At 37.6% G+C, this 72,089-nt stretch overlaps 1 protein-coding gene across 1 annotated transcript; it reads right to left on the bottom strand.

The window, feature by feature from the left end:
- Positions 1–15,158: 15,158 nt before the first annotated feature.
- Positions 15,159–63,615, bottom strand: EMB (embigin). Its single transcript, XM_045903581.2, has 10 exons — positions 63,408–63,615; positions 51,282–51,371; positions 49,984–50,073; positions 37,845–38,028; positions 37,524–37,612; positions 29,031–29,158; positions 26,357–26,636; positions 25,549–25,582; positions 21,695–21,749; positions 15,159–21,088 (listed from the first exon to the last, which is right to left on the bottom strand). The coding sequence occupies exons 1-10, from the start codon at positions 63,523–63,525 to the stop codon at positions 21,071–21,073; spliced, it is 1,086 nt and encodes a 361-aa protein (XP_045759537.1). The 5' UTR covers positions 63,526–63,615; the 3' UTR covers positions 15,159–21,070.
- Between the last annotated feature and the right edge of the window lie 8,474 nt (positions 63,616–72,089).

Below are 72,089 nucleotides of genomic sequence, written 5' to 3'. Positions count from 1 at the left end.
GATGAACACAGTATGCCTCTTCATGTATTTGGATCTTTTTTATTTCTTTCATCAGCATTTTATAATTTTAACCTTACATATATTGTTCATTTGTAATGTATATCTAAGAATTTTATTTTCTTTGGAGCAACTGTGATATTGTTTCTTAGTAAAATTTCATTCTTAGTATGTGAATTAATTTTTGTCTGTTAACCTCATATCCTGCAACCTGAGATTACTTGTTAGTACTAGGAATTTCTTTTTGTAGATTCTTGCAATATTTTACATAAATAATAATATAAGAGAAAAAGTTAAGATGGCAGAGAAGTAGGGGGACCCTGGGCTTGCCTCATCCCTCAAACACAGCTAGATTAACATCAAATCATTTTGAACACCTAGGAAATCAATCTGAGTATTAAAAGAACAATCTGCACAATTAGAGGGAGAGAACATGGCAGCATGGGTGAACTTCAGTGAGTAGCACAGCACCCCCAGTGGAGGCTGGAGTCCCTTACACCAAACCCCACCCCCCTGTGCCTTGCAAGTCCAAGGGAAGGTCTGACTCTGAGCCAGCACAGAGGGCCTTTCTTGCAGAAGACCAGCACCAGCCTCCGCACATACACCAAGTCTACTAATCATAGAGGGCTCCAAAATGTCAGCTTCAATTTTGGTGGAAATAGGACCAAGCTTTCTTTCTTTCTCCACCCCCCCACCCCGCCCCTTTGGCATCAGACTTACAGTTTTTTGTTTGTTTTGTTTCCTTTTTCCTTTTTTTGGATCAGGTTTCTTTTTTATTTTTCTTTCTTTTTCTTTGGAATCAGGCTTATAGTTTTTTGTTTTTCTGGGTTTTTTGTTGTTGTTCCTTTTCCTTTTCTCTCTTTTTGGATCACGCTTTTTTTCCCCTTTCTTTTTATCCCCCTACCTTATTTTAACAAAAAAAAATCAAAGCACACTTAAAGGTTCAAATACTGCCCCCTACAAGCAAGGAGGAACTCTGCAGAGGACTGACCTGTGGGAAAGAACAACCAAAACCCAGCAGCAGAGTGCACACAGCATACACCAGAAACATTTCCTGAAGCACCAGGCCCTGGACAGCATATGACCCCCTCTTAATATAGCATTACTCTCAGGAGCAGGAAACATAACAAACTCATAACACAAAAACACAGAAACCTAGACATAATAATAAGATGGAGGAATTCTCCCCAAAAGAAAGATCAAGAAGATATCACAGCCAGGGATTTACTCAAAACAGATATAAGCAATATATCTGAACAAGAATTTAGAACAGCAGTCATAAAAATATTAGCTGAGCTTGAAAGAAACAGAGAACAGACCAGAGAAACCCTTCCTGCAGAGATAAAAGACCTAAAACCTAGTCAGGCTGAAATAAAAAATGCTATAACTGAGTTGCAAAACTGACTGGACATAATCACAATGCATATGGAAGCAGAGGAATGAATAGGTGATATAGAAGCTTAAATTATGGAAAATAATGAACCTAAAAAGAAGAGGAAAAGAAAGCTACCAGATCACAAATGTAGACTTAGCGAACTCAGTGACTCCATAAAGCACAATAATACCCATCATAGGAGTCCCAGAAGAAGAAGAGTAGGGAAAAAGGGATGGAAGGTTTGTCTGAATAAATTACAGCTGAGAACTTCCCTAATCTGGGGAAAGAAACAGGTATTCAAGTCCAAGAGGCACAGAGAACTCCCCTCAAAATCAGCAAAAACAGGTCAACACCAAGACATATCATAGTGAAACTTGCAAAAATACAAAGATAAAGAGAATTCTAAAAGCAGATAGGGATAAAAAGTCCTTAACCTACAAGGGTAGACACCCACGGTTAGCAACAGACCTGTCCACAGAAATTTGGCAGGCCAAAGGTAAGTGGCATGATATATTCAACATGCTAAATGGGGAAAATATGCAGCCAAGAATATTATATCCAGCAAGGCTATCATTCAGAATAGAAGGAGAGATAAGGAGCTTCCAAGACAAACAAAAGCTAAAGGAGGTTGTGACACTAAACTAGCTCTGTAAGAACTATTAAACAGAAAACTTTGAGCGGAAAAGAGAGTCCAAAAGCAACAAAGACTAGAAAGGAACAGAGACAACCTACAGAATAGTGATTTTACAGGTAATACAATGGTACTAAATTCATATCTATCAATAATTACTCTGAATGAAAATGGACTAAATGCTCCAAGCAAAAGACACAGGATATCAGAATAGGCAAAAAAAAAAAAAAAAAAAAAAAAAAGACCTACTGATATGCTGCTTGCAGAGACTCATTTTAGACCCAAAGACACCTCCAGATTGAATGTGAGGGGATAGAGAACCAACTATCATGCTAACGAACATCAAAAGAAAGCTTGATTGGCCATACTTATATCAGACAAACTAGATTTTAAACCAAAGACTGTATTAAGAGATGAATAAGGTCAGTATATCATTAGGGGTCTATCCAACAAGAAGATCTAACAATTATAAATATTTATGCCCCCAACTTGGGAGCTCTCAAATATATAAATCAATTAATAACAAACTTAAAGAAACTTATTGATAATAATACAATAGTAGTAGGGGAGTTTAACACCTCACTTACAACAAAGGACAGATGATCTAAGCAGAAGATGAACAAGGAAACAATGGCTTTGTATGACATACTGGACCAGATGGACTTCACAGATATATTCAGAACATTTCATCTAAAGCAGCAGAATACATATTCTTTTGCACATGGAACATTCTCCAGAATAGACCACATACTGGGTCACAAATCAGGCCTCAACAAATACAAAAAGACTGAGATCATACCATGCATATTTTCAGACCACCAGTATGAAACTTGAAGTCAACCACAAGAAAAAATTTGGAAAGACCACAAATACGTGGAGTTTAAAGAACATCCTGCTAATGAATGAATGGACTAACCAGAAAATTAGAGAATAATAAAAAAAATACATGGAAAAAAAAGAAAATGAAAACACTACATCAAAACCTTTAGGATGCAGCAGAGACGGTCATAAGAGGGCAGTATATAGCAACACGGGCCTTCCTCCAGAAGCAAGAAAAGTCTCAAATAAGTAACCTAAGCTTACACCTAAAGAAATTATAATATAATCTGTAGATAGAAATGTTTTTATTTTTTTCCTTTCTACCTGTAAGCATTTATATTATTTTTCTGACCTTTTGCACTGGCTATAATGTTTTTTACCATTATTTTTATTTTTTTTAAGTTTTATAGTTCCCTTTTTACCATATATAAATCATGTCTTTTTTATTCTATATTTTTGATGCTTTCACATTTGGGGGTCCTGTTGACTCTGGAGAGATTGCCCCTCCCAAGTCTAGCTAATTCCTGGAGATAGCAAACAACTCACTGAGACTATGTTTTTTGTATGCAAACCAACAAATCCAGAGCCTATGCTCCCAACTACCTCCTTTATCAGGCTCTCACACTGTTGGCCACTATTTGCCTTATATGCTTCCTTCCACACAGGGAAGCACCAGTATTTTTTTTTTTTCATGGAGCAGTTTATATTCTTCAGAAGTCAGAATATATGATATTTGCATTTGTTTTTGTTTTGCTTTTTAATCTAAATCATGTGCCTGAAGTGTCTTCACTGGATTCTTCTCGTATAAGTAGATAGCTTCCATCATTCCAGCTAATGCACTTGACAATACAATCTGATTGCTGGAATTAGTAATAGAATAGCATATAGCAGAAAGTGAAGCCTGTTTATCAACCAAACTGAAAAAATAACTGTAAAAGTAGAAACTGCAATGACTCCACCAGGTATTTCTAAGAAAGCAGTGTAAGCCAACCAGTGTGCTTCCCACTGTGGTCCCCATTGTAAGGCATGACCCTTCTTGGGATCTGTGAGCATAACAGATTATCTTTTCAATGGCAGTTGTCTTCTGATCTATAAGCCTTACATACCTAAATAATAATAAAACCTGTATTTTGAATAAAGAGGTATTTAACAGAAAGTTTTTATTCCTGGTAAAAAGACCCTTTGGTTTATACCTGATAACTAATTTCTAGTTTTATTGCATTGTTATAAAAAGTTATCAGTGTCTTCTCTTTTATCAAGGTGTAAAAGATCAATATCTAACTGTAAGGTCTTCCTAGTTGATTTTGTTATTCAGATTTTCTATATACTCACTTATTTGTCCTTTTAATCTTAAAGAAGTGTATTTTTAAAAGTTTTTTTCTCAGTGTCTTCTTTCATTACCTGTGGTGTCTGTTACATAAAGTTAGTTGTTTGGTACGTAGATATTCATAAGTATTATATTTTCATTTTGAATTGTGGCTTTGAGATAAAAATATGTCCTTTTGGGGAACCCTCCTACACTGTTGGGGGGAATGCAAGCTGGTGCAGCCACTCTGGAAAACAGTATGGAGGTTCCTCAAAAAGTTGAAAATAGAGCTACCCTACAACCCAGCAATTGCACTACTGGGTATTTACCCCAAAGATACAAATGTAGTGATCCGAAGGGGTACATGCACCCAATGTTTATAGCAGCAATGTCCACAATAGTCAAACTGTGGAAAGAGCCAAGATGTCCATCAACAGATGAATGGATAAAGAAGATGTGGTGTATATATATACAATGGAATATTATGCAGCCATCAAAAGGAATGAGATCTTGTCATTTGCAACAACGTGGATGGAACTGGAGGGTGTTATGCTGAGTGAAATAAGTCAATCAGAGAAAGACATGTATCATATAACCTCACTGATATGATGAATTCTTAATCTCAGGAAACAAACTGAGGGTTGCTGGAGTGGGGGGTGGGGTGGGAGGGCTGGGGTGGCTGGGTGATAGACACTGGGGAGGCTATGTGCTATGGTGAGTGCTGTGAATTGTGCAAGACTGTTGAATCACAGATCTATACCTCTGAAACAAATAATACATTATATGTTAAAAAAAAAAAAAGATAGCAGGAGGGGAAGAATGAAGGGGGGGAAATCAGAGGGGAAGTCGAACCATGAGAGATGATGGACTCTGAAAAACAAACTGAGGGTTCTAAAGGGGAGGGGGGGTGGGAGGATGGGTTAGCCTGGTGATGAGTATTAAAGAGGGCACGTTCTGCATGGAGCACTGGGTGTTATGCACAAACAATGAATCATGGAACACTACATCCAAAACTAATGATGTAATGTATGGTGATTAACATAACAATAAAAAATTTAAAAAAATATGCCCTTTTTTGTCATGTTTAATGTATGTGACTTAAACTCCACTTGTTTGATATCACACTTGCAACCTATGTTTTCTTATTGTTTCCCTTCCTTTCTTATTGTTTCCCTTTTCCCTTTGTCCATCTCTTTGTTTTTAACCTTTCTGGATCCGTTTGTTTGCTTGTGCTCTTATATACAACATACAGCTCAGTTTTGCTTTGTGAATTAAACTGAGGATCTTAAGCCCATGCACATTTATTGAAAAGACTGATAATGTTTAGTCTCCACTCTGTCCAAGCACTTATATTACAGTTACTATGTCTGTTTTATTTCCTTTCTCTATGTAATGTGCTTTCTTTATTTTAAAAAACAAGTAATTTTCTATTTTTTTGTCCTAATGGTTATCTTTATACGTTTCAAGTGCCCCTTTGTTCTGGTTTTCTTGTTTTTTTGTGTTTTTTTTACTATCTAGTTAGTTAATTTGTAGTAGAATCCTTTGACTATGCCTATTGTTTACACAACAATGAATGAGGTTATTCTCCTTTCCTCTTTCCCACTCCCTTCTTCCATTTGTAAGTATATTATTTCTACCATTAAAAGATATATTTGCAATCTTTTCTGTAACCCTCCTCCCCATGTTTTAGTCTTAGATCATCAATTAAACATATGAAGTGGTCACCATCAGTGCTTTTGCCAAACTTTTCTTAGTTACTTCTTGGTTGAACAAAACTTGTCCTCTCATAGATTGCTCAAAAAATGATCCCTAATATTGTGTTTTCAAATTTTCATCTATAGCCTTAATACTTGAAGGACAGTGTGCCTAGGTAAAAATGTCTTTCTTCATCTATTCCTTCCTTGAATAGCCTGAAAAGTTTGGTCCTCGTTTTCTTGCTTTATAATTGCCTTTGAGAAGGCTGACGACAGTCTAATTTTCATGAAACTTGTTTATTTGTTTAGGCCTGCAGGTCCTGATAAATTTTTTCTTTATATTTAAAGTTGAATAGTTTTGCTAAAATTTGTCTATGTCTTGATTATTCTGGATCACTTTTCAAAGATAACTAGGAAGCCCTATAGATCTATATTTTATTTCTGGAAAGTGTTCTGTCTAATAAATAAAATAATATAAATATTATTCCAGTGTTGTTTCTTCTTCAGTAACTTCAGTTATATTTATGTGAATTTTCTTTGCTTGACTTTTTCAATTGGTGCCTCTCTGACCAGTTTTATTCCATTATCTCAATTTCATTCTCTTTGATGTTTTCCTACTTTTGTTTATCAGGCATCTTGTAATTTCGTCTTCACTTATATGATTTTCTCTTTTTTCTTCTATTTCTTTCCTAAGATACATCCACTACCATCTTTTTTTTTTTATGATTTTGGTAGTTTTTTTCATCTTTTAAATTCCTAATTTAAGGTTACTGAGATGTTTTTATATCACCAAATGTTTGAGAATTTATTTCAGAATATTAGATTCCTTCTGCTGTGTGCATGTGCGTGTGTGCATGCATGAGTGTGTGTGTGTGTGTGTGTGTGTGTTGGGAGCTAGCATTAGCTAAAATAGTTTTACTCTCATTTATGGTTTTCTTCTTAAAATGGCTTTCTTCTTAAAATGGCTTTCTGTAGATCAAAACATCTTTTGCCTTGCATTTCATGAACAAGGCTACTGGTGTACGATGGTTTAGAATATTCTTAACTGAAAAGTGACTCCTTTCCCCTTCATCAGTATAGGAAAATGCAGTTTTTATATCGGGGGCAATTGGAGGATAGTTTTTGTGTTTTCAGTTCTAGAATTTTTTTTCTTTTTTTATTTCAAAATTTCTCCCTACTAGCTCCTTGTTCTCATCACTGCACAATTTCTAGAGAACACTTCTCTCTTCCTTCTTACCCTACTCTCTCCAGAAGTAATAACTTTCTAAAGTACATATGTTTAAGTCCTTTACCTATAGCCAGTGCTCTGATATATAAGGTCTCTTTTCAGTATTTTAGCACTTAGAATAGACTTTCTTCTTTCTGATGGTGATTTAGTGCAATCTTAGGCCCTCCATTATCTCCCCCTATCTTCCAGACAGTTTTTCAAGATGTCTACCCTCTACTTTCTGCAAAGGTTTGGTTCAAATTCAAGAAATAGCTCCACAAAAACATGATGTTTGTCTATTTAACAAATAATTTGAAGTTGTAGTGTTCTCTGTTTTTTACTTATAATGAAGACTTGAGGTTTGTGTGGTTTTCTTTGTTGTTCTTGTTGATTTGTGTAGTTTTGAGGGACCTGTTGGGAGATTTAAATTTAGGTGGCCACCATTACTTTGGCTATCCAGAATCAATCAATGTATGTCATGTAGAGAACGATTGTTGTGTTTCATCTAGAAACCCTTAATTATGTATAGAAGAAAATATAAACTTTTCAAGATTTAATTCAAAATTTTAACAATATAGATCCAATTTACTTTTGCAGATTCATCAACCCACTTAACTCCTAGCTTCCCACATCTATCCTCCATTTTAATAATTGGTGACACAATTTTTAGACTTTAGCAAATTCATTGATTTTGCCTTGTTATTCCCCATCTTTATGCCTTTGCATGTGCTCTCCTTAACCTGAAAAATTCTCTCCATTAATTATTCTCTAGTTGAAAATATTATTTGTCCATTGGGTTTCTACCTTTCTCTTCAGCTGTAATTAAATACTTACCTTATGATTATAAGGAAATAAATCAAATCAGGAGTCCTTTCCCACTTTTGAGACTGGAACCACTTAGTGGGATGACTAGAAGCAAACATAGAAGCAAGAGAATATTTTTCTTTTTCAAAAGATAATTATTATGGAAGGAATAAATTCAACTAAATCAATCATCTATGATTCATTAAAATTGAACTCCCACTTAGCATTTTAATAACATATGGTGAACTTTCCCTTGATAAACATTATGATTATCAACTTTCCGTTTCTGCAATATTGCGTATTCCTCCAAAGAGACATTTTAAAGATATAAGAAGTTTTAAATTAGTAAAGGCCTGATATTCTTTTTTTCACAGCTTGAATATTTTCTATTCTTGATTAACTATTACATGAGACATGAATCAGGACTTTGGATGCCCATTTTGAATTTTTTTAAAAAGCCAAGCATTTTAAAAAGAAGACACTCTGATATTTTCTAATTCATAACTGTGGAGATTGACCTCCACCTTCACTTGGACTCATGAACTAAGGTGATCTCTGAGTTATATCCAAATATTTACAGCAGAATAAGAAGTCAATAAAATTCTGGGGAAATCTAATTCACTAACAATCTATGATGACTCTCTCAAAAACTTCTGAAACAACTACTGCATTTTAGTTCATAACCATTCTTAGATTGTGGGGATTGTTCTAGTCCAGTTAAACTAAATTTACATGGCCCTTATAAATCCAACTTGGTAGTGTAAGTTTGTTGCTGATTTGGCACATACGTTTATTGAGGAACTTCTTAAAATAATTCTATTAAACTTCAAAGCATACGAAAATGAAGCATAAAATTATTGAAACAATATTCTCCCTATTTCTGTATATTAGCAGACACTGCGCTGTCCACCATACTGCCCCTTAGAAAATTGACTTTTGGTGTCCCCCTCTTTATGTGGCCCTGCTTTTCGAGGTAGTGCTTTCCCAAATGAATGATTTCACTGAAAGAGTGGAGGAAATATTTGTGGAATTTTCCTACTACTACTCAGATCAGACCACAGCACAGAGAGCTGGCCTTGACAGCAAGATACCAAACACATCAAGTTATTTAGGAAATCAAATTTAATGCTCTTTAGCTGATGAAAAAATAATGACTTGTTTCCTGGCTTCTTTTCCTTTTTATATTTTTCTCCCTTTACCTTGCTTTCAAGCATACACAACACAAACTGCATTTCCATAGCCAAGTTGGAAGGTATGTTTGTTTGGAAACAAAGCATGATTTTTCTCTCCTTGGTGGAAATAATCATGCATTATTAAAACTATTCGGTAGGAATGATTAATATGAAAAATTACAGGAAAACAGTAAACACTATAAGTAACTTCACCAGATTATCTTTCTTGCTGTCTTTCAGGTAGGACCCTCCATAAGGATGGCTGTTACTTTTTTTTCTTTCTCTCCTCGTTCTTTCACTCTTTTGATTATAGTTTGGCTTCTCATTGAAAGGAGATTTATACCAAGTAGAAATTATATTTCAAAATCTGGTCCATCTGGACTGTTAAGAAAATGATGACAAAATGCTTTGTTCTGAGATTATGCTCTGCAGTGAACAACATTGATTTCAATTATTTCTCTAAACATAGGTTTCACCAAACATACATTAATTTGTTTTGTCATAATTTTTGCACAAGTTTTTATATTTAATATGAAGATAGCATTTCCTGTCTGAGATTTGATGTGCACCTCATTGTAATAGGGTTACAGAAAAAGGTATTGTCAACTGACTTTTATATTTTTTGAGGCAAATATTAAGTGAATAATCAAGGAAAGATAAACTTAGGGAAGTAACACCAACAACTGGTACTTGGCTTGTACCAAAGTAAACCCTACCACTACAAATCTAATAAGCCATTACTAAGGTGACCTTAATAAAGTTTAGATTACTACTGTAGACTTTTAGCTGGTCTCCTTGTTTCAATTTTTACATCCTCCATTCTCCACACAACAAAGTAATTTTTTAATAATGTAAATCAGATTGTGTCATGCTTCCACTCAACACCATCAAATAGCTTCTTATGTCAGAACCAACTCATTTTCCACCAATATCTATTTACAATTCTTCTTTGAGAATTTAACCCCCAATATATTTACAAATGTCTAGAATGAAAACTACATTTTCTACTTGCTTGCAGAGTGAGGTATGGCCATAAGATACACTCTCCAGGATATAATCTTATAATAAATAGAAGCATTTGCTTTGCTCCTATGTACTTTCTGGTGATTGAAATGTAGAACCGATGGCTGGAACTCATTCAGCCATCTCAGTCCTTGAGGCTAAAGCCACATTCTGAGAATGACTGAACAGTAAGGGTGGAAGGAGCTTTGTCCCTGACAATGTTTTGAAGCTGAATAGAATGCCTATATCTTAATGTCTTCATGTGAAAGAGAAGTAATCATCTTTCTTAAGCTATTCTAAATATAAATTTTTCATCACTTGCAGCTGTACCTAATTCTAACTTTTCACATGACTGAGAATAAAATTAAAATCCTTTCCATGGCCTACGTGTTCCTTGGCTAATTTTATCCCTCATTTCCTACCCTTCTTCCTCATTCAGCTATACTGGACTTCTTGCTGCTCCTTTGACACATCAAGCACATTATTATCTCATGGTCTGTGTACTTTGTCTCTCAGCCTGTCATGCTTTCCCCAGGTATATATGTCACTTTAGTCTGGTCTCTGCTTAGACCTCCTCCAGAAAAGCCTTTTAACTACTGTACTTAAAGAAAAGCACAAGTTAATCTTTGTTTGCTTTATTTTTTCTTTATAGCATTTATTAATCCCAGTTAACATATATTTTATTTGCCTCTTTGTTTCTATCTTCTCCACCAGAAGGTAAGTTCCATGAGGTAAGCACCTCACTTTGTTCGTCACTCCATTTCCCAGACCAAGATCCATTATAGGCACACTTGCACAATATATACTTCTTGAATGTATAAATGCATGAATAACTGATTATACATCTACATGTATCTGTTATTCTTACACTATCATGAAGTATATATCCTATCTATTATACCCAGATAGTTAGGCTCGTAAGCTGATATGACACTGGTCATTTTTTTTTTGATGGTGAGTTTGTTAAAGGTCTCCTGAAGAACCTGCGAAGTTGCACATAAATTATTATGTTGTTGGTTTCATTTGACACACAGGAAATAGGAAGAAGTTTGGTGAGATTAGACCCTAAGATTAGTTTTTTTTTTTTTTAATTTGATGGAAAGAAACCAAAAAGGAAATGGTTTCAGCTCAGGTCATGATCTCAGGGTCATGAGATCGAGACCCGCATTGGGCTCCATGCTCAGCGGGGACTCCGCTTGAGATTCTCTCTCCCTCTCCCTCTCTGCTTGAGATTCTCTCTCCCTCTCCCCCCCTACCCCTGCTCTCTCTCTCAAATAAATAAATAAATCTTTTAAAAAATAAAGGGTCCTTTCCTCCCAGCCTGTTACCTAATTCTGAGAAAATAAACTAGCTTCAAATTGTGATCTCCCTAAATACCTCAGCTTCCTTCCCCAAATGTAACTTCTTGGATTTCTGAGGCTAAAGAGGAAAATGCTGGCTGATACCCAATTTTGTCCCTCACTAGATCCTGGTTAACAACAGTTTTGCCAGATAAAACAGTAAACGCCACCACATTCTGTGTGGTGTAAAGAGAAAATTGACAAAAATGAACATATAAGTTCTCATTTTTGATCTCAATGGTTCGAAGCTCATGAAAGTAAAACATTTTGCCACAGTTCCCAGGATTTTGCAAAAAATCAACTGTCCTACTTCATTCCTTTGGCAACATTCTTTCTCAAGTCAGCCCAATGCAAGGCCAGAATTTCAGCTCTTGTCTTTTAATAGCTCTCTTTTGGGATGAGAAGCTTCCAGTCTAACCTCAATCCTATGGACACTGATTGCTTTTCTGAAACATATTATTACAGTAATTGGAGTCCATTTAGTCTGTGTGCACAATGGTAGAGGCAAAGATACAAAGGAATTAGTACTTTGGCAAATTCCTGTGATTAGAACAGAAAAGTAAGAATGACAGATACATTTCACATGGTTTAAAGTCAGACCAAGAGCCCAAAATGAGATGATGTCAATTGCCATTTCATAAGGGAACATCACCATTTCTCTCTACAACTGACTTTATTGGACAAGTTTTTGGATCATTAACTCAAAGTGTACTTTCACCATGAATTGTTAAGCTCTAAATAATACCATAGAAAATGGCAAGACACTACTTAATAGGTGTGAGATGAGAAGATTAATTTTCATGGCCAAAGATTCATTTTTTAAAAATTTTATTATGTTATGTTAATCACCATACATTACATCATTAGTTTTTGATGTAGTGTTCCATGATTCATTGCTTGCATATAACACCCAGTGCTCCATTCAATACGTGTCCTCTTTAATACCCATCACCAGGCTAACCCATCCTCCCACCCCCCTCCCCTCTAGAACCCTCAGTTTGTTTCTCAGAGTCCATAGTCTCTCATGGTTCGTCTCTTAATTGTGTTTTCCCCCATATAAATAGATTTGTATCATTTCTATCATCTCTTCATGTACTTTCATAATGTTTAAAAAATGCAAAACTTTGGTTTCTGTTGAGATGAAATGTACTTGTTTGTTACAATACTTTACACTAATTTAGTTTGTATTTATCTAAAGGTTTTGTTTGCTCCAACTCAGGAAACTTCAGGGCTTCATTAGGAGCAAAATTAAAATGTAATTTGATTATGAGTTTCAGGATTTCAGGAGAAGTTTTGAAAACATAGAGTGTTTCTGAAAGCATAGAATTTTAATGCTTGCTGAGCTACTTAACATAAAAGAGCAAACAGGCTGGCTCCTGGTGTCATGAGACGCAGATGTCTGCCTCACTAATAAACATGTGCTGCCAAATGTTATCTCTAGACACAACTGTCTCCTGCCATTACAAATCATTGTGATCCCTGATTGATCACCCTTATCTCCTACTCCACATGGTAGCAACAATAATGGTTCCACAACCCTATTTGAAGAAACAAATATGAGTAAATATAGTTATGATAGGGAGATGACATGAAAATGAATATTTACTCTGGCTTTTTGTATGTGCAGAAATATTTTGTAAATGTGAAAGGTGTTGATTCAACCTTGATTATGGATTTATTTCCAAAATAAAGCAACCTGTTTGTTGTTGTTGTTAGCATAAAGCTCAGTTGCTCATATAGCTATGGTTAGGTACAATGAGAGATTTAATGTAATTTCCATCTCTTACATAGATACAGTGGTTCGGAATAAAGATCCTTATGCTCAGATGATCTTTCCCAAGTTTGTACATAAATGTTGTCAAACAGTCAATGATGGGAAGAAACTTATAAACATGTATTGTCATTTAAATAAGAATAAGAAACAGATTTCTTTTTTCCTGGCCAGGACTATCTGATAAGACATTATAATCTGAGCTCATAGGCTTATTGTAACCATTCCTATTCTTTACTTTTTCACTGGTTTTTAGCTGATCTTTTAGGTTGATTTTCTAATGTAATTATAGGTTAACCTATAATTAAAAAGTTAAAACTTCTACAATATTCCTTTCTGATTCTAATCATTCAATGCCTAGACTACTCAGTCAATTCAAACATCTTCCAACATTTTGAAAAAATTATGGATTCATAGGAAATTGTGAAGATGGTACCGAGAAATCCCATTTACCCTTAATCCTGTTTCCCCCAGTGGTTACATCTTAGGTAATTGTAGTATACTACCAAAAAAAGAAAATTGGCATTGGCATGATGTGTATGTATAGTTCAATGTCTTTTTCACATATGTAGATTCATGGAACCACCAAGATTATAAAATTAATCTATAAAACTAATGTATCATCACAGAGATCTCCTGAATGCTCTCTTTATAATTGCATTCACACCCTCTTCCAGCATTGCTAACCCTTAAGGAACACTAATTTGTTCTCCATCTCTATAATCTTTGTTATTTTGAGAATGTCATATAAATTGAATACTTTGGGATGGGCTTTTTTCACTTACCATAATGTCCTTGCAATTTGTCCTAAGTGGCTGCATGTATCAAGAGTTTGTTCCTTTTTATTGCCAAGTAATATTCCATGTTTTGAATGTAGTATAATTTGTTTAAATAGTCACCTATTGTAAGATATTTTAGTTGCTTGCTGTTTGAGGCTATTATGATTAAACCTGCTATGTACAGTCATGTACAGTTTTTTGTGTAGACCTAAGTTTTCATTTCTCAAAGATAAATGGAATGTGATTGCTGGGTCAGATGGGAAGTATATATTATTTTAAACTGCTACACTACTTTTCAGAACATCTGTATGTCTCCACAAGCAATGTATGTGAGATCTCATTTCTGTGCATCCTTGCCAGCATTTGGTATTGTCAATATTCTTTATTTTAGCTATTCTTATATATGTGTAGTAATAGCTCATTGGGATCTTAATTTGCATTTCCTTAATGACTAGTGATGTTGAACATCTTTGTATGTGCATATTTGCCCTCTAAGTATCCCCTTTGCTGAAATATCTTTGTGTCTTTTGCTTATTCTCTAATTGGATTATTTTTGTCTCTACTATTGAATTTTGAGAGTTCTTCATATATTCTAAATATGAAACCTTTGTCAGATATGTGGTGTGCAAATATTTTTTCCCAGTGTGTAGCTTGTCTTTTTATCCTCTTAAGAGGGTCTTTTGCAAAGTAAAACTTAAATTTTGATGGAGTATAAATTTTTCTTTTATGGATTTTTTTTTATGTCATGACTATGCATTCTTTTACCAAGCCCTAGGTCCCAAAGATTTTATTTTACTTTTCTGCTAAAGTATTTATAGGTTGTTTTTTATCCTATCACTTTAAAAAAAAAATTGTAATAAAAATTACCATAAATAAGTAAAGAATATTTACTATCTTAATCATTTTTAAGTGTACATTTCAGTAGCATTAAGTATATTTACATTGATGTAAAACAGATCCCCAACTTTTCATCTTGCAGGATTGAAATTCTATACCCACTAAAGACCTCCCCTCCACCCTTCCACTCCCACCCCTCACCTCCAGCCAGAGATAACTCCAGGCACACATTTTCACTGGGCTCTCTTGAGAAGGATGAATTGTTTTATAAAACTTGAATTTTTCTGTGAGTATAATCCAAGGAAAACATTTTTTCTATTATCTAGTGCCTTTAAATTTACTTTAAACCATTATTAAAAGTTTAAAATTCAAAATGTATTTTCTAATACTCACTTAAATCTTTAATTTGAGGACATTTTATTAAATTTAATTGCATGTTAGATACAGTCTTTGAGTTATAGGCAAAAAAAAAAGTTTTTTTGAAACATTCCAATACAGGTATTTTCTGTGCTATTTACATAATACAGAAAGGCATTAAGGAGAATTTAGACATATATGCTAAAAAAAGAAAATATTAAAATTATTAGGAAATATATCATAAAAAATCTATGGTCCTTGATTTTTTTTAAAGTAAAATTTATGGTCAAGTTTTTATCTTAAGACATACAAAAGCAGTTAATATAATCATATTTTGTGATATTTTTGTAGTATTAAATAACAGTTACTTATATATGTGATAAGTCTAATATTTTCATTTATCAAATAAAACAGAAAAAATAAGAATTTGTGCTATTCTTGAAGTAAATTACAAATTAAATAGCAAAATCAATTTTATGAACAAAAGTTCTTAAACAAATAGATAACACACCAAAATAATATATAGATTTTAACCAATACCCTAAACAAGTTGCCCTAGCATTTTCTCATTTGGAAAATGAGAGAGTAAGAAATATAGATGTTACAAGTTAATCATGTGACTATAAGTAATTTTGACAATGTTATTCATGATTGATCCTCACTGATTTTATAAGTAAATTTTATTGTAAAAGCATAATCAGGCATTCCTGATTCATTGAGAATCACATGGGTATTATTATGACACATTAATCATGAAGATAAGCAAATCCAAAGAATTGTCCAGTTCATTTCACAGGTTATCAAAAACACGACTTTCTTTTCCAACTTCTCTTATGACTGTGAATCATACTTTTGAATGATAATAAATTTTAATTGTATTACTTTTGGAAAGTAATAAATCTCTAAGCTTACTAATTGTCTCATTCTAGACATTTCTCTATAGTGAGACTCACCGGGCATTTTCTAAAGATGGTTCTTTCCCTGAAAGTGAATTTCTGTTTATCAGTCAAACTTGCTACAGATGTTATTGCTGTATCTAGGCTAGAACATCCGTAGAGTACTTAGGTCCCTGCAGACTAAAAATGTGACCATACGGTCCGTTTTCTGTCTGTTGTCCTGGTGAAATGATATATAGCACCTTCTTTTGTTCTCAGTGTTTGGATGATAAAGTCAATAGTCACACTAGCTATTGAGAAAAGAAATGGTGGCATGGGGGGGGGCGGGCGGGAGGAACCGAAGGAAAGACTTTCCAAATAGTATCATGCTTGCCCAGCACCACCTCAGGGACACAAATACGCCATAGCATAGGTCGTACAAACCTTAAGGATAAGATTATGGATCTTATTTAACTGACCATCTAAAAGAGTAAAAATTTTTTAAAAAGATGCTTGATATAGATAATAGCCTCATTTTCTAAGACACAGGTAAGTAGAGGCTAAAGCTGTTCAACATGGTTGCTAAACCTAGACTCCTGAGAAGGACTCTTTGGATTTCAATCCCAGTTCCAAATACTTCCATCTCCCTAAGCTTTGGTTTTCTCTTCTCTAATACAGCAGATGATAATAGTTCCTGTAGCATAAGATGTGGGGATTCAGTGAGGTCACACATGTCAAAACATTTAGTACAGTGCCTGTCACATGCTAAGCACTTGACTAATATCAGTTATTATTATTTAATAATATTATATATTCTCAATGAAGAACTCAATTTGGCATGTAACTGACCTTCTAGATTCAGTGCAAATACATTCCTAAATATCACAGAATTGAACATAGCAAGTTCCAGTTTTCTTTTTCTCTAGATAGGATATATTCACAATTAATGAGAATCAAAGTAGGTATCATGTAAATAATGTATAATTTAAGATTCCAAAATAATTGAGTCACTCATCTATTTTTCATTCATCTAATAAATATTCAGAGCATGCTGTAAGTAGGTCACTGTGCCTTTCAATTAATACTGGAACACATACTTGAACTTACTCCCCCCTGAAGATGAATGATGGTAATAGGGAGTAAGTCCCTAACTCATTGCAAAGCCTTTTTCAATGAGATAAATTCATTTTCTATAAGGTAGTATAGTAGCTATTCAGTAAACCATTTTGTATAAATCTATTTAAATGCCTCAGAGATGAAGACCTAGGGAATAAGTGAGCAGAAGGGACATTTTTTTCTTTTGATGAATTTGATTAAAGACAAACTTTCAGTGAGCAAAACTAAACAATGAAACCTTTCTTTAAAAAATTTTGTTTCTTTTAAGATAAAGTTTTGAATTGGATTCTGAGATGCTCTAAGGTACTGTAAGGTATTGCCGCAGGAAAGAGGAATAAGAAATTAGTGGAGGGAGCACAAATATTAATGCGCTTTATAGTACCATGCAAAGGGCTAGTTGCTAAATATCTTTATATTTAAAGTCAATACCTTATCTTATTAAAATAAAGGATAAAAATGAGGTTAACATTTGAACTATCTATGAAAAATAGAGAACAATAGAAATTTAAATAAATTGAAAGGGGCATACCCTGTATAACGGTTTAGGAATCAGAATTCTATTTGCTCACGAGATATTAACACATTATTAAAATCTGATGGGATGTTTTATCGTATTACTATGTAGTTTTCAAAGTAACAGAAGCAAACATTGACTCATAAAACCTTGTTTATCTCTGTTAAAATATTGTATTTTAATTCTTTAAAAAATTTTTTTAGAGATTTCTTGTTTGAGAGAGAGAGAGAGAGAGCACAGGACAGGAGGGTCAGAGGGAGAGGGGACAAAGAGATTCCCAGGTAGACTCCACACTGAGAGCAGAGCCCAATGCAGGGCTTGATCTCACAACTGTGAGATCATGACCTGAGTCAAAACCAACAGTTGGTTGCTCAACCGACTGAGCCACTCAGGCAGCCCTGTATTTTCATCCTGATGTCACAATTTAGATTGTTCTAAAAATAACTACAAATTAATGAAATTTGATTTTTACTTATATCTATTCAACACACATTTATGACATCTCTAATTTATCCTCTTTGTGGTAAGTACATGACACAGGAAGGAGACAAATGTATGTTTATAATACAGGGTAATAAACACAAAGAAATGTGGAGTTATTTGAGCAAATAACATGGTATACACTCCCACTGAGTATGAAAGTTCCACCAGGAAATAACGTCAGATTAAAGTTTTGAACGCTAAACTCAAGTTAGTCAATGGAAGGAGCACAGGGGGATAGCATTCTGCACCAAATCTGTATATGTCAAGACTAAGTCAAGACACTGGAGAGAGATTAGCCATTTGGAAAACTGCGGTATTAAGAAATGGCAAAGGTAAGCCTGCAGAGGTTTGGCATGGAAGCTTCCATATTAAGTTAACATAGCAAGATTTGTATTTAAAAAGATGATCGGGCAGCTATACAAAAAATGGATTAATAGGAAAATGAGATGGAGGTAGGAAAATCAAGACTGTTGCTGTTGCAGTTGTGAGAATGGGGTGGTGAAGGCAATGGGTGGAATAATGAACAGTGAGAAGGTCAAAGAAACAAAGATTCATAACTAATGAGTCTTAGTTAATAGAGGAGAAGAAAACATCACAATGAGTTCTGGGTTTTGACCCAAGTAACCAGATGCTGAAGAAAAAGAGAAAGATACCATGGGAGAAGATTTACATTAAAGCATAAACTGACTATGAAAGTATCTGAGAATTTTAAAACATCATTAAATCTCCTTATTCTGCAAAGCCCTGTAAGCTGGAAAGATTAATAGAATTTCCCAGGGTGTCTAATATATAAATGTGGAGCAGTTTTCCTACTTCAGCTTTTCTGCTTACTTAGTATTTTCAGCCAATTTACAATTGGTTATTATGAGTTAATCCATTTATCTTCCACATGAGGTTAATTAATGGAAGCATTCCACTTCTAATCTAAGAGTCTGAGGTAATTTTCCAGAAGTTCTTCCAGAGAGAATCTAAAAAGCCAAAACTCAATTTTAATTTTCTGAGTACTTTTTCTGCTTAAGGTTACTGAAATGAACTGCCTTTGCTAGGAAAAACAGCAAGCATTGACACTTAAAAATTCAATTTACTATACAAATAAATATTTCAGATTATTTTACCATGGGGCAGTAATTTCTCTTGCTTGAAAAACATCTAGCCTAAACAGTGTGGCAAAATGGACAGATACATACTGCTTATGAACTACAAATTGTTTTTGGTTTTAAATATACCCAATCATAACTATACCACTTTGAATTGGACTTAGTCAAATAACAGGTTTGACTAATTTTTCACTGAATTCAAATTGTTTGTATTAATGAAGTGAACTGACTGGTTGTCTGCCATCATAGAGCTACCATCCAAGAGAACGTTACCAAATAATGAATTAAACCAAAACACTGCATGGCTTATGGCTCTGAGACTAAGAATAAAATGAAATCTGCCATTACTTAAGGGATATACTCTAGTTCAATAAAATGTGCAAGTACAGTTAACACGCTTTACACAAAATAGTGCTGCAACAAAGTAATGGGCAGCTTCGAAGTCACCACCTTAGGCATATTATTCCAATTAGTAATATTTTAACATTAGTTAAGATGCCATATAAATTATAATTTTCACTACCACAATTTTATCATTTTCTCAGCCAGTACATAATGTACAATTCTATAAGGTATTTTCTCCCCAAATCATTGAACTCCTCTTCTCCAAATATTAATCTTCTAGTCACCAAAAATTGCGGGTTCCTTGCCACCATCCCAGACTTCCCCTTTGGCTTCTGATTGTTCTGACCTCTGCTAGATGGGACCCACCAGCACTAAGGACACCCAGCAGGCTTCACATCATTGTCTTCAACCCAATTGAGTATACCGTAGTATGATTTTATAGTCCACTCAAAGCCACTGACAATGTTTCATGTCTATTCATATTTCATTTGGTTTGGTTACAGTGATTTTATAAAATATTTCAGTTATATATGCAATAGAAACTAAGCTAATTTTGAAGAAAAGTCTAAGGCATTTGCAACCGCATAGAAGAAGCCCTTTAGTACTTCTGGATTGATTTCAAACAACGGAATCATGACTATAAAGCATTAATAATGCATTTTTAGATATTTAGCCATCCATGGGTATCAAGACACCAGGTATCAAGTCAAAGATCCCAGGAAACCATGAACCACAGAAGCATCCCTGTAGCAGGGCTATATTATGACTATATGGACCTGGACCCAGAGCATCAACACCAGGTGCAACTTAAAAAATCCAAAACCCATGGCATTGAAAAAATGCTCTACATAAAGACTAAAAGTCACTTTTGCCTGGTGTGTATAAGCAATGGAAATGAGTAGAACAAAGGTTGGGAAACATGTTTTTGTGGTGATGGGAGATTTGGAGCAAGTATGTGGTTATATTTCCTTGCCTTAAACCAGTATTTGTGGAGGCAAAGTATGTTTTTCCTGTGGAGATTGAAATCATTAGCAAAGGCAGAAAGTATTCATTTCCTAGTGAAGATGTTTTTATCCAATATGACAGAGGGTGAACATTACATGAAAATTATTACAAATATGTCTAGACATAGTAAGCATGACCGGAAAAAAAAAAACTTTTTAAGGCAAATAGCAAAAGTTTTCTCTTTAATGAATTCTTTGGTTATAAACAGGTCTTGAGTGACATTAGTTCTGTGTAGTATTAACCGGTTTTGCTGGTATCTCTTCTGTGCATCCCTAGATGACCAAGATGAAATTAATTATCCTGGGTGATAGCTCATAGGATATATTGAATATAATTTACCTTGCTTTAATGTAAAATAATTACAGAAGGGAAATATATCTTTAGATCTGATATAGCATATATTATTACAAAGCTACTGCTGAGCATATTGCATAAACTTTTCATCCTTTTAAAAATAAAAACTCAGATATTCTTAACAGGAAACAAACAAAGCTGAAGTACAAACTGTACATCTTCCCATGACTCTTGACATGATGTTTCGCATTCACTGGCTCACAGATTCCTGAGTTAAATAAAGCATAATGAAACATAATTAGTATGTCCTGATTATTCTATAACTTATTATCACTTTAGCAAAGCAGAAAGTGCTAGAAAGGAGTGATCCAAACCACTGCCAAAACTAACAGTATCTATTTTCTACATACTCAGGAAAAAAATGTTGATCAACTATGAAAATTTTGATTCTAATCAGTAAAGAAAATAAGCTACTATGTATTTGTTCATAATGCCAAATATATGAGTATATGAGAATAAAAAAAGGAGAATCCAGAAAACCTAAGAGAGAAAAAAAAATAAGACCACATGAAAAGTAGTAAAAGGAACTAGCCCATGATGACAAATATATATACATATATATATGTGTGTATATATATATATGTAGGGCAAAGGATGTATTTTTAGATTGGTTGCTACATGTTCTCTGATAGAAAAAAGATGTCATTTATTTTTGTATAACTATACATTTTCTCCTATAATATTCTAAACAACTATATTCAAACACATAGTGAATGATAAGGTCTCCTATGAAACTAAAAAGTGTAGCCAGAATAATAGTCTATGTACAGTGAATTTTACCTTTCATTTGGAATATCATTTGGAAGTAACTTACACTTTTTCTGTGCCTGGGGGCATTATTTTCTACGCCGTTGCTATCATCTGATTTCCTGTACGGAAAACAAAAAGAAAATCACTAGGTATTTACATGGCATTAAATCAAGTCAGTACATCATCTATATAGTGGCCATCAGGTTAAAATGTAAAAGGTCAATAGAGACAATTCATTTTTCCTAAAAATGTTTTACTCATAATGCTGATTTTGTTTTTCTACCATTGCTTAGAGAAGAACTGTTGTCACAGATGACAGTGACCAGTCCTGTTTATTTTATGCAGAGGGAGAACTGCTTCTCCCCCAGCATGAGTGAGGACGTGGGTATATGGTCATAACTTGTAAGCAGTCTTGAGGCCCTGCAAGATAACAGCCAATCAGAAGGTCAGCCAACATGTGAGATACAGGTGCTATAATTCAACATATTTATCACAATGAATTAGAGGCTAAACATGGTTGTCTACTCAATGTGCATCGGGGCAAGACGACGAATGTGGCCTTCAGATTCTTAAGACAAGAACGACCAAACTAGGTAACAAGAGTGCATAATGAATACCCTTCTAGTGTTACAGGCAGGCCTGAGCTCATTAAGCTATCACCACCAGATAATAAATTCAACCACGTAATCCAAATTTGGGGGAGGGGCTGTCAGGCGAGATTATATGGCTTAAGTATATGAGTGGATCAGATAAATGAATGAGCTCCTCATTGAAATATTTGAAGTGACTAGCTTGTTTTGATGTTACACATTTAGTACGGTTTTAAGATTTATTTTCATCAAGGAACTCTATGACTCTTCCTGGCATCTAAACATATAAGCATTATATATAAATATATATATGTATGTGTGTGTGTATAGAGAGAGAGATAAAGTTTTCTTGACAGAATATATATATGTGTGTGTGTGTGTGTGCGTGCGTGCATGTGTGTGTGTGTGTATATATATATATATATATATATATTCTGTCAAGTAAAATTTATCTCCTAACTAAAAATTCTAGAGCCCCATGTTGGGCGTTGGGATTACTTAAAAAAAAAAGTGCATTGCTAGCTAAAAATTCTAAAAGAACATTAGTAAAAGGTTGCTACAAATGATTCAAGTGCCCTTGATACTTGCATTAAATCTAAAGATACTGAAATAAGAAATAAACTAAAAAAATAAATACTGCCAGAGCTCTCTGTGGAACAGTACAGGTAGAGAATATTATGTACACTATCCCAATTACCAATAAAAGAAAAGAAAGTAAATCATTTATACTATAGATTGAATCAGTTTGACATTATTCCTAAGATATTCTAGAAAAACGTATTTTAAAAAGATTTTAAAATTAGGGTAAGCTACATAAATGAAAATTAAATTAAGAATTGGTAAGTCTACTCCATACTGTTCTGGTGCCACCCCTTCTACGTGTGTCTTAAATGAACCAGAATCCACTGAGACAGGAGCAGCCCCCAAATGTGACTGCAAGAGACTGAATGACCAGAAACCCTGGGGAAGCTGAGCTGGGACAACAGCATTTGGGCAAGGCTGTTAACTGTTTCGAATATCTGAATGACTGTCTTGTTTTCTGTATGACCCCAAGTATAAGAATGGGACACAGTACTTGGGAACCAGAAAGATAGAACATTCAACGCACTCTAAACAAGATGTCCAAGTTCACCAGAAAGAGGTGCAGTTTCTTTCCAACTATAAGAGTTGATGCCAACCAAGTTGGTGCCAACAACACTGTTTTTTTTTGTTTTTCCTATCTGAGGTTATGGAATTCCTGATATGATTATTTCGTGCCCTTACTTTAGAAGCTCATATCGTGTTGATTTATTTTACCTGCCATTTGTGAACTGAGTAAAAATAACTATTTGAATAATGTCTACAAATATCTAAATGACAGCTCTCCCACTCTTTAACCATGGCTAGAGACCTCACCTCTGAACTTGTGCTGGCCAATGAAGATAAACCTCAAGTGCCATTCTGTGTGGTTATATGTGCTCAGGCCTTCCATTTCCAACATTTCTTTCAGCTGCTTTAATCTCATCTCATTTTCCCGGTCCAGCCCTTGGCTGTGTTACTCAGACTTTAATCCCAGTCTCAGGCACCTCCATCACTGGACTCCATGCTCAGTCCTCCAGCTGAGAGGAACTAGTCACTCCTGTCTTGACCAAACTAAATTATATCCCTGATACTTCTCTTCTCAGCCCTCCTCCTGTTCCACTCTGAACAAAGGGGCTGTAAGAGAACCTGGGGCACAATATCTGTTCTTTCAAAAATAGTGACTAATAAAATTCTAGCCCAGTGATTTTCCATATAAGAGAGACTTAGAATCAGTGATAGACAGGGCACGTGGGTGGCTCAGCTGGTTAAGCGACTGCCTTCGGCTCAGGTCATGATCCTGGAGTCCCTGGATCGAGTCCCGCGTCGGGCTCCCTGCTCGGCGGGGAGCCTGCCTCTCCCTCTGACCCTCCCCCCTCTTGTGCGCTCTCTCTTTCATTCTCTCTCTCAAATAAATAAATAAAATCTTAAAAAAAAAAAAAAAAAAGCATCAGTGATAGACATTTTAAAGAAATACAGATGCCCAGGTACCACTCCCAGAGGTTCTGATCCAGGAGATCCAGTAAAGTCTGAGCAACCATATTTTTAAGGAACATCCTAAGTGGCCAAAAATATAGCCACGGTTAAGAAATTCTGACTTAGGGCGCCTGGGTGGCTCAGTTGGTTAAGCGACTGCCTTCAGCTGGGGTCATGATCCTGGAGTCCCGGGATCGAGTCCCGCAGTGGGCTCCCTGCTCAGCAAGGAGCCTGCTTCTCCCTCTGACCCTCCCCCCTCTCATGTGCTCTCTCTCATTCTCTCTCTCTCAAATAAATAAATAAAATCTTTAAAAAAAAAAAAAAGAAAGAAATGCTGACTTACACAAATAATACTTCCTTATGGTTATTGAACACCCCTGGGCATCAAAGCCTATGCTAAGCATTTTTACATACAGAATATCATTTAATCCAAAAGCCTTATAAGCAAATCCTGTAATTAAAGCCATTTTGTTGAGGACAAAATTGAAGCACAGAGAGGCAAAAAGTGAATGGTAGAGGGGGGTCCTAATTTACGCAGGCAAACTCCACACGCCTCTCCACAACATGGATGTGTACAGAAAACAACACACATATAATATACTCTTGTGTTTTTGTCCAAACAGCAAACTTTTTTTTGATTTAAATTCAATTAGCCAACATATAGTACATCACTAGTTTCAGATGTAGACTTCAGTAACTCATCAGTTGCATATAACAACAACTGCTCCTCACATCACGTGCCCTCCTTAATGCCCATCACCCAGTTACCCCATCCCTCCACCCACCTCCCCTCCAGCAACCCTCAGTTTGTTTCCTATAGTTAAGAGTCTCTCATGGTTTGTCTCCCCCTCTGATTTCTTCCCGTTCAGTTTTCTCTCCCTTCCCTTATGATCCTCTGCACTATTCCTTATATTCCACATACGAGTGAAACCATATGATAATTGTCTTTCTCTGATTGACTTATTTCGCTCAGCATAATATCCTCCAGTTCCATCCATGGTGGTGTAAATAGTGAGATGTTATCCTTTCTGATGGCTGAGTAATATTCCATTGAATATATATATATATATATACACCACATCTTCTTTATCCATTACTCTGTCAATGGACATCTGGGCTCTTTCCATAGTTTGGCTGTTGTGGACATTGCTGCTATAAACATTGGGGTGCAGGTGCCCCTTCGGAGCACTACCTCTGTATCTTTGGGGTAAATACCTACTCCAACTGCAAACTTTTATTCAATTTTATATTTATCTCTATTTTACTCAAGTGAAAATTAATCTGTAATACTTACAACTGCTCAACTTGTTCAAATTCTTTCCCATCATCTGTATAACAAAAGAGGAATTTAATAAGATTGGTTTATTATTCTTACGGAGCATGTATGTTGAATTCAACTTTCCCCATGTTAAGAATGCCCTGTATGGTTTTCCCTCTTTGGAACGAGAGACATATGACGTGAAACGCCTGCACATCCATCACGTTCTCCTCTTTCCCTGCTCTCCAGACCTTACCTACAATTTTCATCAAGCATAGTCTAGTGCCTGGGATTTTCAAAATCAGACTGACTGATTTGTAATTCTTTAAATTACTAAAAATTTAGTATAAAATCAGAAAAGAATACAGAATGTAAGATAAATTTTCTTGGGGAACCATTGGTTTCTCAACCTGCAATCTATCAAGCACATGCCACAAAAATGGAGAACTGACCAGACAATGTCTCTTTTATGAGAACTCCAGAATGTTTGATAAAATATTTTCTAAGTGAGTTATCTAAGGGAAAGACTGTTTGTCTTTGAGGTCTTTTACGTTAAGCTATCACAGAATCTTCTATTATTCTAGTGCCAAAGCATGTATCACCTCTTTGGTGTTGAGGTACCAGTAACACCAAAGCAAAAGGAGAAAAAGTATATTTTCATCCTAAAATTTTTTAGGAAGTTGAAACAGAAAAACCATCAATAAAAGCTCACATCACTGTCACCATCAATGTTAAATAAACACCCCTCCAAATAACAAAAGTTAGATATTTCCCCAAAACTCTAAAGCCATTATAATGTATTAAGTCATAACATAAGAACATTATCTAAAAAAAGAAGCCTTACCTGTGTGCATCTTTTTCTTTTGGGTGTACATTTCACAAAACAGAATAATAGCCACTAAAATAATAACTTCAACAACTATTCCAAGAAATGGTTTGAGGGGTACCAAATAACTCAGCACAACGAGTTCAACGTGTATTTGGCTCTCGCCTAATTGGAACACTGCATGGCACCAGTAAGATCCCTTATCATCTTCTGAAAGTTGCATTATCTTGAGCCTGGTTTCATTAGCGTTTGTTCCATTGATCGCATACTTATCATTCACGTGAACATCAACAGGAACCTAATATAAGGAGACATCAAAACCCATTCCTATCATATTGCATAAAAGACACATGTCCTAAATGATCGCGTTTTGAGCAAAAGCTATAAGGCATATTAAAGTTTATGAGAAGTTTACATAACAGAGTCCGAGAGCTTCATCTCCCAACGGTAGCAAAGGGAAGGGATATTTTAAGTGCTAAACACTCCGTGTTTGAAACTATAGTGTAGGTCATCATGGGTAAATATTAGAATTAAAGATACAGAAAAATTCCAGCCATCTGGGTTTCTCGATCTAACCCCCAACTAGCTATTCAAAGTACTTCCCCCTTCACAAGAGCAGGCACACATCAACTCAACTCATGAATTAATGAAGCTATTAGATGTGATCATTCCTACAAAGGAAGATCACTGGCTCCTGACACTGGGAGTTCCTCAGACTGGAAATGAGGATGAAATCTCCAGGCCTTTGAGGCTGATGTAGCGGGAGTGGTAGAAATCCCGGGAGCCCAGGATATGTGATTGTCTGCGCACCTGTCTTCTCATAGCTGAATGTCTTTCTTTCTCAGGCAAGCTGGCTTCTGAGAGTCCCTGGATTTTCCCCCAGCCTCTCAAGAGCCATACTAAGCTATTTTGGAGCTGATTTATTTAACCCATTTAAATTAAAACTTATTCTCAGGCCATCCGATGCCTTCGCTGTGCTATCACTCAACCGCACTGCTCAGTAAATGCTCATCTGCATGCAAATATTCTTGGAGGTTATCTGATCAAGAACTGTGAGTTTATTATTTGCTCCCCCCACCCCATTAAAGCGACCTGGCTCCCTGTGCATAGCACTGCCTGTACTGCTTGTTCAAATGTACCCTCCCTAACTCGGAGCTGATACATGTAAGTAATGCATGGTTAATGGGCACCCCAGGTGATGCAGAGGCAGGTGGTCGGTCTGCATTTTGAAAAAACACTTGACTTAAAGTTGTGACCTGTACCCACTTCCCTACACTTCCCTCACATCCTAATAGGACCCGTGCTTAGGGCCAAATGGAGAGGAAATTACTACAGCCAATGGAGAGAAGCACAGACTATATTCTAAGAGTTTAATGTAATTAGATTTCGGTTATTTTTTGCCTAGTATTACATATAAATAAATAAATTAGGCTATGTATGTCAAGTACTACAACAGATATTTATCTTTATCAATTTACATACATTTTTTTAAATAGTTACCTACTCAAAATGATTGCCTTTCCTAATCATCAACAAGAAAAGAAGCAGAAATATTAATGATTTAAGTCTACCCCTAAGTGATGTGGAGCTTTCTCTAAAAAGTCAAACCAATGTTATCACAGAATCAGTCACTCTCCCTTTTAAGTCCTTTCCTCTGGTTCCCTTCAACAGTCTATGGCAGTACCAATTTTGTCTAAGAAGGAACCTAGTATTTCATTGTAAGATCTACGCTGTCCCATACTGTCCGTCTGTCCTAGAATTACAGCTTGCCTTTGCAGGACTTTAATTTCAATGCTCATTAGTAGCAGAGCAATAGACAGGTGTCTCCTGAAGGACAATGTCCTAAATTTCCCTGCTATTAGAGGCTATTTGGGAGGAAGAAAGAGAGTGAGAAATGATTTTCTGAATATGCATGTTTTTCTTATTATCAGCTCTTTGAATAGCCATTAATTCTTTAATAGGAACGTAAAGTATTTCGCTTCTCTTTGGATTCTGGAAGGCCAAAAGAGGCCAATGACCCTGAAAGAACCCAAGAGCTAAGTTTAAGTTACCAATTTTCATTATTTTCTCAAATGGCACCACTGTATTGCATTCTTTCACAAATGTTTCCAGAGACTGAGCTGGAAAAGAAAACTACCTTTTTTTCTAGATACTTTCATGGAATGATAAGAAAAGAGAATCTTTTTGTTAGGGTTATTTCTAAACTCATCAACTAAAAATGAATGATAACTTCCTTTCAAAGAACTGAAATAAGTTGCTAAATCTGAAAAACAAAGTACCAGTTAAAACAGTAAGAGTCTCTTCAGATGTATAATGCAATATGCTAAAAACATGAAATGACAACTCCACGGTTCTTTCTTTATGAAGACATATTAAATAATAAGATAAAGGGGGCGCCTGGGTGGCTCAGTTGGTTAAGCGACTGCCTTCGGCTCAGGTCATGATCCTGGAGTCCCGGGATCAAGTCCCGCATCGGGCTCCCTGCTCGGCAGGGAGTCGCTTCTCCCTCTGACCTTCCCCCCTCTCATGCTCTCTATCTCATTGTCTCTCAAATGAATAAATAAAATCTTAAAATAATAATAATAATAATAAGATAAAGGAGTACAAATAGTCCTAGGAATTCTGAGTCTGTTAATATTATTTATGGAATAAGAGTTTTCATTTTGTTTTCTTCGAATCAATATGATCTTACCTGTATACTCCCGTTACTACTGTACCAGGTCCAGTTTAAAGGAGAACAGTGTTGACATTTACATATCAAGACAGCTGAATCCCCCACATAAGTGACCAATGGTTTGTTTTTTCCTTGAACTTCAGGGACTAAGAAAAATTTAGAGAAAGACATATTACTGAGGGAGTTTGAATAGGGAAATGTATGCAAGTTGAAGACAAATTCTCCTTTCATTTTCTCATCAGTATGATTTTCTTTACATAATTTTAGTTTCATATGACATGAAACCATTTTTTTAATTGGAGTATAGTTGATACACGGTATTATGTTAGTTTCAGGTGTACAACATAGTGATCAGACAAATCTACATGTTATGCTATGCTCACCACATGTGTACCTACCATCTATCACCATGAAACACTATTATAATAGCATAGACTATATCCCCTATGCTATACCTTTCATCCCCCTGACTTATCCACTCCATACCTGGAATCCTATACCTCCCACTCCCCTTTACCCATTTTGTCATTTCCCCCACCACACCACACCCCTCTGGCAACTACCAGTTTGTCGTCTTTACGACTCTTTTTCTGCTGTTTTTGTTTATTTGTTTTGGGTGATAAATTTCCTAAGAAAGTTTCAGGCAGGTGCCATTAGTAACAATAAAAATGACCACTGAATTTAGAAAAATTAAGTTTTAAGGATATGAATAACTTGATAAAGAAAATCAAAACATAAAAACATAAGCAAAGCAATAAAAAGAGAGCCAATAGCTCCATAGTGCAATCAGTTTCTTCTCATTGACCTCAAAGGATATATTAATGAATGTGCACTTAGACTGGAGGTGTAGACTGACCAACAAAGGTTACTTTTACTTTTTTTCTTTTACTCATTTTAGCGGATTTTTGGTTTTATGTTTTTTTCCCTTTTTTATTTGGCAACAGAGAGAAAGCATAAAATTATATCTAAATTTTTAATGCTATATTGACAAATTTTATAAATATTGCTTGATATTCACTTGTTATCCTATTTTTATATTTTGTTTTGGGGAGGGCCAGGGTAGAAATAGAAAGATCAGTTTTAAGTACTAAAGTCAGCTTTCTAGATTAAATACATTCTCTAAGTGCTCTTGGCTTTGTACTACCCAAAGATAATTGAGCATTTGCTGGATGAATCATAAAGATGAGGAAGGGGGAAGTAATTGGTAATGACTAGAAAAGAAATTCTGACTTGTATAACTACCAAAGAAGTGGTACAAATAGGGTTGGAGAATAGGATTTCTTTATGGGTTCTGTCCTCAGGTGATTAAGATTGCAATGATGGGTATGGAAGTCTTCTTTTTTCCTTATTGTTTAAAGTGTGCCTAAAGAGGGGCCTTAGTCTGTTAAGTGTCTGCCTTCAGGTCAGGTCATGATCTCAGGGTCCTGGGATCGAGCCCCACGTCGGGCTCCCTGCTCAGCGGGGAGCCTGCTTCTCCCTCTGCCCCTCCTCACCCCCCACTTGTGCACGTGCTCACTCTCTCTCTCTCAAATAAATAAATAAAATACTTTAAAAATAAATAAATAAGATGTGCCTAAACACAATTGCACATATCACCCTCTCCTTCATCAAGGCTGCTGACCAGCTGAGTGTTGAATGAGGCAGTGCTCATAAAAAAGAGATGCAAATAAGAGGAAGGTATGTCACACCCATGACAGCATAAATGCTTCAAGTAATTCATACGAAAGATAATAGAGCAATCTATAAACCAGTTGTTCTCACACTTTTCATAACCAAGGAAACATGTTTTGATGAAACTGGATGGTCTACAATTTTACATTAACCAAAGCTGTGAACTGCCTATCAGAATTTATACTCACCCACTGATACTTAATGAAAACCGAGTCAGGTACCACTAGGGCACTCCTGAGAGAGGAGACAGGGAGTACGAGTGATTACCTGGATTTAAGACATCCCAGCCAGAAGATATTCTGAGCACTCCTTTTGACTGAGGCCACAAGGGTCCCACACTCCCAATCGGGTCACCCTCAGGCTGAGGGATATTTAGTTAATATGTGGTGAATAGGTGTCCATTTCAAAGGTCAGGTCATTAAGTGTTTGAAGGAAGTCAGCACAATGTGACAGTGATGTGACAAAGAATTGATCTGGGTCCAGGAAATACATACACTCAAATTACAGTTTCGGTGTTACTAACATTGAGTTCTTTGGTCGGTCATAACCCATCCTACTGTGTTGTTGTAAAGGATTAAGTATGAGATCATAACACATGAAGTGTTTGGTGCAAAGTAAACACCACAAAATTGTGATCATGCACTGGTACTGCTTTTCTTAACTGACCTCCCTTACAATTTGTAATACCCATGGCCTTATTACGTAGTGGTCATGAGCCAGCTTACTAGGATAGATCATCATCATGTGCAAGAATGATTTCCAGGTCAGCCAGTCGTGTGGAAGAGAGAAGAAATAAGACTTAGAATATAAAAAGAGAACTGGAAATTCATCTGAATACATCTCAGAACTGTAGGAACATGTAAGAACACCCCAAAACATAGGAAAGGCTCCAAACTGAATGCTTTATAGACCCCCCCAGCCCAAGTGAGAAAGGAGATTAAAAGAGTAAAATGATGGAAAACTCAAGGGTATGAATCACAGGAGACAAGGCCCCAAAGAATGAAGAAACAGGAGCTTTGAGATCCTTTAATAACATCTATTTTAAACAACTTAGTGAGGCTGTAAAACAAATTCTGCTTGGAACACGCATTCAAGTACTTGGCGAAAGCAGCTGAATAAGATTTTTGTGTAAGGATTACAATTTCAGGATAAATTAAAACAATTTAAATCAGGGCACCTCAACCCTGCTCCTTACCATAACAAGAAATTACATTGGTTAAAAGTTAAAAAGAGGGGCGCCTGGGTGGCTCAGTCGTTAAGCATCTGCCTTCAGCTCAGGTCACGATCCCAGGGTCCTGGGATCGAGTCCCGCATTGGGCTCCCTGCTCAGCAGGGAGCCTGCTTCTACCTCTCCCACTCCCCCTGCTGTGCTCCCTCTCTTACTGTGTCTCTCTCTGTCAAATAAATAAATAAAGTCTTTAAAAAAAAAAAAAAGTTAAAAAGAAACTCTTGTTTCCAGACCTATGTAGTATACAGAGCAGAAAAAACACATGGAATAATAACCTCACATATTACATAGAATCTAAGAATAAAAAGAAAAGGGCCCGTTCACCACATACTGGTTTTAACAAGAAAAAGCAGAATAAAGCAACTGGTACTTTGACATAACCTGTGAGTGAAATTTTTAAATAAGAGAATAATTGTTATTCACATGCATTTTTTAAATAAAAGCAAAGATGGTGTCTCTCATGTAAGTGTTCTCCCTATTAAGTCAAACTACTTTCGTTTTGTTCAGTTTCCTCAGTCTGTGGCTACCTGCCTCTGGGCTCATCTGGGGACCCAGACAGCAGTCTGCTGCAGGAAAACAACCAATAGAGGAAAATTGAAAGCAACTCTAGGATCCAAGAGAATAGGCGGACCATCTGTCCCGATATTAACGTAACTATATTTTAAGTTCTTGAGAAACAAGACAATAAATTTCAGCATCAAACTGTTACAGGCCTAAATTACACTGAACCACAGAATATTTCATTCTGTTTTTTTTTTTTTTGAAGATTTTTTTTTTTCATTTATTGATTTATTTGACACAGAGAGTTCAAGCAGGGGGAGCGGCAGGCAGAGGGAGAAGCAGGCTTCCCACTGAGCAGGGAGCCCCATGCAGGGCTCGATCCCAGGATGCTGGGATCATGACCTGAGCCGAAGGCAGCCGCATAACCGACTGAGCCTCCGAGTACCCCTTCCCCCCATTCTGTTTTTCTTTCTCATGGTAGATCTAGTTTCCTCACTAGATACCGGAGGTGGTGTCAATAAAAGGCTGAGCAGTGGCCTGTGGACTGAAGTCCCCGGTGACCTCACTAGACATTCCCTCCTCTCATTCAGCCCTCCAGTTTTCCAGTCCTAGAAAGGAGGATTATCATGGATTAGTCATGGTCCAGGGCACTGATTGGGCCCTGTTTTCTAGGGATAGAAATCTGGAGGTATAAATAACTCAGCCTCATGCTCAGCATATTTTTCCTGGCTCAGGAGGGTGTTATCCTCCTGTTCAGAGGAGTAAAGACCTAACTGACCTTGGGCTGTGAAGGAATACAAGGCTCTGCTTTGGCTTGAGGTTAGTACGACCTCATTGAGGAAAAAGAAGCCTTCCATGTGGCAAAGCCTTCCAAGAATTTCAGCAAGGTTTGTGGCCAAGGCTGGCCAATAACAAAATGTTACTTTGCCTTAGTGTCCCTTTTTTGGTGTGTATTTCCTTACTTGAGATTTTGCTGGGAAAAAGAATGACTGGACCAAGTGAGAAGGAAGTTATTTGAGGGCCTCCTGACAAAACACAATCGATCTATCAGTTCAAGACTGCGACCTAGTCATACTTCATTCCAATATGCCCAACACCTGGTGTGGCTTTATTATTAAATGAAGTATGAGAACACAGAAGCTCCTGGAAAGGTCAACCCTACTTTAGGGGAGGCCTCAACTAAAGACCTGCAGATAAGCACAGATTCAAGCTTAGCTAAAATAAGGATTCTTTTCTGAAGCCTCTAAGTTCCTTCCAAACCTCAGATAAGCAAAACCACACTTCTCAAGCTCCATGTGAAAAGGTGGACATTAACCACTGCTCTGCTATGCTTTATATGACTGATAACAGCAGTGTGGATCTAAATTACAAAAGGCACCATGGTCAGGAAACACCAGTTTGTTGGAACTTCTCCAGAGGCCCCGGTTGGTTCTGGGCTGCTACTTATGTTTGGAAATACTTATGCAAAGAAGCACAGCGATACGGTATTCTAATATGTTCTGTTGACCTTTTGAAACTTCAGATAAGGCAGAACCAGTGAGAGTCTTGGATTGGAAGACTCCAAGTTTGAAGATGCTGAAATTGCTGATTCAAACTAGTGTCTAAGAAGATGGGGCCTAGGATCTACCTGATGACAGTCAAAGCCCTATGGAGTTGTAAAGTTAGAGATTTATATCATGAACTAGGAAGAAAATCAGCCTGGGTCATTTTTGGCCCAAGAACATTTAGGTATTACCAAATTAGGGAAAAGATTTTTCCACATAGTCAAAGACAGCTAACTAGACTTCAGCACTGGGGGTTGAAGCTGAACTTCCAACTGATTCTTCCATAGTACTATTCCATATTTTGACGCCTTGGATACTTACTAGTGAAGACAGATGGCTAGGCCAAGAGAGGCTTCACAGCACTTGGCACCATCAAAATCTCACCAAGACTTCTCAAAAGTTCTATGTGCCATTACTTACTCTTCATCAACTAAATTTCTGCATCTTTTCTATTAAGAGATTTTAATTTTTTCTTTTTTTTTTTTTTTAAGATTTTATTTATTCATCTGACAGAGAGAGAGAGAGAGCACAGGTAGGGGGAGTGGGAGAGGGAGAAGCAGGCTCCCCGCTGAGCAGGGTGCCAGATGCGGGATTCGATCCCAGGACCTGGGATCATGACCTGAGCCAAAGGCAGACGCTTAACTGACTGAGCCACCCAGGTGCCCCTCTAATGAGAGATTTTAACACTGATGCATATTATAGAAGTTTTCAGCAACTACATCAGAATAGTTGACCTGCTACTGAGAAACACGGTCGCCCACCTCTCATCTTTCTTGAATGAAAAGTAATCACGACATGTTAGCACTTGGAAGCTTCCAGTGTGACTTTTGCTCTCTCTCCTGTACTAGCATCAACAGCCAAACACACAAAGTCAGCAGGGTTTTTTGCATTGTACTAATCAGTGATTTGAGGCCCTTTTGTAATCTTGTAGTAATAAATCAACCAGCTCCCATAAAGGCAGAAGCAGGGGCTTTGCTGATGAGTTGTTCTAAGGACTCAGGCTCATGCACTAGTTGACTCATTTGATCAGTGGCAGAATGGGGTTTTTTTGGCTGAATTTAAAATAGAGGATAAAAAAGGCTTTTCAACCACACTCAACTTAGGTTTGCTAAGGAAAAATAAGCCTTCTTCTTAGGAAAACCCATAAGCAAGTCATGTGGAGACATAATATAATAGGATATTTATAAAAATAGATGCCATCCTATAAGCCTTACAGATCTAATTAAATAATAACTATAAAAGAATTGTTCTGCAGATGCCTTTAAATTGTAATCAAATGAAATTACTTCTCCAAGCAATATTCAATTTAGACGAGTTACAGGAAAATATTATTTTACCAAAGAAGATCTGGAAAGGGCTAACTTACTAATTTTATAAATATCTTCGAGACATAGTGTATACTTAAAAGTTATATTAATGTTAAGTGGGCATTAAAAACTAATAAACTGGGGGCGCCTGGGTGGCTCAGTCGTTAAGCATCTGCCTTCAGCTCAGGTCATGATCCCAGGGTCCTGGGATTGAGCCCCGCATCGGGCTGGCTGCTCAGCTGGAAGCCTGCTTCTCCTTCTCCCACTCCCCCTGCTTATGTTCCCTCTCTCACTGTCTCTCTCTCTGTCAAAAAATAAATTAAAAAAAAAAAAAAAAGAACACGGCTTCATCAAACAGGTTGGGAAACTCTCACACCTGTATTTGAGTTTAGATTAAAAAAAAAAACTAATAAACTGAACTAAGCTACTTTAAGAAAACTATAAAAAGAAAAAAAAAAAAACATAGTAAATATTCAGTGGCTCTTTGCATTTCTCAAGCACTTGATTTCAAACCTAAGCCTTGTGTTGGTGCTCCTGACACTAGCCAGATGATTCAGGCTGGTCATCTCAAAATAGATATGGAATCAAGAGGCTTTCTCCAAGACCACATGGCATTGAATGTATTGGTATATTGAAAAATAAAATGCTTCTGTTAATCTTTCACATTTGAGGCAGGACAGATCATTGCCAAATAATAATTTAAGTAATTTAAATTACTTAATTTAAAGTATTAAGTTACTTTACTTTATTTTTTTTAAGTTACTTTACTTTTAATTTAAGTTACTTTACAATATTTAAACTTTGAACAGGTGTAACTAGTACATATTTCTAGAAAACAGTCCTATCTAGATGGGGAAAAAAGCAATTTTTAAAACTGAATCTCCTGGAATCACTTTAAGCCTCATGATTTGATGAGTATTCCCTCAAAATCTATAGGCCTTCTTTACATATTTAAAGGAAATTCAATAAAATGTTTACTAGAGGACTGTGTGGGTGTGTACATGTGTTTAATATCCTCTTAGCTCATTAGGAAGGAAAGAAAGAAGGGAGGAGGAGGATGCAGAGGGAGGGAAGGAAAGAAAAAGACAAGGGAAAGAAGGGAATAAGAAAAGGAAATGTATGGTGCATCTATCCTTCACTAAATTAAATTAAGCAAACAGAGGAAAGGAGGTTAAGAGAGAATGTACATGATCAGAATAATCAAAGGATGGGAATAGTTTCTGCCTTTGCAGAGACCAAATTGCATAAACACAAGGATTTATTATATTTACCAAGTAAGAACATTTACAAAACCACATGAAGAAAATGAGTCTGTGAGAACAGAGGGAATATAGGGAGGGATGTAGGGATATAGGTGCAAACCACCTTAAATCATGATAATGTTGAAGCGGGCCATTCTGCTATGGATGGGGCCTTGGAGACAGTATCCGTATTTTGTCAGGGCAGCTAGCCAGACCTCACAATTTTCAGGAAAAATGGAGAACAGTTTCTCATGTACCTTGGGAAATTAATGTGAAGCAAAACCCAGAACAGTTAATATGGCAGCAGACCACATTTCCCAGATACCAACACGGACACTGTGGTTCCCTAATCTATCACAGAATAGGGGTTTTTCATGAAGATAAGTGTCCAGCTCAGTGACTAGTCTGTCTTACGAGATTGAGACCTTTATAGTTTTGGTTTAATGATAGTAAGAGGAAAATATTCTGATTTTACTTTTTCTTGTTCCAGAGGGAAGAGCTATGGATTTTATACATCACTGTATAAAGGAGGGCCGAATATTTGAGGAGACCAAAAACTGGCAACCCTTTGTGCATCTCCATATTATTTTTAAATTTTATGGATCCCTAAAGCCCCCAAGTCCTGGACCCACTGGTACAGAACACCAAAGCATATTCTCACACATGCCTAAAGGGACAGTACATAAAAGCTCTGAGTTTAGTCGGCTAAACAAATGAATAAGCAAATAAATTCAAGAGACTGTTACAAATAACCTGGCAGCCCCATCTTTCACACTAAAATCTGGATTTAAGCTAGGGGAGGGACAGGAGTGGGAATGGGTTGGGAAATTCAAATGCTACCACTGGGAAGACTGGGAAGTTCCATTTTTAAGGTCACCACTTTAAGATTCAGTGGAAAGTATATGATTTTCTTTCAGCTCATTATGTTTAGTATTGTAATGGTAATTCAAAAATTTGGGGATTCAGAATTCTAAAAATATAATGCTGAAGTTATTACTCTATAAATTATTAGCACTAACCTCTGAAATTAAATGTGCCCCTTTGTTTCTTTTCCTCTTCAAAGAAACACGAATAGTTTCCCATTTGATTGCTATTAATGATGGTAAACCTAAAGAGAATTTATTAATATAGGTTTAGTTCTCAAAACACTTCTTGATAAAAATGAAAAAGACTTAGCATTTAATCAAAATTCTAAAATAGAAACAATTCTGTAAATATGCAAATTAGAATATTAGCATAACCTTCAAGAGACAGCAAAGGAAAGAATGCCCAGTCATCAAAAATGTTTAAAAGGTGATGAATTTCATCGAGCCATGCAGGTGAAAATTTTATGTACTCACATGTACTGGGTATACAGGATGTTTCCTGTGGCATTGATGCAATAATTCGTAAGTTGTTCATCACCTTTTTTCCAAGTCACATTTACTGAATTCACATCCCCAGATGCCGTGAATTTGCATGTGAGTTCTATTCTAGAAGGTCGTTCTAAAGTGATATTTTTTTCCACTGGCACACTGGACTGTTCTATTAGCCACAAAAGAAAACAAAACAAAACAAAAAAGATGTTGTAAAAGTTACATTTAGGGGAGATCCAATATATAGAAAGCAGGTTTAAGTCATCAATAACAATGCTCTATCAACAATTTCTTAATGTAACATTCCTTTGAAGAATTATTCCTCTGTCGACATAGATTTGGTTCCCTTTATTATTCTTTTTCATGGTCACAGCGGAAGAAAGTGTTTGTTACATTCCCTTTATTATTCTCTTTCATAGTCACAGAGGAAGAAAGTGTTTGTTACATTACCAGAATAGCAAAAGCCTGAGGCTATAATCTTAATCTCCTTAAAATTTCCAGCTGACAAGGATATAGGGGAAAGAGCACTGTATAAAGGAGGGCCCTATGCTCTGACTGTACAGAAACACTCCAACTGTAAAAGCAAACAAAACCTAAGGGAGAGAATGGAGTAACTGCTTTGATTCCTTTAAGGAATCGTGTTATTCAGTTATTACAAGAACGTTTTGTGTAGAATGTGGGTTTGTGTGATATACTAATTCTGTCATTCCTAGTCTTCTTAGTCCTTAAAAACTTGTAGGGATTGGACAAAGATACAGATGAACGGCAGAATTCAAACACTCATCCTGTACTTCTGAATTTTCATCGCATTTGAAATTCTGGTACAAAACCACGAGGTGATATATCTCTCTACAAGTATATAGATAGCTATATCCCACTTATGGCAGATACATTAGAGCCAACTTTTTTTTTTTTTTTTGAGCAGTAGTAAATAAAGGAAAAATACCAAACAGGTACACTGCTCTTCCTATACTAAATGTGCAATTGGTAACCAGATAATAGAGGAGGAAAACTTTCTTTTTATACAGTTCCAGCCAATAAGTGAAGAAACTCTAGAAATCTGACACAATGAGCTGTAACTCCTGGTGAATCATGGATCTCGGCATTCTACATCATCTGCTGCAACCCTCTCAGACATGGAACTGTGTGTCTCCTAAGGAGGAACACCCCACTACCTAGGCAGCCGTTTTGTCCCCCCCGCAAAAAAAAAAAAGAAAAGAAAAAAGGTAAAGGGGGAGGGGGTACTGGAACTAAGTCTCTAGATCCAACTACCAGTTTACAGGAAATACAGAGGATGGAAAAACTTGTTAAATGGCACCCCGTGAAAGCGATCGACCGAATCTAGAGTGTAAGAAAACTCAACAAGATGAACGATCTGGTGTTTTCAACAGATAAATTAGAAAAAGGAAAGAAATAAACCTAAAAATGAAAAGATACTTTAGAAACACGCCTTTAAAAAAAACAAAGTAAAACTAAATTATAATATTTAGGGATGTACACCTGTGTGATAGAACAATTTTAAAAAGCAAGGACGTGACCCCCTAAAAACCAGAACAGTGGTGGTTACTGTTAAAGGAAATAAAAGGGTTGTGTTTGGGAGAGGGCACTGCATTATGTAAACACATTTCTCAATATCCTGCTCAAAAGCGTGGCATCAGTAAAAGCAGAATGCAGAGCCAAAATGTAGAAAGAAAAAAAAAAAAACAGAACCTAAATAGCATAACATCACTTTTAATTACATTTTAAAACTTTATAAAAATGCTTCCTTAAGCAATGACCAGGTGCAAAATTTGCAAACAGTGAAGTACAGCTAGTGTGAAGTGCTCTGTGAGCACATGCCCGACATACCTAGTCGCATAATTACAGAAGTGCTGAGTTGAATTTTATGCACAAAAAGAAAGGTAAAAAACAAAACAAAACAAAAAAACCCCTAGGTATAGACAGATCTTAACAAGATTCAATTATACAGAGAAAAAACTGAAGTGGTCAAACTGAAAGAATTTGCATATTTTTGTGCATTTGCTGAGCATCTACTGCATACCAGAAATTACATTAGGTACTAGTAACAGGAGAAAATGTTTTAAGATATATCATATTTGGTCCTAAGCTTCTGTTTTCTGTAAATTTTCCTCCTTCAGCTTTAGCTCTGGGGTACCCTGAAAACCTAGGCCTGTCTTTCTGTCAAGGAAATTTACTTCGTCAATTTCATGAAGGAGTTCTCCATACAGTCTCTGTCTTCACCCCAATATAGCATATTCTGTTATCTTACCATATTACAGAAAGTGCTTTATCATAGGTTAAAAATGGCCTTAACTGTCTAACCTGACTACCTCTTTTCCTTCCTTGTGGGAGACAGACCATCTACCAAAGTCTGTAGACTTTGGTAATGTAACAAATACTTTCTTCCACTGTGACTATGAAAGAGAATAATAAAGGGAACCAAATCTATGTTGACAGAGGAATAATTCTTCAAAGGAATGTTACATTAAGAAATTGTTGATAGAGCATTGTTATTGATGACTTAAACCTGCTTTCTATATATTGGATCTCCCCTAAATGCGAAAATTCTTTCATATCTTGCAAAACTCTGCTCAGTTGTTGCTTCAGGGACAAAGCCTTTGCAGATTTCTTGAGTTGTTTCCCCAGGTCTGAGCTGAGTGTCACTCATTACTGCTGGCCTCTGCCCAGCCCGGGTTTACATTGGCAAAGCCACCTTGCTCAGAATTGAGGAGACCCAGGCCTTGCTGTAGGCCATGGAGTTGCCAGAGGTTCTGATCACCCAGAGAAAGCTATTGTGACCCTTGCATTATTTCTTGGGCACCCTGTGGGGGTTGAATACAGACCATCTTTCTTGTTGGGAGGGCTGGCAAGAAGACAAGACCGCATTATCACTCCTAGCAGGAGGCATTACAGAGGTATTTACATTCCAGAAGGGGACTCCAGGGCACCACACTCTTTTCAATGATGTGGCTCACTGGAGCCTCTTAAAATATCGGGAAGTTAAAATATGAACGATCACCTCCATGTCATAAGGGAACAGCCCCGTGTCAGGTTCCTTGCCTGAGGTGACTCACAGGGCAACACCACGTATCTTTATGTTGGACACCTCAGCTTCCTCATTTGTAAAATGGCACAAGACATATTTCACGAGACTACAGAAAGGATTAAATGAGCTATCATAAGATATATTAATTGCTGAATAATTTCCCACTTAACTTCCTCTCAATATTGATCTCACTGGGGAATATAACAAAAGCTATCAGGTATTGCCTGAAGTTCCATATTGCTCATATCATTTAATCTTTACAGCAATTCTATAAGTACAATTTTTATCATTCCTACTTCATAGAGGAGGAAGCTGAAGCAAAGAAAGGTTAACTATCTTTCCCTAGATCATATATCATGATAATGACCGATATGAATACAAATTTGGGTGTGGCTGAGTCCAGATTCTCATAACCAACTATGTGTACCAACTCCCAAAGATATGAAATTCTCATGACAATGAAATTAACTTCCTCATCACTTTCAAACTATTGAACTGAGGTTTTATTTTTTTTTAAGATTTTATTTATTTATTTGAGAGAGAGCATGCGAGCACGTGCACAAGCAGGGGGCGGGGGCGCAGAGAGAGGGACAAAAAAACTCTGGACTGAGCACGAAGCCTGATGCGGGGCTTGATCTCATGACCCTGAGACCATGACCTGAGCCGAAATCAAGAGTTGGTACCTAACCGACTGAGCAACCCAGGCGCCCCTAAACTGAGATTTTAAATGAAAGAAAATATTAAGAGAAGATGAAATAAATTTATAATACAGCAATGTGATGGTAGACAAATGGTATGATCAACATATTTTAAACATTCACACTTTGAACTAAATGATTCTATTAAAACTACACTGAAGCCTCTCTCTAAGTCAGGCCAGGTTCCAAGCTCTAATCGTTACCTCCTTGTTTCTTGTAATACTTCGCAGATGCTTCTGCAGCTTGCTTTCCTATCAGAAAATCAAAAATATGTGAAAAGTTTTACCTCTAACTTTAAAATATTTTGTAATTAGCCAACAAACTAGTATGTCCATTGAACTCAACGGACAATGTTTCAACTTCCCCAAAACCGTAACTGCAATGCATTTCTGCTATTTAGAGGATTGCAAAAACATCCATGATATCTACATTTCTAAGACTATACCTATTTGCTCAGTTTCTGAACTATATTTTTAAGACTGTTCTTAAAGTCATACAGTAATTTACACCTGTCTCTTATTTTCATAATTAAAATTTTAAAAGTATATGGACATTTAAGCAATTTGAAATCTTCAAAGAAATGATAACAGTTAGACCTTAATGGGCCCATTTAGGAATCGTATCACTTGAAATAAGTCTATTTTGTTCCTTTATAAAAAAGAAAAAAGTGGAAAAAGCAAATGAAAATTTCTTGCATAGGACAGTGTTTCCAAACATGCTTTAAAAGCAGAAACTTTTATTTATAATAGTTAAATGTACCACAACATAAAAAACTGGCAAAATGGGACAATTCTGGCTGAGGCAGAGAGAGGAAATACGGAGCTTTCCTCTATTTTACCATAGAAGTCAGTGAGGTCCCATGTTATATCCTAAAATATAGATGGAACATCTAGAATCTTTATAGAAATAATTCAGATGGCCACTCTAACATGAAGCCAACACCCCCGTGTAAAAGTGAAACATTCAATCCTATTTTTAACATGTTGCTCCATTTATATGATGCTCCTTACCATATGGATTTTAACTAAGTTTATAAAATAACTCCTCTGAATAAGAATAAAACACATATATCTTAAACTTCATATTCAAAATTTGTACAATAACCAAAGAAATGTGTTCCTTGATTCTTATAATTTTCACCTCCTCCCAAATTAAATTTCATTCATGATCTTTTTTTTCACTGAATCTATCAAGTTATTTACATGCATCTGATCAGCGCAGTACTGATGTGATAGAGTCTAAAATACCCGTGGTTCCTGAATTCCATAGCTTAGAATAGAAAATCACCAACGTGCACAGGAAACCCAAAGGTTGTAAGCCTAACCTGAGTATAAAATAGTGTATGGGTCTGTATGTATATGTGTGTCTACACAATATACACATATATGCACATAATCTCAAAGTCCTCCCTTGAGAATCCCTCGAGACCTAGGAACTGTGTGGCTGGTGTTATATAAGGACAGCTTATTCTCAAACTTTTGGGAATTTTATGCAGGCAGCAGCAAAAGGAAGGGAAATACTAGGAAATGTGGATGGCTTCTACACAAATGAAGCTGGATTTACCAAACATAATTCAAAGCTTCAGCAATATTATGGAAAATGTTCTTAGATTAGCCAAGAAAAGATGCTGGCTGAATTTCATTAAACAAAGTTCCTGCTGGTCACAATTTTCCTCCATTTCCATTAGTACCAGGTATAATGGTTATTTCCCTACTTTCTAAACTGATTTAAAATTATTTCAAAGAAAAATTTAAAAGGGACATGGTTCCATTTGAATTTTAGAAAGGCACATTTCTTCTTGTTTTCAACAATGTGGTCTTTAATTTGAGGGTATAGCATTGAGTAATAATCCACCAATTAGATACATTTTTCTACAACATAAAGAATAGGACAGTATTGCAACAACTTTTCATATCAGTTAGAGAGAAAATACAACTAACAGTTAAACTGTTTTAGCAATTAAATAGATTACTATTATTTCCAAATAATTAACACAAAGTTAATCCAACACTCTGGTAGTGGACTATTATATTTTTGGATAACCAGAATCTGAAAACCCTTCCCCTCTGTGTAAGTTTTAATGAGAAGTAAAGCCCCCTCAGTCACTATGTAAGCCAAAAATATTCCTTCTAACTCTCTGAGGCTAAGGGCAATGCCATTTGACTAATCATATCCTCCCACCTAGGACTTTAAAGTTAGAGGGAATGACTTAAGGACCTAGGCAAAATTGAGAAATTAATCACAACAAGCAATGGCAAATGTCTAGCAGTGATAAGGTGTCATTTCTTCATTTACCCATTCATTCAACACTTATTTACTGAACACCTGATACATGCCTTTCACTTACCCATCCATTCACAACTGTACTAAAAATCTACTACGTGCCTTTACCCTGAGCATTGATATCAAGAGTACAGTACTAGCAACAATATCTTTTCTTTTTATTATGTTATGTTAATCACCATACATTACATCATTAGTTTTTGATGTAGTGTCCTATGATTCATTGTTTGCGTATAACACCCAGTGCTCCATGCAGAACGTGCCCTCCTCAATACCCATTACCAGGCTAACCCATCTCCCCACCCCCCTCCCCTCTAGAACCCTTAGTTTGTTCTTAACCAAACTATGTCAAGGTTTCTTGCTGTCTTTCCTCCTTAGGTCTTTGGCATATTCTAGAATTTGGTTTCCATTCTAATCATAAAACTAGGGAAATAGGAAACACAGGGGAAAAACTTCTTGACATTGGTCTGGGCATTGATTTCATGGATATGAGCCCCAAAGCATAGACAACAAAAGCAAAAATAAATATGTAGAATTAATCAAACTAAAAAGTTTCTGCATAATAAACACTCAACACAGTAAAGAGGCAACTTACAGAATGGAAGAAAATATTTGCCAACCATAATCTGATAAGGGGCTAATATCCCCAATATATAAGTAACACAACAACTCAAAAGCAAAAAAACAAATAACTCAATTTAAAAATGGGCAAAGGACCTGAATAAACATTTCTCTAAAGAAGAGATATAAATGATCAACAGATACCTGAGAAAAGAGAGCTCTTATACACTGCTGGTGGGATTGTAAATTGGTATAGCCATTATGGAAAACAGTATGGGGCTTCCTCAAAAAACTAAAAATAGAACTGCCATATGATCCAGCAATCCCATTTCTGGGTATATATCTAAAGGAAATGAAATCAGGATCCCAAGGGATATTTGCACTGCCATGAACACTGCAGCATTGTTTATGAGAGCCAAGATGTGGAAACAACCCAAGTGCCCACAGAAAGAAGGATGCGCAAAGAAGATGGACTATTACTCAGGTATGAGAAAGAAGGAAACTCTGCCTTTTACAATAATGTGAATGAACCTGGAGGACATAACGCTAAGTGAAACAAGCCAGACAGGGAAAGGCAAATACTGCATTTTTTCACTTATATGTGGAATCTAAAAAAATAAAGAAAAAAGTTGAACTTATTGAAACAGAGAGTAAAAGGATGGTTACCAGAGACTGAGGGACTGGGGGAAATGGGGAGATGCTGGTCAAAAAGTACAAAGTTGCAATTATGTAGGATAAGACTAGAGAGCTAATGTACAGGCATGAAGACTCTACTTAATACTACTGTGTTGAACACTGGAAATATGCTAAGATAGTAGATTTCAGGTAAACTAATCATACAAAAAAATAAGTTTGTGAGATGATATGTTAATTAGTTGACGGTAGCAACATTTCACTATATATGTATATCAAGCCATCATGTTGTACACCTTAGGTACATATAATTTTTACTTTTAGATACTTTTCATTTATTTATTTATTTTTATTTTTTTAAAAGGTTTTATTTACTTATTTGACAGAGCACAAGCAGGGAGAGCAGGAGAGGGAGAAGCAGGCTCCCCGCTGGAGAGCCCAATGTGGGACTCAATCCCATGACCCTGGGATCATGACCCGAGCCAAAGGCAGAAGCTTAACCGACCGAGCCACCCACGTGCCCTAAATACTTTTTAAAAAGGAAAAAAATTAATGTAATAGGAATCCTAACTCAAATGAGATCTAAATTATAGGTGATAATACAATATCATAAAATCATTAAGTCTCCTCCAAATTATTCTACAAATTTAGTGAAAAATCAGTCAAAATCCAAGAAGTATTTGTTGTGGAACTTGATTCCAAAAAAGTCTACATGAAAGAGTGAAAATGTAGGACATTGGAAAACCTGTTAAAATAAAAAAGAACAAAGATATAAAGCTGTATCATAATGTTTCAAAAAAAATAATATTAATGTGTTAATGATGCTGCAAAATACCAAGAAATTAGGTAGAATTTTCTGGATTGCAAGCTGGAAACTATTAGTGGTCAGGAAGTCAAGTTAATAGTTATCACCAAATTTGTTTTTTAAAGGATTGAAAAAGAAGAAACTACCAGTGTAACACACCTGTGAGGTGTGGGTGTTGCTTAACAAACATTTGTTTAGTGTGTGTGTGTGTTTGCCCATGTGTGTGCATGGGTGGTAAATCAGGTTATAAGATAAATTTATTTCTTACTTTGCCCAACTCTATAGAATGTTTGAAAAACATTGAAACAATAAAGGAACAGAACAGCACATAGGAATTTGGAATATGATTAGGGTGATATTTCAAAGGCGTAGGAAAAAGGAGAACTATTCAGTACAGGGTGTTGAGACCTTGGCTATCTATATAAAAATAATAATATAATAAAGTTAGTGACCTTTCACACACAGTACATAAAACTGTATTTCAAAAGGATTAAAAACTGAAGGGTAAAAAACTATGAAAATACTTCTGTAAAAATGATAGGAGAAAACAAAACAATGAAACTTCTTCACAATAAAAAACACCATGTAAATGTTTAAAGACAACTGGGAGACAATATTTGCAATTTCAATAAAAAGTATAAATTAGTATTTAAAATGTATAGCTGTCTCACATCAGTTTAAAAATATATAAACACAGCAGGAAAATGGATATGGGATATTAACACCCACACACACACACATATATATAAGTATGTCCAATTCCAAAACACAAATTAAAACAACAGTGATACAGCTTTTAGCACTCATGCTGGCAAAGATGAAAGAGTTTAATAGTATCAAGTGGTGCTGGTCAGAAACTAAGGAGGATGATAGTCAAATATGAGAGTGAGGGAAAAGGTAAACTGTTACTTTGGAGGGCAACTTGCAAGTATGTATTAAGATTAAAATGCAGGTGCCTGGGTGGCTCAGTCATTAAGCGTCTGCCTTCAGCTCAGGCCATGATCCCAGGGTCCTGGGATCGAGCCCCGCATCGGGCTCCCTGCTCTGCAGGGAGCCTGCTTCTCCCTCTCCCACTCCCCCTGCTTGTGTTCCCTCTCTCGCTGTGTCTCTCTCTGTCAAATAAATAAATAAAATCTTTAAAAAAATAAAATAAATAAAATGCACATAACTTCTAATTCAGCAATTCAACCCTGTGGCATTTATCTCCTAAAGGAACACACACAGTCATTCCCAGAGAGAGATATGTAGAAAGAAGTGTTCATTATTGAATGGTTTACAATAGAAAAAAATTTAAACAAACTAGGGTCCATTTAGAGGAAAATGTCTAAGAAAACTGGTATGTTTATACTGTGCACACAAGTAAAAGAAATAAGGTATGTCCATGTAATATGGCTAGATCTCAAGAATTAACACTGATTGACAATAAAAAATATTCAAAACAATACATATGGATTTAAACCACTAATATTAAAGAATACAAAACAATGTTACATAGTACTCTATGAACAGAGGTTACCCCTGGAAAGAGTTCAGCTGAGACAGAAGTAGAGGGTGGTCAAAAGGGTTTTGACTTCCTCTGACAAGTTGAGTTTTCATCCCCAGAAATTCTATTTGGCTATTTTTCAAGCATGCTTTATCTTTTTTTTTTTTTTTGATAGCATAATATTTTTTTCTCTTTTAATATTTCTTCTTTTATAACTCCACCTACTATTTCTGTAATCTGAAGTTCTGGACAATCCAATCCTACTGTTCCTTAGTTGACTCTCAGTCTTGGGGTCTACGTCACTGTATTTTATATTTGGGAGCCAGTCCTCAGTCCAGATTCCATAGCCAGAGCAAGCAATGTGTCCTTCCATAAATGTTTTTCATTCGCTTTCCTGCAGACCCAGGGTCATGTTTGTGTTATTTCTCAGCTTGCAGCCTCCTATATAACACAGGTACTGTAAATTTGCAATCTAACTGTCACTGAGGGCAGGGCTTTGACTTTGAGTACTCAGGGGAGTCTTTGTATTTGATTCAGAGCAAGGCTAAAACCAGGAAGCCAACTTATCATGGCCTTGTGTTGATCCACTGTTGTTGCCCATCTCTCCCCTCCTCCCAGGTCGAGCCTTTTTCACTGTCTTTATAGCCTTCTGGGGGTTTTCAGTTCCAGTTTTCTGGAAAGATCAGCTTTCTGGGGATTTTCAGTTCCTGCTCCCCTCCTCGCCTAGATTCAAGGCCTTGTTCTTAGATCTGTGGCTCTTAGAACTCAAATGCCCTGTCGACAAACACAAGGAACACTAACATGACTTCAATTTGTACAGGCGTGATGCCTGGTCACCCAGTTTTGGTCAGCAGAAATTGTCTTAATTTTTTGTATTTAGCTAAATATTTAAAGGAATGTTTGCAATATTTTAAATTTTCTAGGTGTGATAGGAGGGTTTTCAGATTCTCTAACTTACTATATATTACTACAAATAAAATGTTTCAATATTTTTAAACATCAACTCACTTTTACTTATAAATTAAAAATGCTAAATACATATCGGAGAAACCAAAATAGTATTTCTCTGTATGTGCCTTATTGAAGATGAAGATTTTGACTTAATTCTTAAAGACTGAGAAGATTTTGAACATAAGCAGCAGACAAGGGAAGGAATGGGATTATAACCGATCTGGTTCCCTATCCCACAACCCACTTACACTAGGAGGTCCCATGGCCTGCTACTTAGCACCATCATCTAACTTTTTGGTGAGATTCAATGTTAACAACCACTTTTTTGAGAGAGAGAGAGAGAGAGAGAGAGAGAGCATGCATGAACAGGAGAGCAAAGGGAGAGGGAAAGAGACAATCTTAAGCAGGCTCCATACTCAGCACGGAGCTTGACTCGGAGCTTGATCTCACAAGGACAACATAGAAATATATGCAAAATCAAGTAAACAATAATAAAACAACATGAAAACATTCCACTCATAAAGGAGGTTAAAAATCCTAGCGACGGCAATAAGAAGAAAGCCTGTGGTTCCTAGTAAGCATAAATATATCTTCAGATTTAACTTCTGTATTTCAGGAAGGCAGTTCCTAAGACCAAACTTTTTGATGGTAAGGCAACCAGAACAACCCACACGGAAATGCAAACCATGTCGACCACAGCTTGGAAATCCAGTCTTTCAAAAGGAACGTCAAATCTTTTCTTTTGTAAAATAAAAACAATCCAGACTTATCTACGAAGAGATTTTATTCAAAAAGCCTATTGCAATAAGGAAGATGCTCCAAAGATATGTCTGCACGCATCTCAACATCAAACAGAAACGCTTTCCTCTTATAGGGAGGGGTAAGCAGGCTAGCAGGAACTTTTGAGAGGAAATGGGATAAACTAGTGGGGGGAAGCAGGATGCATGATCAGGTGGTGGTCAAGCATTAGCGCTTGCTCAGACTTGGGCCAAATCAAAGCTCAGGGGCCTGGGAGGAAGAAACAACGTGACTAACATTTGATCAAGCTAAGGCAGAAGGTAACCACCAGACAACTCTGAACACTCAGTCTCTTCATAACAGCAAGAATACTGGTTTTAATAGTAGTATTACAATATCACTTCTTGGCCTTTTGGCTAAGATCAAGTGTAATAGTAGTATTACAATAAAAGAGTAGTTAGGAGTTAAACCCTCCAAACAGGTTAAGTAAATAACCAACTAAAAAGTCCACCTTTTTTCTCTCTTCCTGGACACCTAACCCTTTCTTCCCCAGGGTCCTTCCTGGGGAAGTAAGGGGTATGTTGCTGCCAACATGACCCAGATAGTCAAAGGATTTGCAAACTTATGTTCTCATAGGGATCTCTCTTCAAGAAAACTTTCATCTGACAGAGGAAATCAATAACTAGAACATGAAAACATGGCTTCAAAAATTATTTGAGGGACGCCTGGGTGGCTCAGTCGGTTAAGCGTCTGCCTTCAGCTCAGGTCATGATCCCGGGGTCCTGGGATCGAGTCCCGCATCGGGCTCCCTGCTCCGCGGGGAGCCTGCTTCTCCCTCTGCCTCTGCCTCTCTCTCTCTATCTCTCATGAATAAATAAATAAAATCTTTAAAAAAAAAAAAATTATTTGAAAGGCAACACATTTACCAGTCAGTGATATGCTATGACTCCCCAAGGAAAGGTTAGAATATTTTGTCATCATTTCTTCTCGGATGGGTAGAGTCGTAGGAGGTGAAGCTGTAAGAAAAAGAAAATGTGATTGCAGGTTATTATCAAGATGAAATGACTACAAGCTAGTTTGTAGCAGCTGAAATGCTACATTGTATACAATTAATGAAAAATAAAATTAATTTTAAAAAATAACATAGGAGTGTTGTTGTAAGTGTTTTTTTAAAAAGGTCTTATTTATTTATTTATTTGACACAGAGAGAGAGAGCATGAACAGAGGGAGGGGCGGGGAGCAGAGAGCCCTACTCGGGGCTTGATCCCAGGACCCCGGGATCACAACCCGAGCTGAAGGCAGATGCTTAACCGACTGAGCCACCCAGGCGCCCTGTAATTACTTTTTACAATCAAGAATAAACTCCAAATATCGGAATAGAGACTGAGAACAAACAGGAGTTGTACAAAATCATAAAAAATTATTCTACCAAAAAAGGGCAGTGCAAACATTCCTTCGGTATCAGATGGGAGATAGGGGAAGCATACCTTTCATTCATAGGAGAAAGAGAGAAACAGTTCTTAAGACTAAAGGACAGTTAAAGACTGGACAAGTAACTGGATAAAACATGTTACTGACTCAGTAAATGCGTTTACAATACTTTAAATTCTAATTATACCTGTAACATTGTTCCTAAAATAGACAAGTACTCTTACTCATTTAAAAAATCTGAGATTGGGCGCCTGGGTGGCTCAGTTGGTTAAAAAATCTGAGATTACTTTTGAACCACTGGAATCCAAAACTGTGAAAAAGAAAGCCGAGCTGAGCTTCAGTGCAGAATGCTTTACTTATTTTTCCATAGCACTGTCATCGACTCAATTGATAGCATCTTTGATTTCCCTGCCTAAAGGTCTTCCAGTGGATACACGAATTCCCCCTTCAATGCAAAGAGATTTGAATGGATGCACCAGCAAAAACTGATGAAAACGTAAGAGTCTCTGCCAATTGAAATGAACCTTCCCTTCTTCTCAGGTGTCCTTCTTCTACAGAGTCCTTCTTAGGCTCCCACGTCTGACCAGCCGCCCCCTCCCAGCACACAGAGCACACTGCCTTCATTGCGGTAGACTCCCACATCCTATGTTCTAATTGTATGAGGTAATGGCGTGTTTCTCCCACCAGACCATGAGTAAGGATTAATAATTTATGAGGCAAAATGCAATGGCTTACTTAAAAATAAAAACTTCTGGGGGCATTGTATTATTTGAAAGGCAACAAACACATTTACCAGTCAGTGATATGTTATGACTCCCCAAGGAAAGGTTAGAATATTTTGTCATCATTTCTTCTCGGATGGGTAGAGTCGTAAGAGGTGAAGCTGTAAGAAAAAGAAAATGTGATTGCATATTATTATCAAGATGAAATGACTACAAGCTAGTTTGTAGCAGCTGAAATGCTATATTGTATACTATTCGTGAAAAGGAATGTTTTCAGGAAGCTCTGAGGAACTAGATCTCATACATTCACAGATATTCAGACATATATTGGGCTATTAAATGCGACCACATTTCCAACTTTTTCTATGTTCTTTTCTTTACTGAAAAATCCCTGATTTACATCAAGTAGCTTAAAAAAATTATTTTGTTATCCTACCATTTGTAGTTTCTTTATAAAACATAAATGAAGACACTGAAGAATTAAATAAGAGTGCCAGGAAAAAGACATGAAGAGGCAGAAAGAAGATGAGTGAACAAAGAGAGACAGAGAGACCATAATAAAGGGCATAAAACGAGGAGAGAGAAGAGAAAATGGCTGCACAGTGAGAGTTTCTGCTGTTTTCCAGCTACAGTTACAGACTGGGTTACCCTCTACCAAACTGACTTGTGGTTCTCCTCTGTCGCTTCTCTCATCTTTTCAAAACCTTTACTGAAAAAAAAAAAGTTTCCATTTCCTCCCTCCCACTCTCCTCAAAACTGCTTCTTCTTCTTCTTCTTTTTTTTTTTTTTTTGTACACTGGCTACTGTTCTTTGACTGTGAGGCACCAGAACCTACCTCCCATAAACACCACCCCAACTCTATCAAGTAAGTCAGAAAAGGGGAAAAGGCTTATGACTGTAGTCTTGGCTGCATTCTTAAAACTTCTCATTCTCATTCAGTTAAATTAAACCTGAGCCTTTTTTATTTCACTTTCTTAATACTCTGCTCAGAAACTTACTCCTAGTGCAAAATTAGATTTCCAGTTCTTTTCTTATGTGTATGAAAAATATTATCAAAGTTAGTGATCACCTTTGTTGCCTCAGCTTATGCACAGCTTTTATAATATTGCCTAATAAAAATATCTACCTAGCAGAACCTCGCTCTCCAGTAAGCTGTGTTCCAAAGGCTTGATCACTTCTAAAGCAGCTTTGGAAGGTGGAGTGCACTTTCTCATAAAGTAATCCTTTAATGAATTTAATATGTAAATCATAGCACCCTCTGACAGTGATTACACAGGAAAATATGCCCTGAGTTTCTCACCGGGCTATCAAGAATACAGAACATTTCTTCCACTCACATCTAATATTCATTCATTCATATTCTTTCTGTCTCCATCTCTCTCTGTCTCTCTCTCTGTCTCTCTCTCTCTCTCACACACACACGCATGCACACATGCACACACACATACACACACAGCCAAAAAGGTTCCTATCAACATTCTTTTTCTAATGAAAAAAATTGTTTTTCCATTCTTGGGCATAGCTCACTTAGAGGTTGTATTTAAGAGGAAATATCTCAGGAAGATGAAAGCAGATGCTATTGACTTACAGATAGGAAGCCAGGAGGGTGCGGATGGGAAGGAATGAACTGTTCTACATCATCCGTTCTGTGAAACTTGCAAAACATAAGCTTTGATATCTTTGTTTCCTTGCTAAGGAGTTCTCTTTTCTTGGCCTAGCCTCCTGCAGAGCTGAATATAATTGTAAGGGTTCTCATCACACTCTTTATGCCTAAAACAAGCCCATAATCCTTCAAGATGGTCTAATATCATTTATTCATATTATTAGTAGTATTCACACTATCAACAGCAATAAGAAAGTGACATAAGCTGAAAAAAGGTGTTTTATTCCTTCTTATTTTATTTAAATAAGTGAATATAGAGAGAGCATCTGATACATGCTTGATGCTGGTAAGGAGTATGAAGCTGAGTAAACTTGGTCCCTACAGGGCCACATGGATCATAATAATATCAATTTAGGCCCACAGTTTGTAACTGAAAGTCATTAAAATTTCAGAGTGCCACCCATTCACAGTATTGACTATAACTAGCCCATGTATTTTCCAACTTGGCAGGTGAGCAGCAGAGGATGAAGCCTGATTTACATCTTTTTTTTTTTTTAAGATTTTATTTATGTATTTGACAGAGACACAGCAAGAGAGGGAACACAAGCAGGGGGAGTGGGAGAGGGAGAAGCAGGCTACCCATGGAGCAGGGAGCCCGATGCGGGACTAGATCCCAGGACCCTGGGATCATGACCTGAGCCGAAGGCAGACGCTTAACAACTGAGCCACCCAGGCGCCCCCTGATTTACATCTTTGAGAGACTCTGAAGGTGGAACAGAGGTGGAGACAATGTCACAGAGATGAGCTCAGGGGCTGGGGTTATTTTGCCATTTCTCAATATTAGGACTGGATGGGAGAGCGTACTTGTATTAGGAGAAAAGAAGAGAGGTCCAGACGTGGCCTGGGCAAAATCTAAGCTTACAGAAGCTGACGGAATAGGAGGGAAAAGAAAAGCCAAGCTTCAGAGGAGGAAAGTTTGGGTAGCTCCAGAATATACTAGGTGTTATGACCACTTCCCACCGCCAGTCCATATATTAAAAACACAGACATCCATAAACCAGCCACGACCTGTCCCCTAACTTCATATCCCCTCTAAAGCATTTATCTTGATCAGGCTCCAGATTCCACTGAACAAGCCCCAAGTGCAGAAGAACATGTGTCACTCTTGTGATTTTTTTTGCCTTCGGGAAAAGTCCCTTCAAGAGGCAATGTATACAAACGTCTTGAGTAGAAAAAGCAGGGCCGTCTATGGAAGGTACTAGAATATAAAAGTGAGAAGTTCTTTGCTTGGCCAAGATAAAAAAAAATATATATATATATATTTTTTAATCAAAGAAGTGGGAATGTAAACTTTATTGCTTTCCGTACGAGGACAACTGGCAGGAGGCGGAGATTGGTGTTTAAAAGGAAATTGGCAGGAGAGTCAGGAAGATGTGGTTTGAATACATCCCCGAAAGGATTAGGCTGTCACGAAAAGAAACACAAAATGGAGAGGCAGGAATTTGGGATCCTAATCCAAGTTCTGCCTGTCTTGTTACTCGGGGTTTCATTTCATGGAGAAGAGAGGGAGGATCAGAAGAGTCTAATATTGAGTGATGGTGTCAAGATCATAGCATACATTCCTCAAGTTATCACACTCACCCCTCTCTTAATCATTGCAGGAAACTTTCCACCCAGCCTTCTCTTACAGTCAGTGGCAAAACTGCCACATAAAAAAGTAACATCTAATAGTTTTTCTAAAGATTAAAGATTTTCCTCCCTCTGCAGGGGCGATGGGCCATGAGGGTGTCACATCAAAGAGCTGAATAACAACCTAATTTTCACCTATTACTAGTTCATGTGAAATAGCAAAACAGTCTCTACTTAAATATCTTTCACATACTACATTTTAAAATAGACATTGCTAGATGGGTTTATAATTTATGCTATTAAAATTTTTAAAAGAAATAAACATGCTATAATTTCTACTTAAAATATTAATGTAACGGGGCACCTGGGTGGCTCAGTCGTTAAGCGTCTGCCTTCGGCTCAGGTCATGATCCCAGGGTCCTGGGATCGAGCCCCACATCGGGCTCCCTGCTCAGCGGGAAGCCTGCTTCTCCCTCTCCCACTCCCCCTGCTTGTGTTCCCTCTCTCGCTGTGTCTCTCTCTGTCAAATAAATAAAAATAAAATCTTTAAAAAAAAATATTAATGTAACATTTTTACATATTTAATTCCGGAGCTCCATTTTAATTGAAGTAAATTGGGAAGGAAAAAAAAAAGAGGATAAGTAACACTAGAACACTGCCTTGGGTCTCTAGATTTACTTTTCTCTAAATGGGAAAATAAGTTCAATCATACCTCTGTTTAAGAATAAGCATTTTCTCTAAATTCCCCCCAAACATCTTTATTATATTTTATGATTTTGGAAGGGTCTAGACTTCATTTAGAAAAAGGTGTAAGTAAAAGCTATTACTAGGATAAATATCACTCTCTTTTTCTCTCTCCCCCATATAATGCACTGATTGCTATCAATATGCAGAATTAACAATGTTTTTAATAAATCTTAATTTTAGCATTCTTATACACAGTATTATGAATGTGCAGCCCAATTACAAAAACACTATAACTTAGGAGTGGATAATATATACTATTTAGGATAATATATACTATTTAGAAAACAGAGGTTTGGAATTCAGAATATATTTCCTCATGGAAGCAATGCTATATATAACCACAAGATCCCATGCCAAATTGTAAAAGCGATTTAAGCCATGATACGGCTAAACTGTAGCATTAAAATATCCAAGTACAAATATTTCTAATAAACAGTGCTTTCAGAGTTCTACTTCTGGAATCTAGAAATATAGTATTCCTATCCTGTCTGTAATGGCAACAGTAGAAAGAAGAGAAGGGGAGAATGAGGCTATCTTGATTCCCAGACACTATAATCCACAGGGAGTTTGTCAAGAAAAGAGAAAAGAAGGTTTGGCAAGAAAATAAATTCCTGATGGGGACATTTATAAGTCAGACTTTCTAAGTCAGGGACAGATTAAAAAAACAAACAGGAAGCTCATATTTTTTCTACATAGAATTAGAACCATTGGGCAAAAAGACCATTTTTAGGGGCGCCTGGGTGGCTCAATCGGTTAAGCGTCCTACTCTTGATTTCGGCTCAGGTCATGATCTCAGGGTTGTGAGATCGAGCCCTGCGTTGGGCTCTGTGCTGGGCACGGAGCCTGCTTAAGATTCTCCCTCTCGGGCGCCTGGGTAGCTCAGTTGGTTAAGCGACTGCCTTCGGCTCAGGTCATGATCCTGGAGTCCCTGGATCGAGTCCTGCATCGGGCTCCCTGCTCGGCAGGGAGTCTGCTTCTCCCTCTGACCCTCCCCCCTCTCATGTACTCGCTCTGTCTCATTCTCTCTCTCTCAAATAAATAAATAAAATCTTTAAAAAAAAAGATTCTCCCTCTCCCTCCCCCTCTGCCCCGCCCCTCACTCCACTTGGGCACATGCACACACACACTCTCTTAAAAAAAAAAAAAAGGCCATTTTTAGACCAACAACCAAAAAACCTCAAGAACAATTAAAAAGCCTAATAACAAGAACAGTGTGCACTTTTACAAAGCCTTGTAAAACTGGTTTTAAACCTTGGTCATATTGAAATATAAACAAATTGATCTTTTCTTTGAAATAGGATTATTGCAATAAAATACATTTCGAAGGGTGGTGTAAAAACTCGTTTTAAACTACCTCTAAACAGTCATTAAGATATGTTAACAGTAAATCTTAGACCAAATAAAACTCTTTTTTTTTTTAAGATTTTATTTATTTATTTGACACAGAAAGAGAGATGGAGAGGGAGAGAGCACAAGCAGAGGGAGTGGCAGGCAGAGGGAAAAGCAGGCTCCCCACTGAGCAGGGAGCCCGATGCGGGACTCGATCCTAGTACCCTGGGATCATAACCTGAGCCAAAGTCAGCCGCTTAACCGACTGAGCCACCCAGGCACCCTGCCAAATAAAACTCTTAAAAAATAAAACCCCAAAGGTCTGACTAGGATTCCTGCTCTTTCTGAAGACTGTGGGTTTTTCAGATGTTTCACCCACTAGATTATTCTGGGATAAGACTTAGATTCTGTTTAGTGGTTCTCAACTGGGGCTGACTTTTGTCCTCCACAGGACATTTAGCAATGTCCGGAGGCATTTGAATGTCACAACTTGGAGAAGGTTACTACTTGTATCTAATAGGTTACAGTCGTTTCCTAGGGCTGCGAGAAAAAAAATTACCACAAATGTGGCAGCTTAAAACAATAGAAGTTTATTCTCTCATAGTTCTGGAGGCTAGAAGCCTGAAATCAAGGTGCAGGCCTTTGCCCCCTCTGAAGGCTCTGGGGAAGAATCCCTCCTTGCTTCTTCTAGCCTTGGTGGGTGCCAGCAACCCTCGGCATTCCGTGGCTTGTAGCTGCATGGCTCCCGTCTCTGGCTCCATCTTCCCTCTGAGTGTGTCTGTCTCTGTATCCAAATCTCCCTCGTTTCTTTCATAAAGACCACAGTCATTGGGTTAAGGGTCTATCCTAATCTAGTATGACCTCATTTTAACTTGATTACATCTGCAAAGACCCTCCTCTCAAATAATCACTTTCGTGGGTACACACAGTCAGGACTCAGACATAACTTTTTTGGAGACACAACACACCCACTACATAGGAGAGGCCAGAGATGCTGCGAAGCATTCTGCAATGACAATCCCCCACGACAGAGAATTATCCAGCCCCAGGTGTCAATAATGCCAAGGTTGAGAAACCCTGATTTCAAAGCAGGTACATCCTCAACTCTGATTCTTCAGTGGGATGATTTTTAATAATCTTCAAAAGGCCCTGTGGCCCCGAGGTCCTGTTCTATATACTTTAGGTGTAGATATTTTAAAGCAAGAACATTTCTTGTCACCCTTTTATGCCAGCCCCACCTTTGTCAGGGGCCTATTTTGAGAACCTTTTACGGAAAGGCACTAAGTGCTGGATGGAGTTTTGAAATGCAAACCAGGAAATCTGTGATAGCTATTAGCTAGCTCCAGACTCTTGGCTACAACATGAAAGCACTTTGGGCTTCAAGATCAATCAAATGAGATATCTAAATTCCCTTTCAGGATCTCAGAACTATGTCATTATAAGGCTATAAAAAAAGATTCTGTCTTGGGAGTAGAGATACATTAGTAATGATATAATCACAACTTTAAAAATTGCAGAAAAATGTTATTTTCAGTTAAAAGAATAACACCATTTTCAAAGATAACATTATTTCTACACTGACAATATGTTATTTGAGATATTTTATTATGCGTATACAGTGACTATGTTTTATTAGGAGTAGGGGGTTTTATTTTTAATAAAACGTTGTGAGGTTTTTTCTTTTTTTCTTTTCTTTTCTTTTTAAGATTTTATTTTAAGTAATCTCTATACCCAGCATGGGGCTTGAACTCACAATCTTGAGATCAAGAATCGCACGCTCCACTGACTGAGCCACCCAGGTTTTTTTCCTTCTACGTCACTGTGTGTCCTAGTTGTTTATTTCTACAGTTCACATTATATTGTGAAATATGGGAGGCCAATGATACAAAAGTAATTTCAAAAGAGTACAATCCAGGACAAATAGCCTTCACACTTATAATCTGTTTGAGGACAAATACTCCTTTGGAAAATGGTACTTAATTACATAAAACTGATGACAGTTTCTCAACTCTCATTATGGCTTAATGTCTAGGTTAAGTAAAGCTTTCTCAGAAAGAGTTGAAATTCTTTTTGCTTCTTTTCAAAAGATCTCAAACAAAAGAGTTTTGAGTACAGAATAAAGAATTCTTCCCCTGAACCATCTGAGAATAAGCTGCTGACCTGATGACTCATTCCCGTCTAAAACATGACTGTACATTCCCAGAAAGACCTACCCCCCCTCCACTTCATCTCAATATGGCCATTGAAGTTGGGAAATTGACATTTATGCATTACCATCTCATCCCACACCTCATCGAAGTTTCAACAAAAGTCCTGAAGATGTACTTTTCAGCCCAAGGTTGCAGTCCAGAATTACATGTTGCCCTCAGCTACCATGTCCCTTCTATTCTCCTTCACTCTGTCTCAGCTTTAGTCATTCTTGACTCTTATGACCAGTAGAGATCCCGTATGATTATTTTGTAATATAATTTGATTTGGAGTAGACCTTTGGCAAATATATCACAGAGGTGATATTGTGTTCTTCTCATTGCATACTATTAGATGGCCCATAATTTTTATTCCTCTCTTTGCTGATGGTTTTTACTTTGATCATTTGTTTAAAGAGGTATCTGCCAGGCTTCTCCATGATAAAGTCGTTCTTTTTCTCTTTTCATGAACACTACTTTATGAGATTTGTGGGAACTTACTTTAAAACTATGTAGTATTTTGTGCCTCATCAAACTTTCAATTGATTCATTTAATTAATTTATATCGGCATGTACTTATGAATACCTGTATTATTCAATGGGCATTATTCAGTGGATACTAATGGATACAAGTCCATTAGTATTATTATTTATGTTGATGCTCAATTTGTCCTAGATTTGTTCAGTGGGAGCCCTCTGGCTTTTGTATCCTTTTGACATGGCCCATCATTCTTTGAGCACTTCATTGCTCTCTGGCACAAGAGGTTCAGGGCTTGTCTTATACTTTCTCCTCCCTATTCATAAAATCAGCCATTTCTCCAGGAAGTCCCAGTTACCATTAGTAAAGAATGGTACGTAGATCAAGATCAAGATCTGACTCGTCACTATTGGGAAATCACTGCTCCACCTCAGTGGACAGAGCTAATATGTGCATGTATATCCATACACACACATATATGTAAATATATGTGACATGTATGCATTATACATATATTTACACATATATACATTTATATCTGTTTATATAGAGACATGAAAGACAGATGACAGATCTGTAGTCATGAATTTATGCCAGTGCTGTCAATCGCAATCCAACACCACAAGCTTCACTCTAGTTTTTCCTTTATTTCCTTCTTCTCTAGAGAAAAACCTGGATCCTATTATCCTTACTAGCTTTACTTATTTGCTCAGTCTCCCTGTATGCAACTAATATCCACTGTCACTGCCACTCTTGACCTCAAAGAAATGTCTTCCATACCCACTCAGGCTCTGACATCCTCCACTGCTTGCTCTTCTGCATGCTTAACCCACACCCTCTGATCAGGATCGGGCTGCCCCTGTGTAGAAGCCCCTGTCACTCTGCTCAGCTCAGAGGTTGAGATCTAGGGCCCCCCACCCTCTGCAGGAGGACCCACCTCACTGTGCTCAGGCTCTAAGACTCCACATGGGGCCATGCCCCTACCTGGATGCCCTTCGGACGTGGCTCAGCCTCTAATTCCCTGATCTGGGACCCTCTGGCTTCCTCCAACAAAGGAGGTTGCCTCCCTGCACTCCCCAACCTAATGACTATAAGACCCATTCCCAGAAGGAAGAGAAGGAGATGGAGACAAGAGGTGGGGACAAAAGAACAGGAAGAGCCAGTTGAACTAATTCTTAACAAATGTGTATATTATTTTAAATGTGATAATTTAGAGTCACAATTTTGATGCATCAGATATAACTCCATTAAAGATAAGGTTATAATCTGTTCCTTTAAACAATGTAAATGACTTGAAACTGCTAAAACACTGCTGAAGTTTTCTGCTTAGACACAGACTAACACAATGTTAAGAGTGTGTGGGTGCTTGAATAATATTTGTTCTCACAAATATTTATTGCTAGGCAGTGGCTGTGTATGTATGTGGGATGGGGAGTGTCTCTAGAAAGGAAGGTGGTTGATCAAGAGTGTATATAAGCAATGTCCTCCAGAAGCTTACAACGATCATTTCAAATGATTCCCCTGCAAACACATTTTTCAGAAGATAAACATGACCCCTTCCCTCAATTTGTTCTACTTAAGAGTAATAATAATGATGTTTAAATATTCCCATTTATCTAATATTTGCTTTTATAAAGTTACTTTACCTTTCTTATGTAATTGAAACAGCTTAAAAGAATTAAGGTGAGTCCCTGTGCCTAACTTTGAGAACTCCAAGTGTGTTAGTATGCCCTTCAGCTCCAACCAAGCATTTAGATCCATACAGCGTGCTCTGTCAGTGGTTCCAAACTTTCAAAGACATACCCAGTTGTCTCAGAGAGACAACTGTGTATTGTGTTTAAGGAAACAGGCATTGGAGGGGGCGCCTGGCTGTCTCAGTCCATAGAGCAAACAACCCTTGATCTCAGGGTCATGAGTTCAAGCCCCATGTTGGGCTCAGAGCTTACTTAAAAATATAAAAAAATAAAGAAAACAAGCATTGAAGTCAGACTGAACAATGCTAAGTTTCTAGCTCTACTACTTAAGTAATTATATATAATTGGGCCATTATTTAATATCTCTAAATTCCAATGTCCTCATCTGAAAGTCAGGGACAATAAAAGCTAACCCATAGGGTTATATACCGCACAGTGCAATGCCTGGCACATAGTTGTTATACAGTATATATAATATATAATTATATATATAATTATAACATTTTTATTATTAAAATTTGGCCCAAAGTCTTAGGCTTATAGAACACCTACTTGCAAGTAGTTCAAAGCACCTAGATAAAAAATACCCAGTAAACTTCATAATAGCCTTTAGCAAAGAGGAAACTGAATCTCACAGAGCTCCATACAGAGTCTATAAAATAAGTTTGCTTCACAATTTTTAATTCTGCCTTAAAATGAGATGCTAACTTCATAACTTTCATACAGCACATCATTCTACAATTTTTTTTTTTTAAGATTTTATTTATTTGACAGAGAGAGACACAGGGAGAGAGGGAACACAAGCAGGGGAGTGGGAGAGGGAGAAGCAGGCCCCCCGCGGAGCAGGGAGCCCGATGTGGGGCTTGATCCCAGGACCCTGGGATCATGACCTGAGCCGAAGGCAGATGCTTAACGACTGAGCCACCCAGGCACCCCTACAATTTTAACTTAAGTGTAGCTAAAAGGCCCGACTGACACTGTATACACACACAGACACTTGCCATACCTACATACGTCATCCCATTTATTTACAACTTTGCTAATTTATTCCACTTTCATTTCTTCCCTACTTTTTTCTTTAGACGTCTGCTGTGAATGTCAGTTTAAACCTGACTCCCAGCTACCAACAGTATAGATATTCACACAATGTGCACTCTCTGGGCCATTATAATTTGAAAGCAGTGGTATTCAACCCGCTTAGGATCACGTGACTAAAAATCACACGGGCGCTTTCAAAATACCTGATGTTCAGGCTAAATCCCTGGCCAACTGAATCAAAAATTTTGAGGGCAGGATCCAGCTGTTAAAGCTCCCAGATAATTCCAACATAGAACCAACTGGAGAAACCCAGTTCTAGAACTCACCCAGAATGCCATGGTCCTCAGAGCTGCAACAGTCTTAAGTGAAAAAGGAGTGAATCTAGAAATAGCCCCAAGTCCTTGACCATTCTTTGTAAGTAGTTTGAATGAAAAAGAGGTATGTGGCTAGGAAGTGGGACAAGGAAATTTAGAAACTGAAGTAACCCAAAATGTTTTGTCCAAGATGTTAACAACTAGGCCTTTTAAAGGACAGTTGTAAAAATGGAATAATCCTATCCTTTGGATTATCTTACCATCTTTATGTTACAAAAACTCTACATGCTATAAGTTCATAAAAGTGAATTCCTATGAAAGTTTGAAGATCTTGTGTAGAATATCTTAATTTTAGTTGCTGATAGGCACTATTTGCTAACCTGATTGGCAGTCCACTGTCCTAATTTTGTTAACACAAAAACCTGAATTAGAAAGTAGGTTGGATTGAGATACTTTCAACATAAAAGGTAATTATAAACAGGTGAAGCTAAAATGGCAAATTTGGTGTTGGTTTTGGTAATGTTTCGCACATAGATCCCTCTTTCAAAGTTTCTTAAACAATCAAAACAATAACCACAAAAAATTCGCTTTCAAAGACCATGGTGTATGTAAAAAAAAAAGACACACACGCACACCCAATATCCAATGAGTTGTGGGCCTCGGTTCGTTAGTTGGTTGTGGTTTGCTGTTATTTCAACTCAGTTGTAAAAAACATCCTCAAAGCAAAGCCAACCCACCTGCCAGGCAGGGAGGTGATATTTAAACCTACTACCAATTCAAGCGAAGGCAGCTGGCCTTGGAGAATGTGGCTCTCCGAAATCCTGCCGCTTTTGCGGAAACCCAGTCGCTACCTTGCTCCCGCCGGCACCCTCACACCCTGCCGCCCTCGCCCTCGGCACACCCAGACTGCCCTACTACCAACGCCCCCGACTCGCGGGGCGCTCTTGGTTCCAGATTCCATCCCTGGAGCGGAGAAGCCCCATCCGCTCCAGTCTCCTCGTCCAGCTGAGACAACCCAAGCCTGGCCAATGGGAGGAGGCGGCCGCCGCTGGCCACCCGCCGTCGCCAGCCTCCCCGCGCCTCTGCACACCAACCCTGCCCCGGCGCGTCGGCCAAGCCCTCAGCCTACCGGGACCCAGCCTCGCGCGTCCCCCCAACTCGGCCCTGTAGCCTTCGCACCTGTGGTATTGCCGTCCGCCCAGCCCCGGCGTACGGCCGCGAGGAGGCATAGGAGGAGCAGCGGCAGCTGCAGCGGCGGCGGCCCCCGGAGCCCCCGCAGGCCAGGCAGGGCGCGCATGGCGCCGGCGGGTCAGCCGCGCTCCTCGCGCACCGCCGTAGGTGGCCGAAGTTTCTGCGCACACTCGCGGGTGGCCCGGCGCCTGCTGCCTGTCCCGGGGGGCGGGACACGCGACAAAAGGCAGAGTGGGAGGGGCCCGGCCGCCCTGCCCTCCTCCCCTGAGACGCTCTCACGGCGCCGAAGCCGACCCAGGACTGCACCCAGTCCTCCATCAATTATGCAGCACGCTGACCGCAGCGGCCGCGCCCGGATGCGCAGTAGCCACCTCCGCGCCGCATCGTCTCCTGCCTCCGCCCTCCCGGCTCTAGCAGGTCTGGGCGGGAGCTTGCTAAGGACGCGGCAGGTGATGTCCAGCTCGTCTCCTGCAGGAGAGCTTGAAACTCCTAACGTGGGTGCATACATATGTATGTCTGCAGACTATCCTTTGCAGTTCGTCTGAAGCAGGGTTCACTTATTCACTCTGATGGGACAGATGAGAGGATGGAAAACACTTTTCCGCCCCCCCCCCCCCCCCCCCCCCCCGCCCCGGGACATCCCGGGGTTACTAAGGAGATTTATGCTTGCGCAGGTGGAAGGCGCTATCCGGCTGCCCTGAATCCTGGACGGCTCTTTCTCCGCTCTCCGTACCAAACGCACACACCTTCCCCTCCAGTCTCTGAAGGCTTAACCGGTTCTCTCTAGATTAAGGCTTCGGAGTCCCAAGGCCCCACAGTGTCTGTTTTCTTTTCCTATTGTTTGCTTAGCCTCACAGCTTTTAAGGAGCCACCTAGAGGTCAAGAAACAAAAACTACCCAAAGTAGATAACTGTGTAAACGGCACAAGCCTGTTGACCTTCAAACTCGAACACTGTTTAAAATAATGCTGTCTCCTACCACGCAAGGCTGTAGCTTGGAATTTTCAGTGCTCCCGACCAAATAAAACTAAAAGCTATCGGAGAGGGGAGGAGAAATCTATGTTCTAACATAAAAGAGCAGTAAGATCTGATGATTCTCCAGGGTGTTATAACACATTAAAAGATTTTTTTAAAGCATTTCTCCTAAGTCTTGTACTCTCTTCCTTTGTTTCTAGAATGCCAGGTTTGATATTCATAAATTCATTACATATCAGTGTCAAAAAAAAAAAAAAAAAAAAGCCTGAGTGGCTCATTTTGGTTAAGCAGCTGCTTTCTGCTCAGGTCATGATCCCGCGGTCCTTGGATCCAGCGGTCCTTGGATCCAGCCCTGCGTAGGGCTCTCTGCTTAGCAGCGGAGTCTGCTTCTCCCTCTTCCTCTGTTACCTCCCCTCGCCCCCTCCCCACCATGCCCCGCTTGTGCTCTCTCTCACTCACTCTCTTTTCAAATAAATAAAATCTTAAAAAGAAAATAAAATTGAAAGAAAATGTCAGACACAAATTTTGAAAACCGAAGTGCTAAACAAGAGCTATGCTCACTTCACAAAGGAATGGTTAATTTTTAATTGGTAGCCATTACTAAAATATGCCTGTTTCCGGTTTAATATTATATAGGGGAAATTTCAGAGGGATGTAGATTTTTAAATTGGTGTTAAGAGAATATGAGTAATACAATTCATTAAGCATAGTAATATCTAATTAATACTAAGTATCCGCCAAGTGTCAGGCACTGGGTTCAGAACAGGTTGCATGTACTGCAAGAAGTATGTACATGGACACACACACTCATCTAGAAAACTGTTTATCTATGAACTACAAATCTCAGGAAAGCCTCTTCTCAGTGAGAAAATTATGGTTATGATGATTAACCCTTTCTGAACAAAGCCTTATAAGAGACCCTGTAAGATTAACATTTTACATCATGACTCTCTTAGGACCATAACCAGACTTGCTAAACCCATATTCTCTGATCAATGGTTGCTAAATCATACCCCTGTCTTGCTGCCCTTCATCCTGTGTCAGGATTAACTACAATCATTTGTCTGTACCTTCTGAGTTTTAACAATGAGCACTTCTCCAAACAAGCTGAACACTGACTGACCTTCCCCAGTTGGTCCTATAAGCTCAGATTCACTTTACTTCAAGTAAGTTGACCTCATTTAAAGAAAAATCATCTCAGTTGAATCAACGTGTTCATGAATTAGGGAAAAGTGACTTGCCCAAGCTGAGGCTAATTCCCACTGTCGCTTTTGTTGTTGCAGCAAAATAAATTGAGAAAGAACCATAATTCTTGGTTTGCTAAGCATTTTGAACGTGTTCTCCCCATTAACTGTTTTATTTTTAGATATTTAGTATTTTTGTCCTTATCCCAACTTCACTTGATTGTTTCAAATGTTCTGTATTCTTTAAAACCAGCTTATATGATACCTTCCTTGTATGGCTTTTTCTGACCTTTCTAGTCCAAATTGACCTCTCCTTGCATGACGAGTTAAATATGGCCACAAATACATTGACACTGTCCTTATCATGAAGGGGAAAGAGGGCCCTGTGGCTCCTCTCTTCGAGCTGGGTGATCTCTGTGACCTACCTCTCTGACCTATCGAATATTGCAACAGTAACATTGTGAGTTTCCTGAACCAAACCACAAGAGCATCCACTTCCTTCCTCCTTGTTCTTACAAGACAGCTGCCAGGAAAGAAGTAGGACTACCTTGAGATCAACATGCCATGAGAAACCCAAACCACATAGAGAGACAGAAACAGTGAGATGATACGGGGAAAGGCCAAAGAGCAGCAGCCAGGTGCTAGATTTTTGAGTCTCTTCTTGGAGCCTCAGGCAAGGCCGTCCCCCACCCCAAACCCCCCCACCCCACCCCACCCCGCTGGGAGCGTCCAAGGCTAGAGAGCATGCCTGACTGCTAGCCTCAAGAGAGGCTGAGTGATTGAGTTCTGACCTCGAAGGGAAAAGGCAGGATTCGTAATGTGAAAATCTCCCCAAATATCAAAGGGTTTTCAAAATATGGCAAGAATATCCACTCCAGTCCTCCCCACTATGACAGGCAACCTTTCTTCATACTTATTCTTTAAAACAAAAGCAGATGCTCCCCAACTTAATACACCATGTACTCACTTCAAATGCAGGTACCCCATTCAACACAGAAAGAGGCCCATCTCATTAGGAGGGGAAGTTGGATCCCTGACTGGTACAGATGCACATTCTAAGGCTCTGGGACAGGAACTAGTAGTATGTTCATTTAACATATGTCTTTGTAAAATTTGCTAAAGTAAACATTTTAACTGGAATTATTTAATATGACCATTTATTTCTACTCCAACTGCTCTTGCATCTCACTTTCCCACATGTCAGATGGCATGCTGTGAACGTTTTTGGGGATCCTGCTAAGAGGAAGTGGAGTTAAGGATACATTTCATAGGGATTTATTATAATATAGTTTTGTGTTTTACAGTCCCTTTGATATAGGTATAGGGCCAAGTTATTGCTTATAGCCACCAGTCAGAAATGGCTTAAAAGGTCTACAGACTTTTTGCTGTGTGACTCAACTAGCCCTGTGACTAAATCGACTCTCTGGGCATCCTGACATAAAGGTCAAGAATCAGAGACCAAATGCTGATACCCTATGGTCACTTGGCACCAGAAATAAGTTGATAGGGAGGGAAAAGGATGCCATTGCCAGATCAAAGGTGTAATAGACTGAATTGTATCCCCCGCACCCACCCAATGCATACATTGAAGCTCTAACCCTCAGTAGCTTAGATTGTAACTGTATTTGGAGATAAGCCTGTAAAGAGGTAATTAAGGTTAAATGAGGTCATATGGGTAGGCACAGGATCTAATATGACTACTCTTGGACCTAATCCAATATGTACCCTTATAAGAAGAAGAGGGGCACCTGGGTATCTCAGTTGGTTAAGTATCCGACTCTTGAACTCAGCTCAGGTCTTGATATCAGGGTCATGAGTTCAAGCCCCGTGTTGGGCTCCACGCTGGGCATGGAGCCTACATTTAAAAAAAAAAAAAAAAAGGAGGAAGAGACCAAAGGAAGCACACGCGCACGCACACACACACAGAAAAGGCCATGTGAGGACAGAAGCCTCAGGAGAATCCAAACCTGCTTCCATCATTTGTCACTATCTATTTAGTTTTTGGTAATAACTTTTCCCAGTATGCCTTTTGTCTTGTGACATTATCACCAAAAATTATTTGTGGGAGAAGCAGGCTTCCCACCAAGCAGGGAGCCCGATGTGGGGCTCGATCCCAGGACCCTGGGATCATGACCTGAGCCAAAGGCAGACACTTAATGACTGAGCCACTCAGGCACCCCTAACCAGTCTTTTTAAAAAATGGCTTTTGTCTGTTTAAAAAGTCTTCTTAAAAAAGCCTTCATTGTTTTAAGAAAAAAAATAAAGTCATCCTATGTTTTCTTCTAGTATTTTCTGCTTTCTCTTTTTTATGTTTGAAATTTATGTTAATATAAATGTTAATCTCTACAAATGTAAAATTATTACGTAAATTTATAGTAATAATTATGATTTATCTTCCTGACATTTTCAGCCATCTTTTATTTTAGAATAAAATATGCAGAGAAGGCATACTCTATTTTAGGATCAACAACATGTTATGTGTTCTATAAATGTCTTTTTGAAGATGGGCGATATCAATAAGTAGTAACTCTGGGTTTGGGTTCTGATACAAAGCAGCTTTGTATGCATTCTGGAAGATTAATGGTTGCTCAGGAGAGTGATTAGCTAATAAACGTAGGTTTTGTTTGTTAAGGAACTTTTGACCAAAAGGGAAACGCAGAAGGTTTAGTTCTTCTCAGTGTAGAAAATTAGCAAAAATGGAGATGTATGTGAAAAAGAGAAACCTGTGTGTGTGGATGAGACAAGCTTGCTGATTCATACTGGTTAAAAGAATATTTGAAGGCCGTGGTTTTGAGTCACAGCACTACCATTTAATCTTTTTGTGAATTTAGAAATAATCGCCACTCCAAAGTTCAGTTTCCTTTCCTATAAAACAGGGAAATAGTACATATCTGCCAATGTTGTAAAGATAAAAATAAATGTCTTGGCAGTATTGCAAACCATAAAACAAAATATGTGGATTTTTGTTGTAGTGATTTTGTTGTCATTACTACTATTGTTATAGATTGCACAATAGTGGTATTTTTTTTCTTGAGGTAATTTTGTGCAAAATGCATCCAATTTGCAAGCTGTGCCTTGTGCATTGGAGCTTGGAATAAATGCTACCAAGTCACTCTAATGAATTAAGGAACAGATTTTATTGGCAAAACTTATAATGGATGTGATCACCAGAAAGAAAGGCACAAGTGTCCAATACCTCCCCTTATATACCCACAATACCATGAAGGGGCATGCTAGCACCAGAGTACTCTACTGGACACACTATGTAGTTTAGCATTCAGGGGAAGGACCCTATCTCACTGTTCATAAAGAACAGCCTTTTTGATGGATTTTGTGGCCAACACATATAGAAGTGGTAGAGAAAAATCAGCTGCCAACATACTGTGACCTTGGTGCCCATGCAAACCTAGATTTAGGCACTCTTACTTTTTGAGGGAGAGGAAGGAAGGGTGAAAAGCAGTGCTAGAATAAAGAGAATTGTGTAAAATTTAATTTAGAAACAGATCCTTGGACCCCCACCTGACTTGTACGTTGTTAGGCAAAGAATCTTTTGCCACCCTCGGAGAAAACTGAAGAGAGGAAAACTAAGGGTCTTTAGTCTTGGATCTGCAGACTTGAGGGTGTGAGTACTCAGGACTAGACACCTAATTTGTGGGGCTCAGAGCAAAACTAAAATGCAAATCCATTGTTCAAAAATTACTAATTTTAAGATGACTCCATAGAGAATTAAACCAGGTGTCCGGCCCTGATTGGGACTCCGTGCGACTGTACAAGTTCGTTCTGTCTCTGTATAGCTGGCTGCATGGGTACTTTACTGAAAATAGGAAGGTCAGTGTCCACACACACACTGAATGCTAGATGCTAAGAACGCTTTTTTTTTCTTTTCTTTTTAAATTTTTTTTTAAATTTAACTATAGCTGATACACGCTGTTACATTAGTTTCAGGTGTACAACATAGTGATTTCACAACTCTCTACATTATGCTGTGCTCACAAGAAATGTAGCTGCCATCTGTCACCATAAAGCTATTATAATACACTGACTATATTCCTTATGCTTGTAACTTTTAGTCCCATGACTTATTCAATCCATAACTGGAGCCTATATCTTTTTACTAATTGGCTGTTATCTTTACTCTCAGGTGTATGTGACCAAGCCAAGGGTCCCCAAGATTTAAGATAATCTTCAAATGAATCTGAAAATCAGAAAAGTCCCATATATTTGCTCAGAATGATGAAAATAAACTTTTAATCCCTACAGTCTTATAAATAACAAAAAATCACCAAACACCCAAGAAAAAGATTTAATATGGAAAGAGAAACCAGAACAGAAGAAACATAACTTAGTAAAAATTATACAACGATAAGAAATTTCAATAGAAAATGACCATAGAAATCCTTAGATTAAGAGATGATATTGCATCTATGAAAAAAGAACAAGCTATTATGAGAAAGAATATTTAAGGGGAAAAAAGATCAGATTTTAAAACATGATTAAAGAAATGAAAAAGTTTGGGAAAATAAAGTTGAGGAAAACCTCACAGAAAGTAAAGCAGAAGGACAGAGATGGCTGTAAGAAGAGAAAAAAGATAATATTATATGATTAGTCCAGGAGGCCTAATATCCAAATAATAGAAAGATAGAACAAAGAAAATGGAGGAAATCAACAATGAAATAATTCAAAAATTAACTAAAACTGAAGGAAATGCAAGCTGAAGGTTTCCACCAAATTCCCAGTTGGATGAAAATAGACTCATATCAAGGCACATCACTGTGGAATTTCAGAACACTGTGGATAAGGAGAAAATCCTGTAGGTTCCATAGAAGGGGATATAGAACTTGGCAAAAAATAGAATGGCTTTGACATTCTTAATGGAAGAGAAGCACTTCCAAAATTCTGCAGGGAAATGTTTCCAACCTAGAGTTGTAGGCTCTGTTGAAATGTCAACTAAATATGAGGACAGAATAAAAACATGTTAAAGTATGAACTATCTCAAAAAATTTATCTCCCATCCATACTTTTTCTCAGCAAGCTACTGAAGAAAGTCCTCCTCCAAATCAAGAGAGTAAATCAAAAAAAAAAAAGAGAGAGAGAGAGAGAGAGAAAAGGGGTGCCTGGGTGGCTCAGATAGTTAAGTGTCTGCCTTTGGCTCAGGTCATGATCCCAGGGTCCTGGGATCAAGCCCCAAATCAGGCTCCTGGCTCAGCGGGGAGCCTGCTTCTCCTTCTCCCTCTGCCTCTCTCCCTGCTCATGCTCTCTTTCTCTGTGTATCTTTGTGTCTCAAATGAATAAATAAAATCTTTAAAAAAAAAAAAAAAGAGAGTAAATCAAAGTAAAGGGGGAAATGTGGGAACAGGAAAGGAGATCCTAGGATGAGAAAAAATTACCAAAAAAATCTCATACTCATCAAAACATACTGAATAGTAGCGAGGAAAGTGTGATTTATTTTCTTTAATTAGAAATCCTACAGTATTCTGCTGTTAAATATAATTTTTGTTGGTTTCTTTTTCCATATGAAATCTTTTCCTTGGGTGTTGGGTGATCTTTAGCTGTTTATTCTTGTCCAAGATTGTGGGGATTAAAAGTTTATTTTAAGAGGCGCCTGGGTGGCTCAGTCGTTAAGCATCTGCCTTCAGCTCAGGTCATGATCCCAGGGTCCTGGGATGGAGCCCCGCATTGGGCTCCCTGCTCACCAGGAAGCCTGCTTCTCCCTCCCCCACTCCCCCTGCTTGTGTTCCCTCTCTCGCTGTCTCTCTCTCTGTGTCAAATAAATAAATAAAATCTTTTAAAAAAAAGTTTATTTTAATCACTCTGAGCAGAGATATGAGACTTTTCTGACTTTCAACTTCACTTGAGGAGTATTTATTTTTAAGATTTTATTTTTAAGCAATTTTTACAGCCAACATGGGGCTCTAACCTACAACCACAAGATTAAGAGTCACACACTCCACTGACTGAACTAGCCAGGCACCACCACTTGAAGATTATCTTAAATGTCTTGGGGGACCTTTGGGCTGGTCATATATACCTGAACATATACTTTTTGGTAGATACACATAATTATACAAAGGAAGTTTATTTTATTCCTAGTTTACTAAAAGTTTTTGTACTTAACAGATTCTTTTGAATCAACCTCTCATGATCAGTTACTTAGAAAAGTAGAATTTAAATAGAAATTGCAGTGGATTTATAGATTAATTTGGGGAGGGTTGACATCTTTGTAATGGTGAGTCCTCTCTATTTCATTATCTCCATTTTACTGAGTCTTGAGAAATTTTAACTTTTGCTTCATGTAAGTTTTACATGATTTTAGTTAAATATACTCATAAGGGGGCACCTGGGTGGCTCAGTCAGTTAAACGACCAACTTTTGATTTCAGCTCGGGTCATGATCCTGGGATAGGAGCTCCACATCGGGCAACCTGCTCAGTGGGGAGTCTGTTTGAGAATTCTCTCCCTCTGCCCCTCCCCCCACTCACACTATCTCTCTCTCTCAAATGAATAAATAAATCT

This window comes from Mirounga angustirostris, unplaced genomic scaffold, assembly GCF_029215605.1.
Source record: "Mirounga angustirostris isolate CCGP_5_RB_7025 unplaced genomic scaffold, mMirAng1.0.hap1 SCAF_7, whole genome shotgun sequence".
NCBI lineage: Eukaryota > Metazoa > Chordata > Mammalia > Carnivora > Phocidae > Mirounga > Mirounga angustirostris.
This window is presented reverse-complemented; position numbering and strand designations above follow the sequence as displayed.

Coding starts and splice junctions, on each gene's coding strand:
- EMB (XM_045903581.2), bottom strand. CDS start 63,525: ATGCGCGCCCTGCCTGGCCTGCGGGGGCTCCGGGGGCCGCCGCCGCTG. Junction 51,372..63,407: donor GGCGGACGGCAATACCACAG/GTGCGAAGGCTA, acceptor TTTTTCTTACAG/CTTCACCTCTTACGACTCTA. Junction 37,613..37,844: donor ATCCTGTATACCCAGTACAT/GTGAGTACATAA, acceptor AATTCTCTTTAG/GTTTACCATCATTAATAGCA.